Source organism: Scophthalmus maximus, chromosome 21, assembly GCF_022379125.1.
Source record: "Scophthalmus maximus strain ysfricsl-2021 chromosome 21, ASM2237912v1, whole genome shotgun sequence".
Lineage (NCBI taxonomy): Eukaryota > Metazoa > Chordata > Actinopteri > Pleuronectiformes > Scophthalmidae > Scophthalmus > Scophthalmus maximus.
In genome coordinates, this window is record NC_061535.1 from 8,725,649 (window position 1) to 8,797,737 (window position 72,089).

Consider the following 72,089-nt stretch of genomic DNA (forward strand, 5'->3'; position numbering starts at 1 on the left):
ATGCAATGCGGTGATGCAATGGTGGATTCAGTGCACCACGAAGTCCAGACCAGGTCGAAATCATCAGAAACACTGATGGAGGAGTCCGAGGACCGTTTCGCAGCTGTGATCCTGCCGGGAGTTGTTGGAGAAAAATGTCATATGATTTATTTTGGTTTCAACACTTTTCAAAAGAACATTAAAGGACAACAGAGGAAGTGGCGTGGAGAGTTCGCTTGAGATGTCATTGTTTGCACCGGTTACCTGATGACGAACGTGCGTGGCAGCGTTTGGTTCCCCGTGCAACAGTCGCGGCTCCACAGCGAATGAAACGAGTTTCACATGACATCAGTCTCTGCTGAAGTAATCATCTGCACGGCAGTTAAGCTCAGTGAAACGCGGGAGGCTCTGCTCTTGTCAGTTTATCTTCCTCATCTGTACACCCGGCAAATCTTCTCCTCACCAGGAAGCTGGTGATAATCACTGAGAAAGCAGATGTCTCCACTGGTGTGACGGTACAGTAACGTGGTGGTTGGCGCAGGCGACACTAGGGGGAGCCAAGCCACAACAGGAACCCACTGCTAAACCTCTTTTTAAAAAATCCCTAAATGAAAGTTTTGCTCCCATGTGAACTCAGCCCACGCATAAAAGGGCAGTTGTCGTCTTTCTGTCTTGTTAGTGCTGCCACTGATGTGTGACCTGTCCTCGTCCGTCACTACGCGCTCTTAACACAGCCTTGTTGTTAAAGTTTGAGGTAAACTTGGGTAATGGAGGCCCTGTTCATTAAGACGCTGGAGTGAACTGGGGACAGGCTAATGAGAAAGGCGCCTTTGACACACCAAGGCTGGTGGTGTAATAATTGGCCAAAGCTAAAAAGGGTCACTGAGAAACAAGGAGTTGGAATGGACAGAGGCCCTGAGCCTTGAAGCTCCCCCCACTTAGCTGCATTTCACTGTTTTTTTTCCACAGATCTTTTGGTTGAATGGCCACACATAAATTGATACAAATCCATAATCCAGATTCGGGCTTAAACTCGCCTCTCCCTCCTGCTTTTCCTCACCGGAGTGTGTGGAGTATTGATCTGAGACTGAATAATTGAGGAGCTTAAGCTAAGCACGCATGTGAGGGAAATGGTACAGAATAGTACAGCCCAAAATTGGGCATCGAATTTGAAGTGCAAAGAGCCGCAGCGCAAGGCAACGACAAATTGGGCCTTTTGGATTTGCAAAACAATTTTGTCCTTTGGAAGTTTTGTACTTGTACAATGCAGATTTAAACAGTTTGGCAGGAACTGGGCGTGTTTTAGTTTAGACACTGTCACACTGTCACAGTGTGTTTCCTCACATATTGTACCTGACGTTAACAACACAAGGACGTTTGTAACTTTACAGCTCAACAAATCTCAAACCACGCATGCATGTCATTATGAAACATTTAATATGGAACTAATGCAATGCACAGGACACCTCAGTCGGTCCACTTTCCCAGGCTCCCGCCCTCGACCGCTCCTGAAGGGACTCATTAAAATCCACATTTTTTTCTTTTTTCCACCAGACCATGTAAAAGATTTAAGAAACAGGTGCACCTGGTCCTGCTGTTGCTGGGGTTCACATTTGTCTAACTGCAAAAAAAAAAAAAAATGGGGGGGAAAAGGGGGACTTGGTCTTAACTCAATCTCCTCTAAAGCTCTGTCACGACATGTTTCTTTTTTTTTTTAACATACGCAACTGTCATGACTTTTTTCCATGTAGGTTTTGACATGGATCACAGCTGCCAACGGCTACCAAAACCTCCCATGGACTCCGAAACATCTGCCAGCACAGAAATCTGATACGTTATGTAGCAGTTGGTGCATTATACAGCACTGTACATCGTTGAAGAAAGAGTTTGCTGTAAATGTGATGCTGGAATTTACTCTGTAAAATGACACATTATTATGATAAGTGAAGCTACTAAAATTGTTACTAACAGTACAAAAGAGTTTGTGTTCACTTGATCCTCTTTAGATATCATCCAATAAGCAGTCAAGATATTAAATCTTATTTCCATGATAGCACTGTATGGTTCCTTTATGGGATTTGGTGCAACAATAGCCTTAATATGGAGTCATGCGTTTCTGGCCACCTGATCAATTTAAATCCAATATTCCTGCTCTTCTTGCTCTGTTTTTGGTCTTCACCCACTCCTGAGGGAAATGTCTGCTCTTTACGGCCATAATATGTTCATGAGCCGACTTCTAACTGTGTCTGCCAGCTGTTTTGTGACAGGCAGGTAGTTGACAGTGGATTTGCACTGCATTTTCTCTGGGAACATCTGTGTGCTGCAACAGAAAAACATCACTGTGAGAGCGATGGGAGTGAACCAGAACAGTAAAAATTGTGGGCTGGACAGGCACAGTTGAACTTCACTGCTCCATAAAGCGGAGGCGGGCGCTGCGGATAACAAACGACTCTTTCCAAATGGCCTTCAATGTGTTCAGTGATACAGATAAAAATATTGATTGTAGCCATTATAAGAAGAGCAACCAGACTTGTGAAAGTCCCGAGCTGACTGTAAGGTACACGAGGGCTGCAGCACTGCTGGTGCCCCCTGACCCCGCGCCCTCCTTTCACTCAGGGTGACACGTGTTCACGACTTCAATCATACTCCGGTGAATCGAGTGTCATGTTTTTTTTCTCAGTCGAAGCTCACACCACTTATTGTATGTCAGGCGTACAGTCGTGCGCGCTTTCCACCCATCTACACTGTGTCGCCTGCTTCTCTGATATCTCTCACTCTCCTCTCTCCGCTCGCTCGCCACACATCACCGAGCCACAGTGGAGAGGACAGGCGTGGAGCACACCGGCAGCTGATGATGAAATATGACCCAGTGATTTGTGGATTGTCTGCTGTTGAAGATGTTAGACAGGGACAGACAGACTCAGACTTGTAGTGGGAAGCTGCAACAGATGGGTGAGGATTGCTTTTTTTCCACCCCACGTTACATAACTTCATGCGGTATGATACACATGGGCTTATGTTCCTGGGCAGGGGAGGCAGACGTGTTGAAAAGCATTAATGATGATGAGTTATGGCCAAAGGAAAACAGGTGAATACCAGCCTTTTGGCTCACACCAGCACATATTACAGAATGCTTGGTAATAATAAAATAAATAAAAATGATTGCTAAGCCGAAGCCCTTGCCCCTCGGTTACACACGAAAGCTCCCAAAATTAGTTTTTAACAATTAATGCATCCTCTGCCATGTGTGATACAATTCACTGGAAATCCATTGTGAGTGAAGAAGAATGTTTTCACTGGCCACTGACTGATGCATCACGCACGTCAGGTCCAGAGGTGATTCCAGAAACTGTCACCCAGCCAGATAAAATCTTCTCCTTCTTTTCCCCCCTGTTAATTTGTCTTTTGGTCTCTTGATCGGTTGTGACCGAATTCAAACGGCTAAATAAAGGTCAAATTCGGCTTTTGAGCCATCAGCGGATCTCAGAAAGAAGTTTTGTCGTGAGTGACAACTCTGCGCTGTCGGGGTAGTTACCTGGATTTCTTTTTCTTTTTACTGTCATATGGTTTTACTCATGATGTCATACGGTGCTGTCAAGATGTGATTTACTATGCTGCAAGGACATTATGAACGTGACTAAGTGTAACTGGAACATTGTGGGGCTCTTTTGGCTAAACTGCAAATGCGCTGCATGGGTTGGTTTGGCAATAAAAGTACACAGTACAATTATTGTGAAGGGTCATTATGCAACAGGTGCAGCAGCAGTCTCTCAATTCTGTCCAAAGAAAATATAAAAATTATATGGGAATATTCATTATATTTCCATTACTTTCCATTGTCATTTTATTAATTGATTAATGCGCCAGTGAAGACAGATGTCTATCCAAGATGTTTTCCATGGCTACATGGACACATGGTCCATGCTAGAAAGATTTATGATTGTTTTTTTTCTGCTGGTCGGAAAATTACATTTCTATTTTTCTCTACAATGTGTTGACAGGTTACATAACAGAATTGTTGTTTTAAACATTTACATTAACAGTAGTGTTTTGAGAATAAGGTAAACCATAGCTGTAGTTAAGGTGAACAGGGACACATATCGCATGACCATTCACTCGCATGCCGGTGTAAACAGGAGGAAGATTGTCTATTTGCAGTTGGTTGCTTAGTTGCAGAAAATGCTATGACCGAGGAGAAGCAATGGTGAAAAGTAAGATCAGGAATTTCTTATCTTGGAACAAGGACGAGGAGGAACTGTTACTTACACCAAGTGTTTGCAACGTTTTGCATTCACTGATATTGTGTTGTGTGTCTTCTGTGTTTTGGATTACTGCTGCACAACCGCAACCAATTGCCCCATTGGGGACAAATAAAGTTCTACTTGACTTGACTAGGCGAGTTGTGAGTGAATCGTTTCCAAAAGTCTCCATTTCTGTCCGCCCAGACTCTCAAAAATACAAAATGACTTCATACAACCAAAAGGTCAAATGGCAATTAAGCAGTCACTCGTACGCTGCTTTCAGACGTGCACTGAGCTCGGGACATTGCATGTGGGACCGAAAATGTCCGCAAATGTTGCTCCAGACATTTCTGGAATACAATATTTGTCTAGAATTTCTGTTTCACTCTCAAAGAAAAATCACCTAGCTCTGCAGTTCCCCCTTTTAGCAGCTTTCAGCTAATTCTTTTGGTTTTTACAGCCCACAAGTTTACTGTTTGGGTCCCTGCCCTCACAGTGCCATTTCCCAACGCCGGCAGCTGTGCTCAGTAAAGCTGAGGAACCACTTTGAATGCTTCCTGTCATGCACCAAACAGCAGATAGACAAAGGTAACAACTGGCTTTTAAAGAAAGAGGAGCACTTAGCAGCTAAAGAGCCAAATATCTGCCTCAGGAGATGGCAGAGGCCAAGTGAATATTGGACTCCAAACGGATGTTGTTATAACTAAAGTTATCGTGTCTTTGCCAAAACCTGAGCCACAGCAACTTCACGGGGTGGTAAGAAAACTCGCAAAGGGATTTTCAACCCTCGCTGTGACTCATTGTAACAGGCAGTGGCCAAAACATTGTCTTCCAGCTACCCTCAGCAGCCAGAACCTTTATCATCCATGCATATATTCATTATAACAGCAATTAAGAGACAAAGGGGGAATAAAACTACAGTGTAAAGACTGGCCGTTCCTCACCGAGAGCAGTAGTGACCATTACGGATGCCAGCTCGCCTGAATTCCTCACTGATTACCTCTTCTGAGGTTGTGTTTCAATTTGTACAGGGATGTGATATCCACATCAACCTTTGTAGCAGCCTTTTTTCGCTCAGTTGTTATTCATTCGTTTAATGCTGTCATAGAAGTCAGTGAGGTGGAGCGAGTGAAACGAGGACAGGCTTGCGCGTGCGTTTCAATCCGGTCTCGAGACCTGAGTTTGAGACGGCAGAGGGTTGGTGGATAAACTTCTCTGCGTTGCTCCATTTGCCCCGTTCAGCTCTGTTTTCTTACTCTGCGTCATTCCAGGTGAACTGGCGTGTTTCCCCTCTCTGACAAGAACTGGGCAAGCAGCTGGAAATCAGAGGATGGTGACGACATGCCTCTCAGGTGAAATGTAATGATGTCATGATGATTAAAAGTCCTTCTAAACTGTGACCACATTGGAACAAAAGGGTCAGATCGAGTGAGTCAGCGTTGTCAGGTACACATAGAGACTTTGCAACTACAGGACGATAACTAGAGTTACAGTGAGTGTGAAATTTGTTCTGGTATAATGGACAAGTAAAGAAAAAGGCTTTCTATTTTCCTCTGCAATTGAGTGGAAAAATCTGGTTTCTACCTTCAGAGGTAAGATGCCACATCTCCACTGCGCACGACCTCATTTCTGTTTACAAAGTTCAGATAGTATAGTTTTCATTTGACTACCCTACATGATTATTAGACTATAACTAATAGATGAAGTTAGCTCAGGCTGCAGTACACAAATCCGTTACTGTATATGTGTTTTCTTGTTTAAAAACCCTGCTCCTCTTAGTGTGTCCTCGTTTGATCTGCTATCCACGTATGGAGGATTTTGCCTTTAAGATATCGCGTTGCATCAACCGTTCCTCCAGTCCGCGCCACAGCCGTCTGTCTGACAAACATCCTTAATTGTCTCCTCCCTATAATATCCAATGTCGTCTAGACTGCATGGTTAGTTATGGATAATGATAGGGTCTCACCTGAAACTGTCGGCCTCCTCGGCACCCCAGCATCCCGATGGTCTTAAAGAGACGTCTCTAGCGCAATAAATCTAACTAATTGTACTTGAAGTGGAGAGGGGTTTCATGCGGGATCATACTATGGCATATAACTTTGTTTTAATAGAGTGGTTTATGACTGAGACCCATTCTGCTTAACAGTCATTTGGACACATTCAATGAAAATCAGTTTTTTTTGTTTTTTTTAAATGCACTGCATTGTGAGTCGGTAAAGTGTCTGTTCTCTTGCTCAAGAATTGAAATCATTTATTGAATGTTTGGAGAGCAATCTTCCCATGTAGCAATGTAATGAAGCAACCGCTATGTCCTTACACAAAATAAATTTTCTACCCGTATGCTGTCTCGGTCTGGAGTTTTTAAAACATCGGAAATACTGATCACGCACACGCAAGTTTCTCACAAGTAACTGCTCACTAGATAATTGCGTCTGTATTTCCCACTCAATCACCAGTTTTGCAAAGTTTTTGTCTCACTGCAGACGAAGCCGTCGCCAAGTATGAGTCAACAAAATGGAAATTGTGCGATTACGGAACTCTTAATCATGCAAAGCAGTGTCAGTAATTATTCCCGGGGAAAATATGCAGGAAATGGACCGTGGCCCCCGCTCGTGCTCCCCTGCACAACCAAGACGTCAGCTCTGCTGGAGGAAACCGGGGGACTTTAATTGCAGGCAGGTCTGTGTTTGTTCAGCAGTGACACCGGCAGCCACTGAACCGGTGTTTATTTTCGACTTCGGACGACTTTAGAGGAGAATAAATCATCCCTGTGCTGCCACATCATAAAAAAACCACTCAAAAGATATGTCAAGTTGAAAGGGACCTGCATCCTGTGGAAAAGCGAACCGTTTTTGCACCTTTTATTGTGGCGGCTTCTTTGTAGCGCGGAGGCGTTAAGCCCTCTTGCTAATGCATTAGCACACAATTGTTTTCTTCTCCTTTCACACCGTTAAAATATCCACCCTCTTGCATTAATTGTGGTCATTCAGGAATTTGAAATGATAATGCTTGGCGCTTACGCTATTTTCCACTTAGAGCCTCATTATACACTGGAAAACTCTATGATGGCCCATTATGGAGAGTGAGAGAGAGAGAGGGAGCAAGGCAGTGGAGGAGTTCTTTTACCACGAGGATGACTATATTGCAGGTCCTCTGCGTCCTGCAGAGAGGGGGCTCGCGGGACTTGCTCACAGTGTGAAGTGCTCCCTGGGGTACGTGGGATAGCCGAGAGGGGAAATGTAATAACTCAATGACGAGGACAGGCTGCCAATTACAGTCAGCTTGGGATAGAGAGGCGGGATCAGACACATTGAAAACGGCGGCGTTTGAGACTCCCCGGGGAAGCCCCCCCACCCCCCATCATTGAGCTGCCAGTCCGCTGGAAATATGAGCAGCAATGTGGGAATCCAAACAAAATCATAATTGTGAGTGATAATGGCGAGCAAAAGGACACATGCAAGCAAGCGTATCAATGGTAAAGATGTTTTAACACTAAATGTACACCTCTGCGTGGGATCTCTCTCATTCTCTCGGCACTTTTACAGTGTTTGGATTGACCCGTGGAGTATTTCCTCTAACAACACGAATGGAATGACCCAACGGCTCGACATCGCTCACACTGCCGATAAGCAGCTTAACACGAGACAAGCTAAACAGACTCAGAGCTCTAGCTGTAAATAAGTATGACTTTCCATTTTGTGAGTTATTTAACTTTTTGCTTGTGTTACACCTCATTGGGCGAATCAGTAATTGCATTTGTTAAGGCAGGATCCAGAGGTCACGAGTCACTTTCCATCAGCGGGTCACGCAAAAAACGCAAGCGTCGGCAGTAACTTCACCTGACTAACAATATGTAACAGAGAAGTTCGCAGCTATTGCTTCTGCTCCAATGAGCACAGTAAATTCCTGTGCTGTGTATGAGATGCAGCGTGTTGCAGTCAGTCAGTCAAAGGTTATTTAAAGTTGAAAATTAAGACAATCTATCGCCCGAAGGGAACAGGGAGCAAACTATTTCACTGAACAATGGAGACATTGTACAGTGTGAAATGATAGATTACATCATGGATTTGTGTTACAAGTTGAACGAAAACCAAAGAGCACCCGGAAATAAAGTATTTTTTTTATTATATAGCTTAAACAGTACATGTTTTGCATGTGCAGAAGTGCCATATGTCCATAAGTCCATATGAAATATTCAGATACAGTACACTGTATGAATTGAACACGTCACAGCTTTTTCTCTTTTTTGGCTGGAACAAATGTATCTTCATAAGGTTGTTTGCTGTTCTCCGAGATGTAGAAAATGTTACGGTTCTTATCAGGGACACAAAAGCAGAACACTTAGACGGAGACAGGAAGTCAAAGTAAAACAAGGTTGTTATAAAACAGATTATCAAAATGTGCTCTACAAAGTGTCAAAGTGCAAGGTAGTGCTGAGCGATACCAAGGAAAACCAACTGAACTACAGGAGTGTGGGGGGGGAAGCAGGGAAATCCAGAGGTGCAGGGGAACAGGTCTGAGGGTTCATACAGTGCCCCGGGATAGTGTGGATGGGGAGCTGGTTGAGCATGGTGGTAACAGAAATCTGATGGAGAACAAACGTGTTAGAGTGTAGGCAGGCAGGCACAAAAACAAGGTTTACAAAAATCCGCAGGTAGTCAAAGAGCAGAGGTTGGCCGAAGCAAAAGTTCCACAAGGTGAACAGAAGGAGGCTCAGCCAACATCACACGCATGCAAAGTCCAAGAACCAGGAAGTCACCAGAGAGCAGGCAAAGTTCTTACAATTGCAACCGGCTTAGGGTGTCAAGAGTTCTCCAGCTCAGCCTGAAGCGCGGTGATGATGAGCATATTTTTGTCTTATGGCGACAGGCTTGCTGACAAAGTGAGTCAGTGCCAGGATATCCTGATGAATGACCCGCTGTGGCCGCAGATTCTTTGAGAGGCCCGTTCTGAGGATTAGGAGGCGCTGGGCTCTGAACCCGTGACCTCTGCTGTTTGTTTACCTTTTCCTGGTTTGGGTCACTCTGACTTACTAGTGTATTGTTGTGTCAACATCCCATGTTCCATTTGGATCTGCTCACACAAGTGGGTTACATCTGTGTACGTGTGCGTGAGACGGGGTCAGAGAGACGTACGGACCGAAAGACGGGGTGCTTCAGGCTGGGGAACATGGAAATCATGGTGCCAAAATTGTACAACTTGATTTTGTGAAACAAAAAAAGATTTGTGCGACATCCATTAAATATTCAAGATTTTCGTGTTTCCTTATCAAACACAAGCTACATGGAAAAGAAGGTTGCAGGTTTCCTTTGCCTGATATTGATGTGCACTTCCTCACACAGGCAAGAAAAAAAAAAGAAGGCCAAAACGTCAACTGTTCATTACTGCGGCTGTTCATTACTGCCACACCACGGAGGACAAAGCAGCGGCCGATACATCCAGCTCTAACTGTATTTCAGAGATGCTCGCTCATTCACATCTAATTATCTCCTCCGTGCAGAGCAGAGCAGAGCGGTTTCTCACTGTCTCAGTCTGGAGTAAACAAGACCCCGGCGGGGGAAAAGAGGGTCTTGTCTCTGCTGGCCGGCCGGCCCATTTTAATAAATCGATGCGCTAATCATCGGACGTGCCCTGAGTGCCCCGGCCGCGCTTCCAGTCCCGACTTCCCTTTGAGGTTAATTTAATTAGGTTCCAATTCTGAAAGGCCCCTGACATGCACACACAAGTGCAAGGTGCAATTGATTTTTTCCCCCTCTTTTCTCGCTGATATTCTCTGCTTTTAGGTGGAAGCGATGTACAGGGTGCAGGGAGTTCAGAGCCCATTCTGTGGCTAAGGGGAGGTTTAGCTTACGATACAACCCAAGTCTAATGAAGGGAGATTAATCTTTTACAAATAGGTTGAGTATATTTACAAGGCGCTCCTTTTGGTATGGATGTTATTGTGTTTTTCCCCAATTTGGTACGGAATTATTAAACAGTTAAAAACACACATTACTGCAATGTCCATGGGCCAACTCCTGGCCTGTGGGACCCCTTGTTGCATGTCATTCCTCTGTCTCTCTTCCCTCATGCTGCCTCTCTTTGTGGATATAAATGAAAACAATTTCATTTACATTCTCATAATACTTGGACCAGCTTTACATTGCGGTACAGTAAAGTCAATTTACTCATTTGGCAGAATTACAACTGGGGGACAACACTAAAGCTTCAGGGCAGTAGGAGACTTTGTGGGGTAAGGACAACATCCCAAATCTGTTCAATAAGATGAAGTGTGTGAGATCACGAGTGTGGACTGCGATTACATTGTGTGCAGGGATGGCAGAGCCAAACAATGTTCCTTGGAGGAACGCAGTGGCTCAGAGGGAGCATAAACCCCAATGATTGAGTTTAAGTAGATGGGTGCGGACCCTGAATTTGATCTGTGGGGGAAGCGTTAGTGCCAAGTATCAGCGGGGTGACATGTGCCCTTTTCTGCTTATCAAAGACCCGATGCACCGCTGCATTCGGCACCATCTGTGAGGGTTTCACTGTGCATGAAGGGAGGCCTGCCAGAAGGGCATTGCAGTAGCTGCGGCGAGCGATAACCAACCATTAACTTGTCTTCCAAATGGAAGAGACTCTTACTTTTTGCCTCTGAAGTCTTGTTTTGAAACTACTCAGCTGGAAACGTCAAAAAAGATTCAGTTTGAAAATGGCATTTTAAATCCTGAAGCTAAATCAGCGAGCTCGGTAAAGCTAAGCCTACAGCAACAGCTCACAAGATCAACGGTCGGGGGTAAGAAGTGAGAAGCCTGCGCATGTATCTGAATCAAGCATTTCCCAGTGGTAGATCTGTAGCCATTGTAAGCTGCCTATGTGCCGTGTGAGAACACTCAAACTTACTTGGTGAGTCCAACACAGTGTGGAAAGGGGGACTAACTGCTTGTTATGTATGATATGTTACTGTTCACCACACAGGGAATCCATGGAAGGTGTGTTGATGCTCTTGTAGCAAACTAAGCCTCCGCCGATGTCTTTAGAGATTTCTCTAATTTAATACTGACATCACCTTTCACCTTTCATTCCGCATTCTGTCATTCCACAGTCAGAGCTCCATTCGAGAAACAACCAATCCCATCAACTCTCAATGCAGTAAAACATTCCATGTATTTCACTTAACATCCTGTGTCCACATGCCAGCAATGGCTGCATGCTTACGCTTTTTTTTTTCCCTCTTCTCCTCCTCCTCCACCAAACACACACACAGCGGGGTGGAACGTGTCTCTGTGCCGTGCCAAACACACCGCTCTCTAAAATAACTCCACCTCTTCTCCATGCTCGGGTTGTGAGGTACGCGGTGCAGCCGCAGCGCCGAGGGAACAAACACCCAGCCTGTCAGTGTAAATGGTTTTTTGTTGTTGTTCTGCAGACAGAAGTGCACGCCGCAACATTTTCTCCAGGAAAAGAAAAAGAATGAGAGTGAAGAAGGGGTCCGGGCCTCATTATCAGTTTGTCTCCTGCTTCAATCCGTGTGACTGACTCTGACCCCGACAGTGCTGTTTTTTGTTTTTTTTTCATACATAATAATATCCCCCAGTGTTCTTCACTGTGAAAGGACACACGTTGTGCATTAATGTTGGATTTTTCCCCGCTGGTGCTGATGAAGTTGTGTTTAAATCCTTGGGTCGGGGTTGCGCTCATTGTACATTGGTTATTTCTTGTCGGGGAGCCTCTACAAACCTTTAGACTCATCATTTATTTAAAGGCTTCTTGTTTGCCTTGTCAAGCTGCGGCCTTGCTTTTGGTGCTACCATGGGCCCCAGTCTACATTTTTGCATCTCGCAAGGCTGTGAGGCCGTATTAATATTTCAAATCAGAAAAAACAACCAGGCCCCAGTCCATCCTTTCATTAGCAGTTGAGGTGATGCAACATTTAGAGATTACGAGTGCTTTGTTACGGGGTTCGATTTGGGCTGCTGGAAAATAAAATGAAAAATAAAAGCAGCAAACATTTGTCCATCAACTTTGCAGAGTTTAATTGAATAATTTTTATTTGGGTTGTGAAGCTTCAGGCTGATTCCAAGTGGCACAGATGTCCCATGAATAAAACATCTACTGTGAGCAAATATTAGCACTTGCAGTTATGATTATTTAGTGTTTGGCAATGTCAAACATGCGCTTTTGGTGTGGCTGTGCGATTGTGATTATAGTTGAAAACACAAATCTGACAAATGACTTAAATGAGGGCGACAGAAGCAAGCTATTAAGATTTGCATGCTATTTTGGAAAAAGATTATCATCATTTATTCCGCATCTGGATCACATTCACAGCCAGTGTTATTTTGTAATCACATCCAAATCAGTTCGCACTAAATCTGCTTGCAAACCCATCGGTGCTGGCAGGAAACAAAATGAGACGCCAAATGTCAGAATGAGTCTGCCTGAAAACACGTGTGAGTCTGCGAGCATCTGAGATTTTCGGAGAGGGACAACTCCAGTGCCGTTTCCTTCATCTTCCCCATCCACTGGAATCTGTACTTTTTTGTCAGGTGGAGTAATCTCACACGTTATTTGCCTCCCTAACCCTGAAGTCTAAACCTCAGCCCCCTGTCACAGTCTGCAGGTTAGACAAAATACAGTGGGAACGTTATCGCACTTCCCTGTCAAAACAATATTCAGGTCGGGGAGGAGATTTTAATGTTCGCTTTACCTCTGCAGATTAAGCGTTTAAGTACACAATGATTACACGTTTTTATATTTTATATAACAAATAACAGGAGCAAAAGGCAGGGGGTGGTACAGGTTGTACGACACACATTACAGTTGCCAGGTCCACCTCCTTCGTCCTGGCTGAGCTATCTCGTCAACTATTGGATTGATTGAATTATTCATTGATCCCGCACGATGAATCCTGTTGACTTTGGTAATCCTCTGACTTTCTGACAAAATGGTTCTTAACCTGTCTGTGTGTAGGGCTCGAGTTTTGAAAAAGAGCACTCTGTTGTTGTGACGTGAAATAAAAAGCACAGTGTAAAGACAAAGTACCATTCATGTGCAAACATGCCTGTGTCTTATCCAAACTCCCCATTGGTGCAGTTGTCTGTTGCTTACATGGCAATCTTTATCTTGTTGTACGTGTTTATTTTGCTTTTTCTGTGAATGGAGCACTTTGTGAATAGTGACTGCCCCCCCCTCCCCTCGCTAGGTGGTCCTGCCTTATGACAAAGTTTGTATATTGTGTTTTCCAAGAGGCCATGAGAAATGACATCCCTGTGGATGCCCCCGAGACAGCACAAGTCTGGCCTGTGATGAGTGACTCTGTTAACATGTCGGGGTGGAGAAGCGAAAGAGAAAAAAACATACTGTTCGTCAAATTCACATGGCTGCGTTTCACTCTTTCGATCTGGCCCCGTGCCCTTGATGTTTTCTTTCCCTTGCAGACCGGTGATCCATTGCACGTCGTTGTATCGCCGCTTGTCGACTGAAACACGCGCCGTGACACATCGGTGCATTTGTTTCCTTCGACGCGTCTGTCCAAAGCAACTGACAAATAGCACATTTGACCTCTGTGGGGGAAAAGGGCAGATGACGTCAAATGGTGCCAATGTTCAATTGCATGCCAGTTGTCATGGTTGTTTTGTATGAGTAACAAGAGCATGAACTCTGGAAAATGTCCGCAAAAACTGGGTCCGGATATTTTCCGGAGTTTGCCTTGCGCATGTGTCGCACATGGCAGGAGATTGTCCAAGTCAGACACGTTCGCAACGGCAGGAATTTTTTCGGAACATTCTGTGGCGTCTGGCTTGAACATGCGGGAGGCAGGAACATGGCAATAGTTCTGCTGCGGAGAGAAGTGTTTTTGTTTACAGTCATCAACACTTCCTCTTGCCCGCCGGACATTTTCCTGCTGCATTCTCACGTGGGCTCACTCAGATCATTTTTTTATGGAAGATTGACCAGGGGGCTGGCAGGAAAAGTTGCAGAAAATGTCCTTAGCAATACTTGCTGACATTTGCATTCTCACACACGGTCCCTCCGGAAAAGTTCAGGAACATGTCTGGACTTCGGTGCATGCCTACAACCAGCTTTGGTAGTTGCCAGGGAAGTGTACTGCACGACAACAATGCTCAAATAATCTACAATTAATAATTTAATAATGTGTTTGTTGCTCGTCAGCTGGAGCCAGGCGGCTGTCAGAGATGGATGGGTTGATGGTGGCCTTAGGTTAACTGACTGCCTGGAACACAGATGCTGTGTGTGGGCCTGACTAATGAGGGTCAACAGAGGCCACAGGTCACTCGGTGGAGATTCTCTGTCCAACTCTTATACAGGCTGAGGTCACACTCTGAATATGGAAATGTATAACCCTCATGAATTAAGTAAAATAAGCCCAAAGAGTTGTTCTATAGCCAGCTGATACTTTCTACAAAGAGAGGGGAAATAAACAAATACATTTAGGAAATGACTTCATCAATGATAGACAAAATTTGCCAAGTAATATTCATGTGTGGACGCTGAGAGCTAAATAAAGCCGTCTTTATCTTTCTTCCTCGAGTAATTGTGTTTTTGAACCAAGACAAATTCAATCAGCTCCCCACTGACTCAAAAATTAAAGGGGAAAAAAAGTTGCATCACATTTTTTTTCATTAAGTGGATGCAACGCCAAGGTGTCCTTCACCTTCCTTGCAGTGAAAATGTCCTCCTTCATGTTCTCAACAGGAGGTCTTCCCTCCGCGGCCCTCCCTCTCCACTCTGTCTCCTTGACACAGCTCATCCCAAGCCTGTTTTAACGTCTCCCATGATGACGCCGATAAGAGCACTGTGGCAGGCGAGCGTGCGTTTGAAAAATGGATTAAATTACCCTCTCTGCAGAGGCGGCGTTCCCTCGCGCTGTGTTGTCTTTGCCGCAGTGGTGTTTACATTCATTAGCACTTGTCTGAAATGTGTCACAATCTCTTTCCCCCCCTCTCGCTCCAACTCGCCGACCACTCTTGATATCCGCTCCACTCTGTACTGCAAACAGATGCTATCAAGCAAAGAAAAATGTTTTGTCTGCCTTCCATTAGCAAAGCCCAGGGCTCAGTCAAGACTTTACTTGTCAGAGTGCACAAGAGGAATTGTGGCTTCAAGAGGGCAAAGTACTGGCAAGTGCATTAGTCTCCCTTTTTTTTAAAGGGTCACTTCACCCAAATTACAAAGTAACATATTTTTGTACTTTTCGTTTGGTGGTTTCCATTCGTGCAGAAAGTTTTGGCTTTATATATATACATATATATATATATATATATATATATATAGGGAATAGGGTACAGTCAATTCTTATAAAGAGTCCTAAACTCATGACTCAACATGGATTGAGTGTGACTCAAAAGTGAGAATTATAGACTCAATGCAAATATTGTGCATTCAAATATTTAGTTAATATATACTTTTAAAGTACACATGGAAATAAAAAGATGGATGCCACTCTCATGTCTATACACTACATCATGAAAGGAAACTCTGAATGAAATTTCTTCGATAACACTTTTACCAATTCTTCTTAATAGTTTGGTACTTGTATTATTTATACTTGCTTGACTTTTATCACTCCCATTTTTGGTTTTATTTGGAAGAAATAATGGCTTTGCATCTTTTTGAGAAAAAACAAAGTAACCAAAGTAAAATTAAAGTTGCCCCCCCTCTTCCAAAGCCCAGTCCCATTCCAAGCATGCCACTGCTGTCCCCTGTATTTGATCGGATAGATTGAGTCATTAAGCCCATCTGACACGAGCAATGGCCTTCCATGATAAAAGTCAGGGTTTGGCCCACTGCGGGGAGACGTATGGGCCGCCTTGATGAAGGGGCCGCCTGACGGCTCAAGCAGGGTGGTGGAGGCAGGGGGTTGTGCGGAGGGGGGGCGTTGGAGGCTGTCAGCAGGCCTGGACCGGGGTCACTCCATGCCAGGCCTTATTAGGTCCCCATCAGCAAAATGCTTGCTGTCAGGCGGCGCATTGAAATGGAGGAGGGCTCCCGGTGCGCCTTCTGCCGCTCAGCTCCAACTTTCTGGCTCGATGGTCACGATCAAACCTGTCTGGCCCAGCCCACACCGATGCCTTGTGTCACTCCATTAAACAGAATGTATTACTGGTTTCACGCCACATTAAGGAGGTGACAGGGAAAGTCAACTTGACCTTGAATGCTCCAGCGGCTGTAATTCCCTCTCAGATGTGTTAATCAACAAACTAATCAGATGTCTCAACAGTCTGATTTTTAGAGAAATAAAATGACAAAGTTAAAGAGTAAAGAGTCAACTTGAATGATGCTAATGCAGCATAATGACCTAAATTTGACTTGGCTTGAAATCATCTCGAAGCATAACTTCATAGTTTGTGTAACAGTTAATGCAGAGAGGCTTGATAGTATGCAATAATGTCTAAGGTCACGTCCAACAGACCTGGCTCTAGCTGATGCAGCCGATGAAAATATTCTCGTCTTCTGTTTCACTCTTACTGTTTTGGTTTGTGGAGCCAAATAAAAGAGGACGAAGTCCACAGAAAATGAATCAGCCCAAGAAAGCTGCATCTCGGCCAGAATAAACTGGAGAGAGACGAATGCCACATATCCTCTGTCCGATGACAATACCAATTAATCAGGAGGTTGTTTTTTCCTGTAGGGACTCAGAAGATTTATTAAGAACATTTATTTTTAAAATCCCAGTCATCAAATGACTGTGGGAGTATGAGAAGTGTCCCCTGCTGTAATCACACTTACTGGCTCCACTGTTATTTTTCTTATGTGCAGTCCAGGGGCATTCGTACTCTTGGAAGACAGTGTGGGGACAACTCCTTCAAAATAATGAAACATCAGTTGAAAGGAAAATAATTGAGTGCCTGATGGATCTCAAAGAGCAATATTTGGATTGGGCCTTGTGTATTTGGATTACGAAGCTGAGTATCAGCTGCAGAACAGAGTACGTGCCACAGATAGTGCTCTCACTGCCCCTTGACTCCCACCGACAGACACTGCTCTCCTCTGCGTCTGACAACAGTCATGAGTTTAGATTATGACTTTCACATGGTATGTTTCAGTAATTTCACCTATTTACGTTTGTAGAGTTTTGCTCCTTCATATCCTAACCCACCCAATTCATCAAGACGCTTCCATAGTGCTCTACTTCTTGCGATGGGTGTAAGCGACAAGGTCACAATAAATCAAATTTTATTTAGATTTGCTCGTTCTCATTCGTTTCTTCTATAAGTCTCTCCTGAGTGAACTACATTAAATGAATTACCAATCACTTTCAATGTGAACACACTAGACATCACCACATTTACAGTCCAATAGGTTTTTTTTATTTGCCAGGGAAATGCATGGCTCTATAGAAAACATTGTTGGTTGTTCCACCCACCACTTTGGTCCGGACTGAAATATCACAACAAGTATACAGATATTCATGATCTCCTGAGGAATCATAACGACTTCACCCTTTCCTCGATTTCACCATGAGGCCCATATTTGTGGTTTTGACTGAAACGTCTTAACAACTATTTGATAGATTGCCATCAGATTTGGTTACTTTGATTATCCCTTAACTTTTAGCTATTGCCATCATTAAGACAGAATTTTCAATTGTGTAAATACCCACAAAAATAATGACATTCCTGTCGGCCTCTGCTGTACTTTGTTTCAAGTCCCAATTAGCAAGTGTTAGCATTCTGATATGCTATACTAAGATATGGTAGGATTTTACCAGCTAAACATCAGCATATCCTTATGAGCATGTGAGTTTGTTAATGTTGGCATTTGGTCACACAGTGCTGCTTGCACAGTTAGTCACAATTAGTCAGATATACATTGAAAATAAATCAGAAAAATATAAAAATAAAGGTCAGAGCAATAGGCCTTTTTCACAGCAGGTGTTTTGGAAAGACACGTGTTCCTAATAACTGGCATGAAAATACAGTTTAAAGAAGTTCCGCCATCATTCATTTAGTTATTTACACCTGTGCCTCTCCTTAATGCGACATATCAAAATGTCCTCTGTGGAAAATGTCTGGGTTTTTTTAAAGTTGCACAACCTGAAATGAACAGCTGGAATAACAGTGACTAGTAGGGCCCGATATTTCCACGTTTTCCAACCAAATTACAAACAACTGCACTATTCATGAATCTTAAGCTTAAGCCCAAATTGTTTAATGTTTATTATGTTATCTGTAACAATATAACACGGCCATCCAACATGTTTCTCTGCCTGATAATGGTTAGATGACATAATGATATAATCTCCGTCGGAATGCAGTCTTTGGAGAAAACATTTCATGTTCCCGGTGATGCTAAAGCGTGAAGTCAAGCTCCTTCCCCATCTCCACCCACCTCCCTTCCTCACTTAGCAGGTTTAATGTTACTGTATGAACACAGTTTTATACAACTCCTGTCCTCCGAATGACTGGAGCTTTTAATTCTTATAGAAAACTCCAATATCTCACTCCCCACAATTCACAATTGGTATGACAGAATCCATACAGTATATGTCCCGAGGCTTTGGGAAAGTAAGACGTGGATCTATACTTTACCGTATTAAAGACTTCACTGTTGCAAGTCTTATTACTGAACCATTGTTGGTCCCTGACCAATAGTTCATGTCCTCAGCAGTAGGACAACAGAAACTATAGCCAAAACAACGAGCCAAATATCCAGTAATACTCAGTGAATTAAAAAGCAGTTCAATCATGGTCATATTAGAGCCAGCGAAACGGCAAGTCTGGAAAGACAACCTGACTACTTTTCCACCCACACCGAGGATCCAGTAACAAACTCACTCTGCAAATTCCCCCGATGACAGCCGGCTCCTGATAAGTTGATGGCCCCACTGCTTCTGTATGTGGGCCAAGGCAACGAAACCAGAGATCGCGCAATCTGTGCTACCGATGCCAGTTCAGACCACGGCCCTCTCGCTGGTTCCAACTTACTACCAGGATGTCTGGATTTGGTAACACGCAGAATGCTTTTCAAATTGCATCTGCAGCACAGAGCCGGTCACCGGCGAATAATGAATGATTCATGTGTGGTGACTTTGTCGTCGACAATATATCTGTAAGTAGCCTCTGGAAAATGTAGTGTTATCAGTTGTGCACTTGAAGTAGTTTATTACCATGTACTGTGAATGCATTAAAGCATATGTTGTGTATGTTTTTTTTTCCCCGCTGGTGTCTCATTTTACATGCACAGCACATGACACTAGTATTAATTGCAAAATAGTTGTAGTGCCTGCCATGTCTGCGTTACTCTGAACTAGTCAGGTTGGTTAAGACACAACAGTTTAGTTCATTGATTTATGGTACTGTCTAATTTTTGTTTATACTGTATATCGTTTTTTTTAGAGATACTGTTTTTTACTGTTTAATGTAATTTGTATGCTTCTTTTATTTTTGAAAAGAACTGTTTATAAAAATGTGCTATACAAATAAATCTCCTTTGCCTTGTGATGTTTCTTTGAAAATGAATACTTTAACTCCAAATTATTGAGCCATCTATATGATAGACCCAAAAATATTCCCAGGGGCCACTGCGGTTTTCTGGCCCACAGAGAAATATCACATGGCATGTAATCTGTTTTCTGTTTTGTTTTTTTCTTTGATTCTCAGGACCTATATTATTATTATAAGTGTATTAGTTATTATTATATTCTCAGGTATAGCATCAAGAATTATTCAAATCTTTATAAATACATAGAATAATATAATTTATCTATAAGATTTTTTTTGTTTAGAAAATATATTTTTATACAGTCATTACAAATGTATAATTCTGTACAATGATGACTTCATGTTGATCACTGGTAGAACTACAACTTCATCCCAAAGAGTATTTCACGGCTGAGTGAAAAGTGTCGCTATGTTAAAATCGAGTCAGTGATGATTTGTAGAAAAACCACAGAGAAAGGAATATGAGAGATGTATAAATGTGTAAAATGTTACATTTTAAATAAATTTTCAAGTCTCTTTCACTTACTATAAATGTCTTTTGTTGAGTACAGTAAAGGCAAACAAATTTGAAAAAAAAATAGCATTATTACCAATACTCACTGACTGAAGTGAACTTCTTCCACAAAAGTAAAAACCAGTTTGCATTCTGATTATATTGACCTTAAAACCAGGTGAGACAACTTTAACAAGATGAACACATGATTATCTGCAACCTTGTCATTGCAAATGACTTTATGAAGTGGTATTTCTGACTTCTGGCACCTGGCACTAAATATGCACACACAACCGAGTTGACAAACAAACTGTGGCCTGCAAGACCACAATGCGCTGAACACAGAAAATCTCTTTTTAGTGCCATGATGAAAGACATGTGATTAATATGATCTGTAGCTTTCTTGGACGGGCTCCTGTAACTGTACCTTGAACACATGTTTTTGCTGAGGAGTTGAAAGATGGCACTCTCAGGGCCAGAACTTACTGCCTCCAACCTTGAGGAGACATTACTCTGATTTACTTCCTCCTCTCAGTTTTGCCGCAACTGTTTTATGCATAAAGGCACCAGTGAGAGGGTTAAAACGGAGAGTTAGGAGGGGAAACACAGGGAGACGCACACAGAGGCCAGAGCATTGTTTATTTTCACAGGAACATTCCAGGAGTTGACAGCAATTCCCCCGTCTGAGCTGAATCGTAGTGCAATTTTCCAGACTCCAGACACAGTGTGTGAACTCCCACTAACACTAGTCTGGCACCATGAAGAATGAGTCTCTTATTCACACTTCCACTGTGTGAGGGGGCGAATTCCGACTAGGAAGGGGTTACATAGCTTCTTAACTCATTGACGGAAAGAGGTGAGGTACACGGAAAAAATACGAACAACATAATTTTGTTTTAGGGACCATTTCAAATTAATTCCACTGCTGAGGCTTTTCCTTGGCTGCCACAGAGAGTTGAGGTCTATATTTGAATTCTAGGCGAGCATTCCAGCGTCCACTCTCCACGTGGCCGCTGCACCGGGCTCTCTAGAAATGTCAGGGTAACCAGATCGTTACATGCTTGAGTCCGGTTACACCTCCATTAACGACTGCGAACAGGATCCACACGCTGACCCCAGAAAAAGGGTCCCCGAATTAGCATACATATTTTAGGAGCCCGGTCTTTGGTTGCAGGAAGGTGTTACACAAGATTCACACCCAGGATTCACATCCCGACTGCACGTTTCACGCGTGGGATTTAGGCCGTAGTTTTTTAAAAAGCCAGTGTTTATCTAAAATTGAAAATGTAAGAAAAAATAATTTGAAATTTTGGTAATTGTTCCTTGCTTTGTGCAACACGGGACGACTTACGCTACGGTCAAATCATGTCAGGGAAATGTAATAATGTGTAAACAGGAAACGTGAGGTCATTTTTTAAGCATAGAATGTCCATGGTTTATTACCTGGCTATATTTGAGCTAAATACTTACAATACAAATCTATATTTGTTAATATGTTAAGAGTTTTGAGACAGGGACACTGAATTCATGGGAAAGAGGGCATCATATTGCTCCAGCCTCCCAAGGACCTCGTCACTGAGACCTACTGCCTTTGGAGCTAAGCTCTGTCTGAAGATAAGAAAAATCACCTTCCAGAAAATTCTAAAGCGGACTAGTTATACCACCTAGCTTGTTGTTTCCAGTCTTCATTCAAAACTCACCTGACAAGCGGACTTATATGGAGACTTATGGAAGTTTAATGAATACTTGTGTAGCGTAAAATGTATATTGATGCATTCAAAATTAGGAAGACTCTCTGCTGGGTGTGAGCTGTTGGTTGACGTAGTAAATGATTAATCTATATTGATCGGCCACAGCCACACGTTTGACACATGTAGAACTAGATGACCTGGACAGAGTAAAAAAAAAAAGACTTTGTTATTGACACAGCTCATACTACTCAGCATGATGATGCTTAGAAACCGATACAGAGCGCTCTCATAGTGAACATGCCTCTCTGATGTATTATGTTCAGACATACGCCTACATGTATCTAGAATGTCATTGGTTCCAGGAGCACCGCCTGTCGGACAGACGCATTTTATGGAAACTGAAAATGATTGTTAGTTGCTTTGTTATTAAAAAAATCTTTGTAAACCTGTTAATAAAGTCTATTAGATCCTTTATCCAACTGAGTAATAGAATTTTTTTCACTCTGACGTGGCACCTGGAAACCACCACTTACAGATATGTGGTGTAGATCATCTCATCCAACCCTTGGCATGACAGAGAATAGGCACATCCATATATCCATATTCATTTAAACATGTCATAGACGTACGTATGATCTTTGCATATAATAGAATATACTGATGAGCATAGAGCCCTGAGCCTGCACGATGATGCTCAGGACACCGCCGAGCAATATGTCAGAGGGGAAAAAGTGAACGTTATTCTCTGGAAATGTAAATATACATTTTCCAATTTAAAGTTACTTTTCAGGCGCTCTAAGGTGAGACGGGATATGCAGTTGCTGGCTAAGTCATGATGCAAGCATGATGCAACAGAGTAAATTGTACACGCACACGGAAAGTTACTGGTGGGTTCAGTCGCTGAAGTTCAGGGGGGGTCAAACAGTTAATCCACATGTCCCTGAGGGTTCGGTGTTTTTACAGGATGGAGCCGTACCACCGTGCATCATGTGCAAACGTTCCCCACTGTCCTGAACTGCAATGACTTATAATCATGAGGGACATAAACATTCTGACCTCTGCTCTCTCATGTCTGCTGGTCAATCACAGCATGTCTAAATATATGTTATATACTGAATATACGTGTGTATCCATTATGGCTACCATCTGGAAACTCAAGTAGCATATTTGTGATTTATGTTCCCCACCAACGAGCTCCTCCCCTCTTCAGCTCTTAGCCGCATGCAGAAACAGTTGTGGACTTATGATCAGAAAAAGGAGCATTATCAGCGGACTGTTAAACAGAGTTCTGACGACAGGAGGTGGCGAGAGAGAAAAAAACAAAGGGTTGTATTGAGGCGAGCGGGTAGGAAATGTTTTCTTTTTCAAAGTGTGTTATACCCCCCGGTGATAAAAAATAAAGGGACCAGAAAGAAAGAGGGCAAGTTGTTGAAAAGCATGAAAAAAGTTTGCTCAGCCCCAGGTGCAGGCTGTCCCCTGCTGACGCCTTTTCACAAACACTTTGTTCAATTGTCTGCTTGATGGCCTGGCTGGACAGCATGCTGGACTGATGCCTGGTCAATAGGGCCAGTTCCTGACTGGGACATCGTGAACTGCACCCACATCCATTTTCTCTGTCCCTCTATGTCCCCATATAGTGTTTAAAAAAAGATGTTGCATTAAGGGTCAAGGAATTTGAGAGCATTTGTCTCCATCGTCCATCATTGCAGTAGTGGTTGCCACAACTTCTTTGCCTCCCAAATGTCCGCTAACCAGTGAATGGACGCCACCTCTGGGCACCGCCTATGTTTGGCCAAAGCCCCCAGGGCTCAGTCGGCACTCTGCCTAACTGCTGGCACAGACATGCAACCCGGTGTTGGAATCTTTAGTTTCAAAAAGCCTTGCTGGGTGTAAGCCGTCTCCTCTCATTGTCTGGTAACGTTGTGGCCGGGTATGGGGTTGGAGACGGGGTGTGAACAACCCGTCCCCCATCATCATCCCACCCCAGCTGACAACAGGTCCAATAGAGCGGCTGCTGCTGTCTTCATTTACAGTGCTTCCGCGCATGTGAATGTTGCATAGTTACCAGCCCTCTATTGACGGTTCTGTTCAGCGCAGATCAGCAGGGGTCAATTAATGAGCGGCCCCTGACCATTAGATCCCAATTATGGCTTTCAGAGCACTCCACCGTGTGCCCCCCAAACACCCAGCTCCATTTGCCTGATAATTGTGTAATTAGAGTTTGTATCAATAACTGAAGCACCAACTGGGACAGGTTTTATTCTCCTGTTTGCCTCATTTGCTAAATTGCCGCAACAGTTGTGCTAATGACGGACTCATGCATTCATTGCATTATGTATCAGAATTACAAAAGCTGCTCATATCACTAACTCGCTGTTTAGTACATCTTATTGGATAGATATTGTACATCTGACAAGTTTACAATTACAGTGCCACTTCTGCTATTTATTGTAGATTACATGTCTGTAGTGCAACATGTAATAGCATTTTGCTGCCAGCTTGTATTGTCATTATTAAATTACTCTACCATATAAAGGCTTTATGGCCATATGTGTATACTCACAATTATTATTATTATGTATTTATAGTTATATTATTATGTGTAAGAAAATACACATTTGTTCACAAAAATAATAATACTAAATTATTAATAATTTGTATGCAGGCATTTTGCATAACAAGGTGTCCATTCTTCTTTTTTTCAAATAATGGAAATCCGGAATTGAATGGAAACAGTTTCCAAGTAATGGATATGGGTTATAGTTTTCACACAACAACACAAATACACACACAGAACACCATGAAACACAGCCTGTTGCTCTTTTGAAAAGACCCCGGGGCAATTTAGTGATAAGCACTTCCTCCAAACACAATGCCTGATTTTTTCTTTGGTACTCTCCCTAACCCATATCCTATGACAGCCTTCCCCAATCATGATGTCAATAAACGTACACCTCTGCCCTTGTTTTCTCTCTGTCCCATAAATGTTTGACAAGACAGCCTTATTAAGGGAGAGGAATGTTATTTTTCACTTTTCAGACTTGCTCAGGTACAATGTCTGTCACAGTCGCTTCAATAAATAATGGGGTGTACCACCATTTCCCATACAGTGCAGTCTCATGACATAAATATGAATACACCTTTGACTTGACATGGAGTAATGAGACATTTGACAGCTATGACAGGCAAATAGCTGATGGTGCTGCAGTCTGCCAATAGTTTGGTACAACATGCTAAGCAATCAAAATCTTGAATAGACATGCCAAGAGCGCGAGTTCCTCAAATCAGCGCAGCAACTTTTGCCACAACTGTCCATAACAAATTGCATATGGCACGCTAAGCTCATCCTGGGCATGTGTGGGAATCAAACCACAGCCTGGAGAGAGATACTGTAATTAATTCTAATTGGGGTATGTCTGCAGGACTGGGGAATTACTGAGGAAATGCATTTCTGGAGCAATGTTTTTTGATGGAGCTAGAGCCCCATATGCTGCACTCAGGAGCAGATCTGTGCCCACAGAGAAATCCCCTGGCAGAAATCGCTCCAATACTACAAAGAGGGCAGGGAGAGAAAGTAAGACACAGGATGCATTATTTCGCCAGGCGACAACAATTATCCATCCTTATTGCTCCAAAATTATATTAAACTAGCTATTATGTAGCAATTAAATTTGTTCAAGCCTCAGCTCCAGTTACAGGTTTCAGGATGACTAATTAAAAACAAGGGAGCAGGAAAACTCTAGGCAGAAGCTTTCCCTAAGCTGAAGCTCCAGCTCCCCCATCATGACTGTATTTAGAGTGTCAATCAAGACAGAGTCAGAGGCAAGTCGTTCATTCAGCCTTTTCGATTCAACCTATTCAGTCCTATAAGCCCCTTATCTAGACTGTCTCTGCATAGTTCCAATTATCCCAAAGTGCCATGCATGCTCTGTTCAAAAGACTTAGGCCAGTCTTACCAATATCCTGCCCTACTCCTGTACTTCAAAAATACACAGGACTGAGTAATAGTACGAATACATAACAGTATTCATGCATGTCCATGGTACGTTTTCCATTGCACCATAGTAGTAACGCTGTTCTTTAACAAAGGTCCGTTAAGTGTGTTCTGGCCCGGGTCCAGCTACGCTGAGTCTGCTTCTGCCTCCCCCCTCAGGTCATTAGAGGTGACACGCAAAACCGATGAACACAGTATGATAATAAGCCATGAAATGAAAGGGAAATTAATTGGACAACAATGAAAAAATTAACAGCAATGGATTATCCATTTTTAAAAATATTTTTTACCAATCTCAACACGCAGGACCAGGGTATGTGAATTGGTCAGTGTGGACGTACAACCTCAGTCAACTAGGTCAAGGGATCCCACATTGGAACAGGACACAAGGAGAGAAGAACTCACGTACGTCTTCCTCTCCTGACAGCATGGTCTTGAAGAGAGAAGTTTTAATGACGGGAAAAACACAACGAGACCTAAGCTCAACCATAAAGAAAATGAACTAAAGTAAACTTATTGGGCCTGATAAAGCAATTCAGGGTCAAAATTGAAAGTAATCAAAGACTGGCAACATTTAATAACCATCATCAAACCATCATTAAAGTACACAACATATCTCAAATCCACCTTAGACGGTAGGTCTAGTTATCATATAACCCATAATGACTTAAAATCCAACTCATTAAAACGCCACTATTTCAAGCCACTTGGACTGCTCCGTGTGGGGTTAAGTATGTGCACTGTGTATTGTACTTGGTGTGTACTGCAGTTTGCCAGAAGTAATAACTCGAGTGATTATGTGTCATTACGCTAAATGTAGACGCAGCTCTACTTTTTTCCCCATTGTCCTTGAGTGGTTTGGCTCCCACTATACTAAGGTTGTTTTTGGCGGCTATGTGAGAAATGCCCCTTAATCTTGAGAAAACAACAGTTTTTCAGTAGCCTCGTAAGAGGTTGACGGGAGGATGGTGGAAATGGATTTGTTTGGGAGATGTCAATGTTTAAAACATTAATTTAATCACTAAAATGGTAATTCAGCTGCAAAATCTGTTCTAATTCAAAACTGTATTTGATGCCGCATAGTCAATGAGTCTTCTGGAATTAATGCAAGGTGTTGGGCTGAAAGCAGTGAATTCATTTTCATGCAATATGAAGTTAAAGGTTTCTTCGAATCGGATGTCAAACATTGCAAGGGCAGGATGGTATTGTTTCATGTTATTCCTTCAGACTGATACTGGACTGAACTCCTGAAGGAGATTATTGTGCTCTGCTGAAGTTTCGTGTCAAGATGGGAAATTCACACTGGGATTAGAAGTTAATACGTACGACTGCTGCTGATGGACATAGCTGGGAAGTTTAGATTGCTTCTTCTTTTCTCTTCCTCTCTCTCTCTCTCTGTCCCTCCCATGTCGTTACTGTTCTTGGTATTGATTGCCTGCTCCCTCTTAAATTATGCATTCTGCAGCTCAGTTCGGGGGGGCTCCCAGGTGGGTTTGTCAAAAGGAAAAGACACATGTACTCGGGCAGTGTGGCTAGGAGCGTCAGAAATCCATACAGGTCACAATCATGTCACCCCATCAGTTTTAATCAGCCGAGCCTGAATGCAAGCTGGTGACAGGGCTTAGAGGTATAGGGGATGTGCCTCCGCTTCAGCTGCTCCCCCGACACACAGGATCTGGTTCAATACTGCTGGATGCCACTGACAGAGACTCATTATCATCAATGTGTGGTTTGTGGCTGGGCTGGATGATGAGACATTTGCTGGTCTGGGTCTGTTCGACAGTGTGGTCCCATGCCACAGTGCAATTTGGACTTGATGGGTTTATCGCAGTCTGCATCACCTTCTGCAGGTTTTACACTGAGTGTAATGATGCACTGTGCTACTGTACTGTGGACCTTTCAACGGAGAAACCTCAACATGTTCACAAAATCCAGATTTTTTTAAAATCTAACAGTGTGACAATACTTATACTTATGTTAAGCAGAAATAATGTTGTTTTGTTTGGTGTGTTAACAGGTTACCATTTAGTATTAGCACTGAACACAATCAGGTTGATGGGATACAATTGGTTTTGCAGGTTCTTAGTCATAAACCGAAATATTAAACAGATAAAATATAGACCTGACGATGGCGCTACAGGAAAAGTTTAAACATCATTAAAGTTTTTATAATTCCTCCCCAAGGGAGACATTAATGACGGCACAAACCGAGTGAGATGTCTCATCAGTTTTTGACAAACCCACATGAAAACCACTGGTGGCGCTACAGGAAAAATCTGGGTATCACCAAAAAACAATAGGACTCATCCTCTGGGGACGATGAATGTCTGTACAAAATTTCACATTAATCTATCTTTTAGATATTGAGATATTTCACCAACGTGTTTGACCAACAGATAAATCCATGCCGCTTGCGTGGCTTATTAAAATTTCAGTTATTTGGTCCCTTTTTTGTTTTTGCATCAACAAGACAAATGACCCGACATGCAAACTTCATGAACCTTGTGTACGAATGATGGGCCATGACATTGTCACCAGTGGATGTGGAGCAGATCGTGTTGCGACTGTGTCTCACCGTCAATCTTCCCACGGAAGGGCGAGTCTCCAAAGCAGGCCAGTGTTCCTTTGATGAAAACCGTCACTGTGCGCGGAGTGTTGCATTCTTAAGGGTCAAAAGAGCAAATCCGGCCTTCTGTTCGAGGTGCCTTTATTGTGAGGTTTTGCGCAAGGCACGGTGTGATTTTCTATACACTGCCAATGAAAAGAGGCTTGATTTTCACAGGCCAGCTGACCTGCAAAGAGCAGGTGTGTCTCAGATACAGTTTCAGACTTTTTTTTTTTTCTTCTTTCCGGTACACTTCCCAGCTGACGATCCTGCTGCCTGATCCAAGTGCTCATCAGGATTTCAATAAGGGCAAATCAACTGGATGAGTTCAATTGAATTTTCTCCTCTTTTTTTCCCATCTTCTTCAAACACTGACTGTCTTCGAATGTACTGTGTCGACTGTGACTGAGATAGTTATGGGAACTTCACCTGGATCAGCTTTTCTTTTTTTCACTCTTTCACTCTTAACTGTTTCCGATGAGTATGTAACAATATATGAACAACGCGTTCAGCAAAAAGCTTTCTCGTGTTTCGACCTTCGGGTTTTGGAGGGGAAATACCTGATCTCTTCCTGTAAAGTGATATCAGGTGAGGAAATAACCATTTCACGTCTTTTGTAAAGCCAAACGAGGGTCTCTTTTCAGGCCTAAAGGATTACTGTATGTATAGAAAAAGTGTCTAAATATAAGTGAAAAAAATGAAGGCAGTTTTAATCTTTATATCAATATGAACACTTATTACTATTAACTGTGACACACTACAGATTTACAGTCAGTGGGTTTGCACGTCCCATCACGTTGTCATCATATCCTGCCTGTTATGACACTTAATGTAAGCAGAAACAAGCCTGGGAAGGAGCCAGAGACACAACATCCTCTGGATAGAGGCGACTCACTAACCCTAGATAAAAACTGCTCAAAATAAACACTTGAAAAATAGACAATTGAGCAAAGAAAAACTGAAATGTTTGTTCAGACTCTTATCTCAAGATGTACATGTCCTTTGGGGTTGTGCGCCGTGTGCTGTATGGTTTATGTTTGGGCCTGCAGGATGCATTATGGAGCCTTCAGGAAGATGTGCAGAGCTCACTTCCTTCTGCAGACTCCCAAGACGAGGCTTCTGGTACAGTTTAACCAGACTGTTACTTTACTGCTTGTAAAAAAGAAAGGCATGAAAAGCTACACTGCAATTGCTCATGTTGACAAGTTCTTTAGTAATGTAGAATTTAAAACCGTAAAAAAATATTTATTTTCCATACAAATTATTCAATTTCAAGGGTTTAAGTTTGTCACGTCGATTCAAAGTGTATGTTATTCCATTTCCATGATTTAAGGTTTGTTTTATTTTTCATGTTTAAAATTTTGTGGTCTGGAAAATTATTTTTTAAGCAGCAAGTCGTTATGAATCTATGTTAGACATTATAGGTTTTATGGATAGTTGGATGCATACTGACATAATACATTTGTAGGAGTCACACATCTGCCTGCATGCTTAGTAACAACTATTTTCATTTCCTGCATTTTCATGCCTGTTGTGCAGCCATTAATACGTCCATTGCAAAACAGGGAACTGACCCTCATCCAGCAAAACGACAACCCAATCTTTATGAATCATCTTATAACTACTTTAAAGAATGTGTAAAAGACCAAGCTTACAAAGTCCTTGACTGAGTGTGAAGAATAGGGCACCTTTACAACGCTTACTATGTTTGTTCCTAAACATATCGCCTCAGCTACACTATTAATACTGACCAATGACGTTTGGAGACAAGCTCTATTGTGACAAAAGATGAGTACTATAAACCATTATCAAAGGTAAAAAAATAATGTTGATAACCTTTATTCTTAGGTTTGTGAATAGGAGTAAAAGTGAAAATTTCACGCGGACGTTTGATACATACAGCCCACGGTCCTTAATATCTATTGCAGACTCGCTGACTAGTGTGCACGCACACATGCATATCCGAGAACAGGAGCAGCCATGGGACAATAACCTATGGAGCCGCTCTCCCTCTCCGTCCCCACCTACCCCCATCTCACATGACTGCTATGACCTCATTCCACCTGAGACGAGCTCCCAGCTCCCTCCTGCAAAAGCCTCCGGGCCTGAAATGAGTGGCGCTAGCCATAATCTTCCACGCCTTCAACCCTTTCTTCTGAGCTCACTGTCATAACGTCCTGCTCCTCCACAACCAAACACGCTAAGCTTAGGCAGTGAACATGTAAGTTAGTTACTCTTACTTAAAAACCTGCAGTCACACAGCAATGCAACTGTTAATATGGAAACAAGAAAGGGAATGGAAATCCATTCCGGAAAATGTTCATGACCAGGTGCTGGATGCACCAGTTGTTTGTAAGCTAACCCAGCCAATGTGCTAAAGTCTTTACTGGATGGGGGTTTACACGTTACACAAAAGGGGTTTTTATATAGCTATTAGTGATATACAGATTAGTGATTAGATGTGTGTAACTGCATAGCTAAGGCCAGAAACTACCATTAGTTTGGCAATTGAGATCGAGTTGGCTACCATGGAATATGGCTGACACAAAAGTGGGATGATTTTAAAATTACATTTCACAAAATTAGGACAGTATATGTCAAATTTGAATACAACTACTTAATAATAACTAAATAGTAATATTTACATTTACCAAGGATTAAAACTTTTTTGGCAGATATGTTGTGATTGGACACAAATGCTAGAAGTTACAAAAAACACATTATGGTTTTTTTACATGCACTTGTGCAACCCAGTCAAGTAATGTAATATGCCGTAATAGTAGAAAATAAGTTAGATTATTCAAATATCCGGATAAATCGTTGTAAATAGATTTACACAGCAGTTATTGTTCTGTAGCAAGCAAATCTAGTCCCTCAAATATTAACTGTGTTAGCAAAGCCCAGAAATTACATCAGTGTCAGAAATGCATCTCTTGAAGGGCTGCAACAGCTTGAAGTCATTAGTAATAAGTGGGACTGTTTACTTTGGCAGGGCTGAAAAAATACATACAAAGGTGTTTTTAATATTAGTCATGTCACTTTGACTGGTGAGCAACACTAGCTTCGCCTCACCCCAATTATTCTTTATTGAACAGTAAAAACTTTTAACGTCTGTAACGGACAAGAAAGCTCTGTTAGATCAGCCCAATTAATGTTTTCAAAGGTAAACATTTCCAGTTCGTGACTGCAGTAACGTCATTGTTAGTCTTGAGCTGAAATCAACTGTGAATTGCCCAAAGAATTGTCAAATCACTAGATTCATAAACATTTACAACCGGGGCAAAGAGCATAGTTGAAAGGATTTGGAACGTGGCCATACTCCTGTCCCCATCATGTTTCAGGTAGTGAGTAATCCTCTTGTCTTTCCACTTCTTGGTCTGGTGTTGCCGCTTCACTGAAATCACCCTTTCTTGGCAAGTCTACCTACTATAGAACAAGCCTCTCTCCTATTACAAAAGGCTGGGCTTAATAAGCGTCCAGACTATATCAGCGCTGTATTCAATTTCCTCAGATCTTGAAAACGCCGCTGTAAAAGTAGCTGAAATTTACTGCTTTGCCCCCTTAGGTTTTCTTAAAGGGAGATTCCCCTGTGTTGGTTATTTTACTCCTGCCAGAAAAATTGCTTTGCAAATTTTACAGTGAGGAGTTTAGAAGCAGTGTAATTGGAGTTGGGCCAGGGTGAGACGCCCCCACCTCCCCCGTGTCCTGCAGCGTTAGAGGCCTCTGAGCCACAATCAAATCTGCATGCTTCACACACACGGTTTCCTAATTGGACCATGCTTTAGCTACAGTACAACTTAAAAATAGAAAATAAGACACAAGCTGCACCTACAAGTATATGCTGTTCTTTCAATTCTCAATGTAAATCATTAAGTCTGCTGTTGTTAACATTTCAGCGATGGTAAATTGAATGACCCCTGACAAAATGTTCTCACATAAGGTCCATTTAGGAGCTGTTTTGCAGCTTTCAATCGTATTACAATGTAACAAAAATCAAAGCTTTTTGAATTTATTTTGTTCACTTTTTTTCTTGAGATTTAGAGGAGAAAATCAGAACCACTCTACTATCTTTCCATGCAATATAACATCACGACCAGGGTTAGGGTCATACTTACAGTATGTTATGCTACTGAAATACAACTACGACAACTATCAGTGGAATTTTCAACATGGAGGTCGAAAACAATTTTTTGGAGGTAAGAAACTTGTTTCCATCTGTGGAAATATAGCACAACCCAATATGAATGTGTTTTGAGTCTGTGGCAGCCACTTGTGGACCTCTGGTGTCATTTCATCACATTCATTTGGGCAACAGCCTTATTGTGGTCAAAAAAAATGACACAAAGCTGAGAATGCAGGAGCCAAGTGCCCCCTCGGGCTGGCTGTTATGATCCATGCTAACACTGATCATGATGCAATACCTTGCAAAATGAATTACTGCAGCAGATCGTTACAGTGGTAGAGTAAAGTACAAAGTAATAGTTATAACTCGTGGCCTGCAGGATTGTGTCCATGTGAGTTCAGACTGACAGGACATAAGTGCTGACTAGTTCTCCACTTTGATATTGAAAGCACTGAACACTACAGGTATAATCTGCAGCTTTCAGCCAGGAAAAAAAGAAAATAAATGGAAGAATGAGCCTGTCTTTGAGTAAAGGTGGAATGAATGATGATGGTTGTCAGAAGGTTGAGTCATGCAGGTTAGATAAGCCTAAGAATTACTCTACGGTGCGCCAACTGACAGTGGAACTGTGAGCGGTTTTAGCCAAGTGAATGGGAATATTAGGTGAATGTGGTCACAACATATCAATCAGTTATAAACAGGGGTGAACAGGGTGAAACAGGAAATATTTCCCAGGTGACTGTTGGAACGGATGCCAAGTTATCACTGGTATCTCCGGCTGCTGCTGTGACGGACAGATATCACTTGTTTCCCATCAAATTGGAGCAGACTAGTGAGGACTGTAAGTACAGCGAGAGAGCACAATGACATCCTTTGACAACATTAAATACATTTCGAGACGGGCTGCCGTTAACTGCATTGCTCGTCCTCACTTTTCCCAAAAATGTAAAAAAAATTACAATAATGAATGTTTCCTCGTAGAAGAGCATAATTCGGGCTGAATTGTGTATCCATGACTCATGGAATACATGCATGAAGTTTACATTATATACAATTAATAATTATAATAATAATAATGTTAAATAAATACTGCTTGTATGTATAGGCAAGTGAATAAATTCTAAAATTATAGTATCGATGTACAGCTCAATCTTTGTACTTTGAACTGTGTACACAGTTATGGTCTGGTTGGTATTGTGCAAAGGGTGTTGTAAATATTGTGTGAATAATCAGTGCACATTGGAGACTACAGTATGTTGGCTATATGGAGTCTATAAGTCTACAACATCTTAGATAAAGTGCATACATGCAGTTCCTGGGTGAGAGTAGCATCACGCCCTATGTACAAACTGACATTAAATCCTGTCTCTATACAGTGGACGAACGCTGTCCAGCCTGTGCATACAACCCATAAAAATGAGTAAAAGTAAATAAAAAGTATGTATTCGTCGATTTTTATGTAGCAATAGTAAGCTACATAAATGAAATGGCCTGTGAACTCTTTGAACAGAATAAAGCACCACGACAGAATCAGTACAAGGTAATGGAGAGGAATGATCTCAAAAAGGTGGAGAAAAACAACTTTGTTACATTAACAAGAGTCAATGTAACTCGTTAACTTTTTGCATTGGCCACTCCCCCTCTCGGGTTGTTTTTTATTTTATTATATTTTTTTGCAAATTGGATTATACTGTAGCACGAGGAGAAGCTTGTTATTTCATAGAATATTCTAACTCGTGGATACTGTTCAGGACATAATGAAAATTTTGTTCAAGTACAACCAAGAACTGTGAGTGCCTAAACATACAGTTCGTGCTACATAAAACCAAACAAAGTTTGATCCTGCCTTAGGCACTACAAGTGCATAATGTTGTTTATAAATAAAGTCATTTTGGATGAATTCATACAGACGAGATGATTTCGGTGTAAAAGCTGAATCTAGCCCTGTGGCAGATTGAACCTCCTCCAGAGATTAGTATGGAGGGAACGATTCACATTTATTTGGCTACCACTCCCATTTTTTAACAAGAGTCTGGCAGTAACAGTTTCTTAAAGTAAACACTACGGATGTAACTGAGGAAATAACTGTCACAGCTGAGTTTTGAGGATATGAGTCAGGTAGTGAGGTCACTTATTCTGATAGTGTGTCTGTTACTTTAAATCTTCAAATTAGTGCAGACAATTCAAACAGAGGTCACATCTGTAACTGCGCACATTTCTCACTCTATGATAATAATAAAAAGTGAATCATTTGGAATTTCTACCAAATGGGACTAATAGCAAAAAGCAACACTTGTCTTTTTAACTGCCTCTGTAAAGCATTCAAACCACAGGACTGAATCTGGATGGATTTGAACAGATTTCAGAGCTTCTTTTTTTTTTACCCGGCTGAGCCTTTGCTTGTGGAGGGAAATGCAAGCCAAGCGAGGGACACCCTCCATCACGGATCCATCGTTAAAAGAAACCCCTCGCTGCCAATCGCGCACACGCACACACATGCAGAGAGCACTCGAGCAGGATGTTGGTGCTCTTTCTTCCTCGCAGCATGAGCGAACAACCGACCTGTGTCTATTTCACAGTCTGCACGACAGCCTCTCTGTCCGGGGAGCCGTTACTCCAGCAAGTGACTTTTCTTTCCGGTCGTTTGAGGGGAATAATGGCACACGGGGGCCAATGCTCCACAGTGACCGGGGGTGTTATTCCTAGCAACCGTCCAGGCTGCTCAGGACATTAGTCAGAGTTTTGGATGCCTGTGAAGCATTGAGTTATTCTGTGTGTGTGTGTGTGTGTGTGTGTGTGTGTGTGTGTGTGTGTGTCAGTTTTAGGAATTAGATGCATATTAAAGTGATTTAGTCGCTCGATTTCTCGATGTCTCAAGGCCGTGATTAAAACAAACTACTGCCAATTGGTTGGCTGTTGAAATGTCTGTTCTTGGCTATTGTGAAAGATTGAATGTTTATTGATTACGTTGTATAAAAAATGTATGGAGCAATTGCATATTTACAGTCCTAGCATTTTTTTCATTACATTCATTAAAGACAGCTACTTCTACTTTGGCTCGCTATCGACTTTACAGAAATGCAGTAAGTTGCAGGCTGCTAATAAAACATGCATAACCACCGTTAGCCTTTCAACAGCACAAACAAGAAGCCTGCCAAGTGTCTTAACACTATCATTTACCAACACATGTTGTCTCAGAGCGAAAGTGCTACTGACAATGAGGATATGCATCTTTAAACTTTAACTGAGGTATTTACCAACCTTATCCATGCACCTTTAGGTGTACAACATCTGTCGGAAAACAACTGGGGCAAAGTAAAGATAACACCTGTCAGGATTTTTGCCATTGAAATATGAGAAGCGCAGATAAAAAGTACATCTACCTACATTTTCACAGAATCTAAAAAATAGATTCTTTAAATTTCAAGTTGAGGAAAAGTTAATGGGACACCAAAAAATTGCGGATACATATTTGACAAACAATCAACTTTAATTTAATTTCAATAATTCCGCGATCCTTTCTGTTATGTTGTTTTATTGCTGTGGTGTTGCTCAGAGGAAAGCCAGCATGTAGTACCTTATTAATTCAACACAGGTTGGTTTTAAGTGTAATTGTGTGAGTGTGAGTTATAAAGTGATGTCATCGCCATAAATAACATGAAGTAACCTGATGAATGAGTAAATGTAAAATAATGTCTGTTTCGATTTGTGTAGTATTTACCCGTAATTTATAATGAAAAAACATAATGACAGCCTCCCTTACATTGGTGCTCTTGGGAGGAAAATGTCAGCGTTATTCAGATTCAGCTCAACTTTGAAAATTGCGACGATCATGTCCCCTACGAATACCTGTCTCATGATAAAGAATTAATTAGCTTACACGCTGGGAGCTTATTTCAGGAAAGATTACATTTTGGACCTGAAGGGGCAGAGCTGAGCGTGTGTATGTCACGAACCAGCCATGAACTCAATCCATCCTACTTGTCTTCAGCACTGATAAGCAGTCAAGAGCACCCGGGGCATCATTTATCATCATTGCGTTTGAAAATTTGTAATTCAAAAAATGATTGCGCCGTGAGCTCTTCCACAGAGAAACCTGATGCAGGCGTTGTATACTGTAGTTGCACGTGTGGCAGAGTCAGTCCTCTAGAGAAAGCTCAGGACAGAAGGGTTTACAATTTATTTACAGTCTGTTTGACCCCATCAGGCCCATGAGCACCTTTGTATCCACAGCTCCGGGGAGTGTTTGTGTGTATTGCAGGGAGATAGAAAGGGAAAAGAAAGAGAGGGGTGGTGGGCTGGTGGTACAGGAGGCTTCCAAGGCCACAGTCGAGCAGGCTTCTGAGCACTGCATCAGGCCCATGTTTATTTCATAAATATTCTCCCCAGCTGTCAGTCTGGGAGAGATAGTGTACGCTCTCCATCTCCCCCCACAGCTACCCACCGGGGTAAATAAGCAGCAACACACCGGCAAAACTGTTGTCCTCACATGAAATGGGAAAGTGCCTAATAATACTTGGAGCTAAAGCTGAGATTCTTTCTTTGTTTAGCTTATTAAATCAAACATTTCTATATGTGAGATGAAGCCAAAGATTCAGTTTTGTATAACAAAGAGAGGTCAGCGCCCACGTCCAAATTAACGGTCAAAGAGGCACATTAGTCCTAATATAACAGCTAAACATCAATCAACAGTGCTCTACTTCACTCTGCTCTCCTTGGTATCTGGTGATGAGAGACATATGACTGGAGCGGATATAGGGGTCTAAAGGCCCCCCCGTCCCCTGGGTCCCACCACCCTCTGCACTCATGTGGAAAAACTCCCAAAAAACAAATGCTTGGATCTCCGCCCCGAGGCCATAAAACCTATTGACTGCGCATCTCCTGTATTTATTTGGAGCGAGGCGTTCATTCATACCCCCACCAAGTGTTATTATGACACATCTTCCGTCGTTTGCACCGTGTATGTGTGTGCCGGTAACGTAGACTGGGCTGGTTCTCCCCGCTGCCTGCTGGTCTTATGTAAATAGAGCTGTCAGCCACTTGTTATGGCCAGGCTGGGAGTCATCAGGAGGCCCTGGCAGCCTCTGGGTCCCTGGCCTCCATGTGATTCATAGCTGGCTGGGGGACAGAGGGGGGAAGTTCAAGTCTGCCTGAATCCAAACAGTGAAGGAAGAGGGGGGGGGGGGGGGGACACGACAGAGGGGAGGCAGGAAGAAAAGAAAATATGGTGGCGGTGAGGGTGTGAGGGAGGATGGGATATAGTGTTGACGGATGATGGAGCGAGGAGACACTTAGGGTGGATTGGCAGTTTGTAAGGAGACAAGTGCTGCCGAGGAGTTTGGTACAGTTAAAGATGAACTCAATGAGTCGGGGTTTGCCCAGCAGCCCCCCACTCCCCCCGCCACCCCCCTTCCTCTCAGTCACTGTCACTCCAATCATCATGGCGGTTCATCCTTCCTGCACTCTTGGCCTCATTATTTTCTCCTGCCGCATCGCTCTCTTATTTTGCCTCTCCCTCCCCTTACTCACTTCATTGATTGGCATGAACCAATTTCTAAAACTTTAATTTCCACTAAACCCCAAGGAACACACTGCCTCCAACTATTCTCATGTTTGACTCATAGCTGCCGTGCAGTGAGGACTCGTAATGATACAGAGGAGTGGAATCCATGGCGGTATTTGAATATTATAAACATTAGCTGGAGGTGAATTTTGGGCTCCATTGCTGAACATCCCCTTAATTGCTACATAGCTGAATTTTTACTTTTGTGGGACCTAAATTATGAACTACCAGACCCAGCAAATTAATAAAAAATGAACTACTGCATTTAAATAATTGCGCATCACGAATTCTATACAGGCCGTATCCCCGGGCAGCCGTGGTATTGTTGTCAACTTCCATCACTTTGCTGATTAAATCATGGAACTTAATGAAAGTGCTTCTGCATATGATACACAGAGTTGTGCACTGTGAGTTATTTACTCACTGATTCCACCAGTTCATGGAGAACTTTCTTTGAAAGAGAGTAATTTCTACTCAGATTGTGTGTGCACATCAGTGCTAAAAAGAACACTGGCAGGAAAAGTTGAGTATGTTCTGCCTCCTATGTGTTTGGTTTATGGTAGGCTACTGAAACCGCTCAGCTTTTAACAATTAGTCACAAGAAAAAAAAAAGCCAACAGTATGTTGGTGAACATAATAATGCATTTAGCAGCTAGAGAATGTTTTTTTTGTTTTTTTTACCCTGTCCAGTAATCACACTACTTTTAGCTCTGTTTTTGGTCTCCACCAACTCCTAACATTCACCAGGTGGCCGGAAACGTGTGCTGCTACACGTCTACTGGGTGTGTAACCAACTGCTAACTGATTTGTGTTACCATCATTGTGGGTTGTTTTTTTTAAAAAGCTCTGACGGATATCACTGTTTCATGATATCTCTGTGAATATTTGATTTGACATGATGGTCCAAACAACCCACTTTATCTTTATTTCCTTTCAGACAGAATTAAATTTCAAAACCAGCTCTCAGAAACTCTCATTATTACCCCTGATGATAAAATGAAACTTCATGCCACAGTGTGTGTGTGTGTGTGTGTGTGGAGATACCAGATAGCGCTCAAATTGATTCTTCTGCCAATTGATGCTGAAATGAAGACAGTGATAAGCTCTCAGTCCCACCAATTGAGCTTTTTTCATGGCGCGTGTGACTGAGCGCTGGAATACAAGACTGCCGCTCATTGATTGGATTACAGAGTGCACATTAGGTTGAACTTCTGCTTCAGACTTAATATGCAAAGAAGTGATGAATCTGCAAAAGCAGGGGTTTATCTGGAGTGTGCTGAAGTGTTTTGGGGCTGATAACGGCATCTGATACCCTGTTGTCATCCCACCTCTGTAGAGTTCTGCAGCTGAAAATCAGCATGGGGATGTCAGATGTGGCCTTGAGGAGGTTTGCTATTGCGATAAAAACAAGGCCTTGGGGGGAAAATTTGGATCATTAACAATCACATTAGAATATGAGTGGTACATGTCAGCAAAGTATCTGGAGATCGCAGCTGTTTTTTAACGTCTATTTATTTGTTTTCCTCTTTCTCTTTAGAAGACTCACCACCTTGACTGTTTCCACTGTCTCCTTCAGATCAGCCTAGTACAGTAGTGGAATAAATTTGGATTAATTGCGGCCCCGGTGCCAGCTAGTTCCACTCCGCTCGGCGACTGCTGGGATGCGAGCGGAGAAATCATCTGCCACCTCTCCCTTGCACTGCGTATCCCTTGTCATTGCACCGCAGAAGTCTTGCCCACTAAAACAGAGGTAATTAAATCTCCCCGTTCTCATTAAAAATACAGCTGTCTACCACCGAGCGCCACGGCTCCACTAAGCGGATGTAAATTATCATTTCATGGTGCTGAGAGAGAGGGAGGCTACTCTCAGGCTGCCACCGTGCCCCTGCCAGCGCTGTGCAGAATAACCGCTCCCCTGAAATAACTGTGCTTTTGTTTCTTGCGGAATTACATAGGGAAATGGCCTGTGTTTTATATAATTTGCAGATTAGGTGCAGTCATGGGTCTTTCAGTTACTGCTGCGAACAGGGAAGGTATTCAGGTCTCTTCTTTCTTTCTTTTTTTCTTTTAAAAAGGGAAAAAAGGTATATGGCAGGATCCTAAGATGTTAACTGATTTTTAATTGGCTTTTCCTATTAAAAAGCTCCGATGCTCTTCCAAGATTAACACTGGGAAACCTCTGTGAGGTTAACCACTAGTTGACACGCTATGCACATTTCCTCTCCATTAAGAAGAATAATGGTTTTGCTGATTTATAAAGATTGGACTAAATTAAATACTGTATGCCCTGCGGAAGTGTGATGCGCTGAGTGAGGGAGGAAGTCAGGCACTCGGATTGACTGAACTTTAAGGATGAATACTCTTTTTTTTACAAGATTCCACACAGCTGTTGCAGGCAGAAACCAAAGTATGAGAAATTCAAGAGCATAAGAGCGAGACAGAGTAATGCTTAAATCAAAAAATATGTTATCCTATTTAAAAGAATAATCCAAATGTTAGTATGTTATGCATACTTTTGATGTCAAAATCAAACAACAGTCACCTTTGTTGAAGAAACCCATATTAAGATACTTACTTACTCGGCGTGGGCGTGAGTGATCGATTCCTTCTTTTTTCTCTCTATTAATGTACAGTATCATACTGTAGTTGTAATGACTCAATGTAAATGTGAAAAGCAACATTTTCTTGCCGCTGCCGCTTCACTTTGATAGCACTTAATTGGCAAAACAGAGGATGGTTGATGTTGTGAAGAAGTCATGTCAATTGCAATGTATTTGTCACAAGGAGTTCGCGCCAAGTTGGTTTGGCTGCACTGTAAACAGAAACCGGCAGCTGCTGCTCTGTTGTATTTCTGACTTAGTAGCTGCTCAAGGAGAGTTCTGCTGTGGAATCTAACCACCTTCAACCAGATCAGCAGGGACTGAAATGATGGGGATTTCAACTCTAACTTGATGTTGTTTTGTTGCTATAGATACATTTTCCTCATCAAAATTTCCCATCAACTGTAATGCTGGCTTTAGAAAATTAAAAGTCTGCATCGAGAAGTAAATGATTACCCACTGTAATGGCTAATGAACAATGACATCACCAGAGTTTAGATTGATTCGCTGTAAGCCACGCTTCCACTATGCAATTCTGCCTGCCAAGCGTGCACGACATTTTGTGGAAAAATGAAGTGGAAGTGCATCTGCTACTGCGAAACACCCCCGCCCCCCCCCCAAAAAAATGAGTTTATTCCTTGCGTTTTCCGCAGTGACTTGCCTGCTAACTTTCTCCAGATAGAACAACTGGAGTAACTGTGTAAACTCTACCCGGCAAAAGAAAAAGTAAAAGCAAGGGTGAACCTTCCTTTACTCCCCTCACAATTACTAAGGCCATGTGAGGATGATCTCACTTGAACAAAGGATGTCGATTTTGGGGAACCTGCTGAAACAACTGATCCTGTCATTGTTCTTGGGAGAACGGCCACTGACAACATGATGAGCATTGTGAAAACAGAGCGTAATCCAGGATTTTACCAGAGGATTGAACAACTAATTCGTCCGAACAAGGTCCTGGTGTTGCACAAACCACTTTGGATTTTTGGGGGAAGATTGTGTCCTTTAGGTGTGAGTGAGGACTAGTTATAATCTTGTTGACATGATGTCGCAAAAGAGGCTGACAAGTAAACATGCTTTAACTATGTAAGGGGAAAAAAACAACTAGTATGAAATGCATCATGAGCAGTGAATTTATTCAGTCTGTCCCAGGAAGATTTAGGCGTGAATGTAAAATGGTGCGGCACAGGAAAACATGCACAAATGCAGTGAATGACAGCTATGCATAGGCAAGGAGTACAGTCGGGACCTTTTCCCACAAGCGCGACAGTTCATAAGGGAATAGGATTATTACTGCATGAAGCCACTATGGTCAAATAAGGAGATTTCATTGCCTATCGCTGGCATTGAGTCAGACACAGAGATGCTGAGAGTTGCAGAGCTCTTGCGGTACATTGAGATTTCATTTCACTTTCATGGCAGGGGCATGGGGTCTGAAGATATGCCTACCCCTTCTGTCAATCATCCAGGCAAACACACCGAAGCAGATCTATAATTCAACTACAGGGGAGCTCATACAATTCATAGGGGCTAGTGTTTTCTTCTTTTTTTTCACCCTTTTTTTTCTTGGCTTCTGTACTCATTGTTGAATCCCGTTGCATTGGCTCTTTAATTTCACAGCCAAGGCTTTCACCTGACATCTTGACCACCCAACTCTACCCTTTTTTTTATCAGACAGCTGAGATTGCAGGACTTTGCACACCACAACTCAATTATCCCACTGACTTACAGAGAGAGACTAAAATAAAGGACAGATGGGGGGAAAATCGAGCGTTCGTCCATCTGTCTCCAATTTGTCCAGCCCTCCCTTTGCTTCCACTAATTGTCAAAAAAAAAAAACATCATGTCCTTCAACAGTTTTCTGTATTTAAACCTGTCGGAAGACTTCCACGATAAATCATCAAGTGTTGATGGTGCTGCCCACGGTGTGGAACATGCTGCGAGACAGTTCAGCATACGAACGATTGCACATTGTGAAAGCAAAAGATTGTTAAGATCAGCATGAGACAATGTGTATCTCAAATGTGATGACTTGCACAAGTGCGTGAGCAGCCACTTTCTCAGGTGATTCATTCTGCAGAACGTCAGCATTATTTTTTTTTCGGGAAGCGATGCGAAAACAGGGAATGAAGTAGAACATTATTTCAGCGAGTTGTAGCAGTCAGCATTTGGATAAACATGAACTGAAATTGGGAAGTATTAACTGGAGGCCCACTTTTCTCTAATTGTTTTCTCCTAAAACAGCTTGTTTAAAAAAAAAAAAGTAGATACTATGAAGAGTTTTTCCTGCTCCATGTTGGTCTTAGCGCTTGGGTTTCATCAGGGCACTGCTAGTGAGGTGAGACTACACCGCGGCCACACACTTCGCTTTCTAAATAGTGGGAATCTCTCTCTTTCTCCCCCTGCAGCGCAGAGCATATAACGTGGAGAGCTCCGAGCTAAATTACAGGGAAACGTCTCCAAGTACCTACCGCAGGCAAGTTATTTTTAAAGGTCCAAAACCAATGTTCTAATGTCATTGTACTCAACCATAACACCAAAACAGCCACCAGCGAGCTCGCGCTCTGAAACTCTCTGCCTTCAGGGAAATGTCTGTTTAAAGACGATGACCGAGACTCAACAGACTCGGCACCAACTCTCCGCTCAACTTAGCGTTGTGGTATCTCTTTTGTCTCTATGCCAATATCTGTTTGAATGAATACTGTTTGTTATTCAAATACAGGTTGATATTTAAAGGGACTGCAATATGCTCATCACCACTTTGTAAAGTCATCTTGGACACTGATTAAATGCAATATCACCTCTACAGTAAATAGGGCTGGACCAATATGTCAAAACTATATAACTGATTACCCTGCGTGTCGGCATAGCCAGGAGCCGGATATTGTTTCACCATTGTCTGTGTGTGTGTGTGTGTGTGTGTGTGTGTGCGTGTGTGTATGTACATAATAACTCAACGACACATGGACAGATTTAACCGAACTTGGTGAGGATATTACTTGGGTGGGTATCTACAGATGATTAACTTTTGGAGCTAATCTGTACGAGGGGAGCGGGGTCGGTGTTAAGCTGAAGAAAAAATATATATGTATATATATACACACGTGTATACTGTATATAGTACTGTATATATGTGTGCATGCAGGGTATGCATCGCCCCTCTGATTCTTTTCGTAAAATTTTAATAAGTTATGCAGCTATTCACATTGAAAAAAAATAGCTTTCTCAGTTGAGACTACCATTAACGTGAATGTTAATTTCAAAGACTTCGGCCACATTTAGTTAACATTAATCCATCCATTATCTGCTCATCCTGTGTGGGGTTGTGGGGGGTTGGACCACATGCCTTCTTACACTGGCCATTAGTAGGGGTACACACTGGGCAGGTCGCCACTCCATTACACATATAGGGTAGCAGGAGAGAACATAATGTACCTAAAACAAATTCTACTATATATAATATATACACTTCAGGAAAGGGATAACGTCAACTGGGGCACTTGCAGCTGCATGTGTGTGAACCTTGCTGGGCTGCTCCAGCAGCTTCCTTATCCAATATTCTTATTAATCATAGTAGTCCTGTACTGAACAAGCAGGGGGGGTCCCATGCAGGTACATACAAGCATATTCATTATGCATTTAATCTCATCTGAGAGCAGCTTTGTCAGATATGGGTCTAGGAGGCTTTGAACTCTCTTTGTGGCGGGCTGCCGTACATTTAGATCTGGAACATAGGCACCAAGTTCCACACTGGTTGCGGTAGATCCCCTATCTTCACATGGCATGCGCAATTGGCTCCCAGTCACCATTGCGAGGGCACGATGACACCTAGACATTACATGCTCCACTGGGGCGCCGGCGATTCGCGTGAGCCTCAATGTTTAATGATGGAGCATTTCGATTAATCAGCGGCGACTTGGAGTGAGACTCCACAGCAGTGAAGAGTAACAAGGGAGGCATCTTGAAAGGCAAGTGGCATCACTTCAATGCCTCCAACTTCTGCCGAAAAAAGACGGAAGGAAAGGGACAATCAGCACTTTATCTCCCCTTCAGAAGTGGCTTCCGCTCAGAGAAGAGGAAAGCAGGTGCCAGGTGTTCGGAAAGCCGGAGTGATATGGACGTGGCGCTGTGGGGTTGACCCCGCTGAACTCTGTCTTTATGAAAAGCCCAAGAGAACTTCCTTTATGATCCCTATGTTTAGAGAAAGGCAATGGGGGTGAGTTCTTTGAAGGGCCCCGTCTGTCTGCTGCTGTCGGAAGCTTGCAGGTACATTTTAATATTTCCTCATTCATAAAGTAAACCACGTTGAGAGTCCGTTGCCAAAAATAGTTTAGCTGAGGTGTGCAGTAAACTTGACTGTCACAACAATGATCTAGGCACAAGCTGAACACCAGACGGCATCAGAAAGGGTTATATCATTTTTGGTTGCTTTCAAATTTTGGCCACATTTACTGTTTTGTTCTCAACTCTCCTTTCTCACACATACAAAATGCCACGACTCCAGGCGATACATCACTCCCCAAGGTGGACTTTTTCAACATGTGGAATCTGAGTTTGGTTGGTTCTCCCTTTTTTTTTCGACCCTGCGCTGTTTCAAAGAAAAACAGCCCCCGTGTTTGAACATGCGAAAACGAGTGGCTGTACATTGGCAAACCACGTAATCTTGAGACGTATTTATCCAAACAAAGCCCGGTCCAACACCATCCCACTGTGGCTTCCCAATGGTTTAGGCATCATCCACCTCGATCCCTACAATAACACTGGAAGCCTCTGGGCTATTTTCAGATTTCCCAGATTTCCTTGCAGAATACAACACTTAGTGGTTGAGAGCAGACTCTCTCACTCAGCTGTGTTTGTTTGTGCAGGTAACATCTGCACTGACTTTGGTGTCAGATAGCTAAGATTAGATATGGAACATTTGTTAATTTGTAGTTTTTACCCACTGCAGGATTCTGTTTACTGAATATGGTAAATATATATATATATAAATCTTGTGCAAGGAGAAGCCATCAACGGACATTTGACATTTCATAATGTTCTTTTTTATGTTAATCTTTAAAAAAAATCATATCTAATCTCTGGCCGCAACTGTAGGTTTAGATCATTTACATGTGTTAATGAAAATGAAATGTCATAATTTCACCATAAATTAAAGTTACACAAACTCAACTTGGGCACACATACACACATAAAGCACCAAAAAACTCTGATGCGACGCTTGGATGCAGAGGGCCCAAAGTTTTTTCGGCAGGTTTTCCCTCAACATAAAAAAGTGTGGTACCTTCACTCAGTTCTGAGTCCAATCTGCAGCTTCTACCAGTCTCTCGGCCGCGGCTGAAGATCGAGGTGGCTGACCGCTGTCCCGCGTAGTCCTCGAGGTTTCCATGTCGTGAAACCGATGGGCTGAAGCCTTCAGGGCAAGCTGGGTTGGCTATTAGGTGTCTAGGAGTCCATTCACTTTGCTAATGAATGCCAATAAAATAAACACCGTAGGCTACTTGTATACAACTGTATGATAAACTTCGGACAGAGGTCCCTCTAGTTGAGCACTGGTTAAGACTGTCGAGTAGATGATATTAACACACCTATTCATTTGTTTGCACAAACTTTACACTGACTTTTATTGCTGTGACCTCGTCAAATGTTCACACTGCACTCACACTCCACTTCCTGTCCCTCCCTGCACCCCTCAGATTTGACCCACCCATGAATGACCAGTTTTACTCCTCATCTGGTACACTACTTCCTACTACTGCAGTGGACCTTTCACAATGAAACGGGAGATTTATAACCAAACATTTGTATCGTTTGAAACGTATAATTTGTCACACACTGCCCTTCTCACTGTTCATGAAATAACCTTTTAAACCATATATAATGTACTTGACAGTTACATGGCTTTATCTTCACATTTATCTTAACCAGGTTAGTATTGATAGTTGTGTACCTGCTCTCAGGAGCAGATCTCCATTAAAGCACTGCAGCCCCGACTGCAGTAATGTGGGCTCAAGTTGTACTGCTGCCCTGGACCAGGTCAGAGAGAAAAACAAAACAAAACTGTCGGTAAATGTTACTTTCTGAAAAATCTGTCAAGTGCAACTCAGTTTAATGAAATACTTTGTTCACCGGGCTTTAATTTCATCTGATTTGTTTCTCAGTATGAGTTTTATGTTTTGTCTTAAAACACTGTACTACTCACGACAAGTCTGATAAAAATCACCTGCCGAAGCCAAGACATTGCTATTCTTTCCCCACTCTATGCCCTCTATTGTGAGAGGAGGGAGGTCCTGCCTCCGTCACAGCCCGGGACAAAAAGCTGAAACGGGAGCTTGTAGCTCTGTCAAGGCCTCATCACCCAGGTGTGCCAACAAAAGCTCCAACACATCCAACCAGTGACCCCTGGGAAAGGTCATGTAAGACTCCAATCTAAATTCCTGTCTGACAAAACCTTTAAAAGGCTGTCTGAATAGGCCTGTCCGTCCACAGCGCAGCAACGCGAAACAGACTATTCAGCGAGCGATGTTCCAATTGAGACATTTGGAATGTGTCGCTCCTCTGGGAAAGGTGGAGCTCTGGGTCAAAGTTTCAAAAAATGAACTGCACTCACAGATATACTGTAGGTGGCTAACTGGCTTTGCTAACTGGCTTTCCATGGCGCTGCCGTCAAGGCCCCAGCGCAGGGCTGGCAGTGAACGCCCTGAGGAGGTGTATTATTCTGGCCTACATTCTGGCTCAGAGGTGCCCACAGCCGGTCCCTCGCAATTATTCAAGTGTGACGGTGTGGTAGGGTTTGGTATCAGTGAAATGCAGAGTCCCTCCTCGTTGCCCCTGTCCCCCGCACATCCTCCCAGCCACTCTCCCTCTTTCTCTCGCTCCCTCTCTCCCACTCTCCTCTGCCTTCAGCAGTTTCACCACATGCAGAATGGAGCAGCTAGCCAGAAGGTGTTTCAAGGGCTTGAGCCCTTTCAGCCTTTGACAACCATGGCTCTGCAAATGCAGAGCTGTGACCTTGGCAACCGCTCTTATCCAGCTCCATTTCAAGCCACGGGAGGAGGGGATGTTGTTCCCGGTCTATGCTCTCAGTGTGTGTGTGTGTGTGTGTGTGTGTGTGTGTGTGTGTGTGTGTGTGCGCGTGCGCCTCACTCGCACTCCAATATCTTAAATGAAAGCTTACAAATCTAAGGGGCATAAAGATAACCACATCCCTTAAGACAGCACTGTTCTTTGAGTCCAATAAAAGAAAATGAGGGATGAGAATAATCCCGAGCTTGAGCGTGAGCCCTGACAGGACTGTTGCCCAAATTGTGAACTCGGTCATACAATTGTGAGGAGTTTTAATCGAGGTTGTGCTGTGTTGGATTTAAAAATGCACTCGCACAAGTCGACCGACAGAAGCCTGCGTGAGCCACCGTGCTCACCCGGGCTTGGTTTTGTGAATGTTAAGTTATATTTCTTACTGGCTTGGTCTTAAAAAAAAAAGAGAGAGAGAAATAAAAATAAAAAGCAGCTGACAGTGTCTCTGTGTTACTCCAGCAGAATTGAGTTGCACAGGCGAAAGCAGACAAGACTCTGCCTCTCTCCCTCACTCTATTGACTCTGTGGATAATCTTGACTCCCCAGAAAAATCCTTAAGCAGCTGGCCACAAACCTTGTGCTTGAGTGCACATGCATACAATATCTCCCTCCAGCCCTGGGGCTGTTTTGCGCCCCCCTCGCTGTTTTTTCCCCTTCCTCGCCCCCCCCACCCACCCCCTCTCAGTTCTCCAGTGAGTTCCTGAGCCAACATGTCTGGAAAAAAAGGCTGGATTTGTTGGTAGGGACTGGAAGTGAGTGCCAAAATCAACACCACTCCTCTCCTCGGGGAGACCAGCAGCAAATTGGACTTGAGCTGGGTTTTAGTTTTCTCGGACCTGCGTGAGGTGCCGGCTTCCACTGCTGGGCCCTGCAGTGAAACCAGAGACGCCGTCCAATTTTGTTTGGGGGGAAAAAAAATAACAGCAACCCGCAAGTAAAGTGGTGTAGCAAATTGAACACAGTTCAAATGGATTGATTTCCTGTGTAAACAGGTAGGCCATTAGAGAGTTGGTTTTGATTTGTGACCATGCTAGAGCTGTATTAGTGGTTTCCTTCACTCTGGCCCACAGGTATGGCAGTCAAATAGCCCATGTGTCTACATCTGTGAATACTAAAATAACATTCTAAACTATTGACTCTCTAACTATACCACTGGCAGGCAACAGATTGTAGGTTGTGGCTGCAATGGACAGATGAGTTTGCCATGAATGAAAAGACAGAACGGGGTGGTGTAGACTGTCTGTTTTCATTTGGTTTGCTGTGAGATATTGTGCCGGGATATCAGAGAGGGTGGCGGGCAAGCAGGTTCAATCTTGTATGGCCTCCGCACATCCTTTTTCATCATTACATCCTCACATCAAAACCAACTGGACAACTGCAGATGACACCTTGTTTGAAGAGCATGACGTTTGATCGAGGAACGTGTTTGATGCAGCAGGAATAAAAAAGTAACACCTTAGCTTTTCATACCTGCTGTTTCATACCTGCTGTTTGAAGTGTGAGGGCAGCACGGGGAAGCCCAGGTAAATTCTGATCAGCTGATATCGACCTTTCAGTGGGAGGAGCGGTATTCAAAAGCTTGGTGATGCCAAACTGGAATTCATGCCTTGACCTGGAGATGATGAAATACAGTTGTTTATAGATAAATATTTTAAAGGCATAAAAGTAACGCATTCAACCTAATTAGCTGGTAAAAATGAAACGGATTGTTGTCGACAATAGCACTGTCCAAATGATCCCTCAGTATTGGGCCCACAGCTTTTGCAGGCTTAGAAGTTGTTTTTAAGGGCAGTCACGGAAGTTTGCAGGTAAGCGAAATTCCTCAGTATGATTGAAAAGACACACGAGTTGAAGAATTTACAGTAGCATGCTGTATCCATCATTAATGTGGGAGCTCCTTTCTTCCTGTTTGCTGGCTGGTGTGTACTCTGCAACATTCCTCCACTTGAAACACTGCACATCTGCAGGTATAGTGCAACAGACACAGACACAATCTTCTTGTTCTTGTGAGGCGGCAGGAAGAGAGCAACATTGAAGCATGCTGTATGTGTGCATCATGCCTAAACAAACGTGCATGTACGGTATGTGTGCATCATGCCTAAACAAAGGTGCATGTACGGTATGTGTGCATCATGCCTAAACAAACGTGCATGTACGGTATGTGTGCATCATGCCTAAACAAACGTGCATGTACGGTATGTGTGCATCATGCCTAAACAAACGTGCATGTACGGTATGTGTGCATCATGCCTAAACAAACGTGCATGTACAGTATGTGTGCACGGAGGCACTTGTGGTAGTTTGCGTCTTTAATTTACACCAGAAAGCTAAGGGAGAATCGTACAGGTGATCCAACATGTTTCACGGTCTCAGTATTTAGAAGGATTAATACCTATATTAAATATTATGTTATAGATATTTGTATTTGTATATTTTAGTAAAGTGTAACTGGAAAAAATAAGCAGAAAAAGTAAAGTGAAATAGTCAACCCTTGCTAAATAATGAACTGCAAATTTGATTTGTTTTATCAATTTTTTTTACATTAATCACGATATTTGTATTTTTAAAGCAATTGTGCTTTTAGCTCAACACAACTGAACAGCTCTTTTATTGTTATTGTTGTTTATGCTTCTCAGGGCATGTCTGTTTTCATTTTTTACCTACCTAAACCAAATTGCCTTCGGGATCAATACAATTTTATTGTAGTGGACTGTGTTGTATTTATGTGATTATTAACTCTCTGGTGTGTTTATTTGATACAGGACAATCTTGGGCTCCCATACATTACCAGGTCTATGCTACGGGGAAATGTGTCCGGTTCCCGCTGGTGAAATGTGATCTGGATGGAGCGGCACTGCTGGCCCTGTTGGACTGTGGCGGCTGCTTATCTCCTGTCCTGGGGCTTCCTGATCCCACCAAGAGGAAGGCAGGCTCCAGCACTCAGGAATATCATCTCGGAGCACATGTCTCCTCCTCCTCCTCCTCTATATGAAAGACATTCCATTGTTTCCGTCGCAGAAATCTTGTTCACATGTAGGATTACCTGATAACTACACAAGGTGATGTAAATACTGCCTTTCCAGACGTGGCGTACTTCTGTTCGCCCACGGTGCATTTAGTGGAATATTTCCTTCTTTACATAATACAACATTTCTCACACTTATGGTCTCCTGTTTTCTGTGGAAAACACTGTATTTGACAGCAGATTTCTCCCACATCCTGACCCTCGCCTCCCTCCCTCCCCCTTTCTATGTGAGTGCTTCAAAGAGCAGGTATCCACAACCCCCTGAGGCCCAGTGATTGAAAGCTCAGAAGGAAGGACAGAGTGCCAAAGTCTTATAAAGAATGCAATAGAGAATACATTTATTATTCAGATTACATTCTAATGCCGCTGGACTGTCGTCACATATATGGTCCAGAAACAAGTTGTTATTAAAGGATTTCACAGGTAATGTTGAGTTAGTCAGAAGGAGAGAGAGAGAAAAAGGAGGCCATGTGTATCAAATCCATTCAATTTAAGGGAGATGGAAATCAGAGAAACTGATGTGGCGAAGGCCCAGCGTCTTCTGTTTGACCAAAGATGGCACAACACCCTTGTGACCGGCCCACCGTGTTATAATGGCAGCAGAGAATTTTTTAAAAATCCACCCTCCTCCGTTTCAATTTTTTTTCATCTCTATAGATTAGGTGTGACCACTTCAAATATTCTGGGAATCTGGCCGTAGAAAACTTGTGCGATTGGCCCTCCACTGGGAGGCTTCCAGATGTCAGAGCACCAAGCGATTAGCATGGCACCAACATTAAGAGGAGGGGAAAACCGGGATGGTATTATTCATAACCCTCTCTCCCTGCAGGCCTCCGGCCAGCCCGCTGCTGCTATTGCAATCCGCTCTTCGCACGGCCGTAAAAATCGGTTTCCTCTGCCTCTGTGCCATCTCAGCGACTGTCTCCCCACATAATCAACTCATATCAAAATGCCTCTCCAGCTAGATGGACTCCCACCGTGCCACGGGCCACACACTCAAGCGAAGACTTGGTGACATGGCAGAGAGGGGTGGGGGAAGCTACCACTCCTCCTGGCAAAACAGTCAGAAGAGGATGAATATATTTACTGTTTATTTAATAAGGGAGAAGTACACAGATCGTTTCTCCACTTCTGACTCAAATGTTCAAGTACATAACCTATCTCCGATACTCCGCTCCTTGAAATGTATGTATAATTATTCCCTACATTTTTTTTTGCCAGGGTATCATTTAACCCCATTTCTGTGGTCGAGTGGGGTAGCAGATGCACAAAATGAATTTGTCATCAAGTTTTTTGGCAGGCTATCCCAAAGCCAGCCAAGGTCCTTGAAGTAGGAAAGGCTTTCCCGCTGCTCTGCATCCCAGCAGGTTCAAGGATTAGGTTCACGCCTGTGACAGGCCTTAAAGGGAGAATAGCGCTTCTCCGGCTCCCCTAGATATCATTCCCAGAGGACTGGGAGATGAGGCCCCCTTTTTTTTTTTGGAAGCTGCGGAGCAAGTGGTGGCATAATGTGACTGGGCTTAGGACGCTACGCATGCCACTTCTCACTATGTCTCTCTCCATCTCGCCTTTTCTGTCTCCCCCGAGCTACGTCGTTCACACATACCACCACCCTCGCTTATTTTTGTCTCCATATATTTGTCTCTTCCCGTCAGTCTGTCTCCCTATTTGAGTACTTTACTGCAGCCTTTCTCCTTCTGCACTTTCATTGTACCTCACACATCTCAACACATTAAAAAAAAAAACGGTTTCCTCATTCAAATTCAGGATTCAAGTTTAATCTCTACTATAAAGTCAACTTTATGGTCATATGACAATGTGCTGCAACAACAGTATTTACTAGTAAAAGATTTCTTTAAAAAATTAAATAATAAATTGTCCTCACTTTGTATCTTTGTAATATAAGATACTGTGCTTATTTTTCTAAAAGTGGATTAAATATGTTTTGGATATATTTGTGCACCTATTGAGACACTGGTTGCACCTGCACAATCAGCATTTTGTTTGTCCTCCTTACTGGCCGTCAACCGATGGGACATTTGTCACGTCACAACTGGACCCAGCTGTCAAAACTCACAGCAACGGGTCGTTGAATTGAAAACATTAATAAAGGGAATGCTATCATTCCAAATAAACACACATCAACATATTTATTTCCTTCCTTGGTAAATACATGTGAATTTTCTACGTTTAAAAATAAAATCGATCTTAATGTTAGCTTTCCCCAAACAAATGCTTCTTTTTCACATGACGCCTACCTAATGCAAAGCTGACGCCGCAAAAGTCCGCGCGACAACTGAGAGGTCAGCCTCTCACCTCAGGGTTCACGACAGTTTTCCTAGCTCTTGTTTAGTCAAGGTGAGCCCTCCAGCACCTCTCAGCTGTAATTCTTAAGGCTATTGATTTTCCCTGCGCTCCCTCTCCGCCCCTGCTCCAATTACGTCCGACCGCAAGGATTTCCATGAACGGCTCGGAGAGCGCGTCTCCAGTGCGCCTTCAGATGCCGCGCCTGGCCCTGGCAACAAACCTTGGGAAAGTGTTTGAGGGAGGGTTAATGAATTTAGATCAGTGTTTGCCACAAACACAGCCCCCGCCATCCATTGCAGCGTCCTTGGAGTCGGCGGGTCCGGGGTTAGGCTTGGGTCGACTCCGAGACAATGCGGCTGATTAGGATGGCAAATACCAGGGACGGCAGACCAGCGTCTCGCAGCCGGGGACTGGCTAAATGCTAAGCCACGGTCCACACTATGCACAACCAAGAGCAATTGGTAAAAACCAGAAAAAAAGCATATGACCGCTTGAAGGCAAATATGTTTTTCTCTGCACCCAAATTAGAAGTAGACTAGCACTGCACTAGGAGAGTAGGTGATAATTCAAAACATTCAATACTCAAAGCGGCCTCCAAACAGAAATGTGCTCAGTCCAGAAATGTTGGAATTTACTGACAGAGTTCTTACCACCTCACTTCCTTCACCACAAGCAGCCATTACAAAGGAATATGTGTATTCTTGACTCTACACAACACATGGCTGTAATATCTGAATTTTAACGATAACAAAACATCACAGGGCTTTCATTGTCTTGGGTGTAAAATAACCCTTATTTAAAGTGAAATTTTAAAAAAAGCAATGTGTTGCCTGAATCCATATTGTGGGTTCAAAATCCATAAATAACACCAGTAAAGGAAAAGTGGACAACTCATTGACATATTTATGGTTTTATGCCTTCACCTTTTGTTCGTTGTTTGTCGTCAAAACAGGAATCAGGTTGGTTAAACACTGTTCACTGTGTGAGGGTGCATGTAGTTATATAAAGAGTCAGCTATTTTAAATATTTGTCAAAATATTACTTTATTATTTTAATCCCTGGACGATGATCCTGGCTTAGAGTCTAGACCCATATTTAAGAAAAATGTGATCGTAAAAGTCATTTGTATTAAGATCTATATGCATAATAATATTGCTATATTAACAGGTGAATTCTGAAAATCCATCTTAAAGCTGAAAAAGGAAACTGTGTGTCCAATACTGTTCTGTTTGAGGACTAGATTCAAAGACAAATGAAGCCAGAACAATATATCTACAATAATATAGGCATCTAAACATATCTGTGAATTCATTACATAGCAAAGCACAGTTCATGTGATGGGAGAGGTTTTCTTCAGGAGAGGTTAAGTGAAAAAAAGGTTTCTCCCAGGGCTGTAGCACTGGCTGACTAAATTGCGGGTTCATTTTCACGCACACTCACAGATGTTCTGGGGTATTGATGCAAGATATGAGCAAGATAGCCAGCGACAACGAGATATAGTGAACTCAGCCAGCTACTTGAAACACATTGAAAGCTTGCAAGTCATCTGAGGGGTAAAACCCATCACTGACAGCTCGCATTTCACAGCTGGGAGCCCAGGCGGGGATATTAAGACATTGTCCAGGCCGAGGGGAGAGCTTGTAAAATGTCTCCGTTTATGAAGACAACCAAAGGTGATGAATCATAACCGCATGCGCGTCTGTTTTGGGACCAAAACTCCCAACGTTTTCCTCCTTTCTCAGATTCCTCCCCGTGCCTCTGAGACTCACTTGTCATGCACAGGTTGAGTGCACATTTGCACTGGAATAAATATCATTTTTTCCTCGGGAATACGCCGGCTCTCATTGGAGATCCAAGTTTGTGCAGTGATGGCAATTTGTGCCCATCATGCAACAGTAATATATAATGACACCCCTGGAAATGCGGCTTCTCGTTTCATTTGCAATGCTAACACCGCCTCCGGACCACACTAACGTGGCACAACAGCGGCGTGCGGAGGGGCCTAATTGCACCGCGGTGACCAGAAGCAACATGAGAGCCCATAATTGGAGGACACGCTCAGTGTGTGTGAAGACCCATTTGCATATCACTTCCACTTTTCTCTGCGAGGTGATGGAACACTATTAGCTGAAAAAACTTGCAGTGGCCATGGTCGGCACGTCCCGGTGTTTGTTTGTTCGAGCCTTTCATTCGCTGCGTCTCTTTGATGAGTGATGTACGGTAGTTAGGCAAACTCTTCGTCATGTGACTTTCTCCCTTAACTTGAATTGATCAAGGAAACACTCACACACCTGCCACATAGTTTGTCCGCCTGTTTTGGTTGTTTCGCATTATGATGCCATTTGCCACAATGTCCTATGGTGTAAACTTTCTATTCCCATTCATTTTCTGCCAAAAAAAGGAATGCTAGGAATATCATTTTATCAGTCATCATCACAGTGATCATGTGGTTTTGTGGCCACTGTACAGTTGGGCATGGAGCGCGATGTGGAGCCGGTAGAGAGTGCTGACATGAGGACCCACTGTCCTGCTGGACAGGGAGTCCACTGGTCCACTGGTGCTTCAGCATGTGTCGCTGTGTGGCAACCTGTGTTGAAGCTGAGCTGGCATTATATATATTCCAACAAGATATGTGTGATTAAATATCCAGCGCAAAATAAAAATTGGAGTGGATCTACTCTGACAGCAAGTTGCACTATGGGCGCCAACGGGAGCAGCCTCATTACTCAGCTTTATAAAAGCAGAGCACTAACTTTCCCTCCTCTGTTTGAGCCGTTCCCCTTTTAGACCTTATGGGGCTTGTTAGTGGAGGCCATACACCTAAGAACAGCGGAGTTGTCCAAGCCTCCTCCCTGCTGAACAATGAGCCTGTTGTGCTTCCCTCAGTAGTGAGAAGAAGTCCTGGGAGACTGCAGAGGCAGCTGTGGTGGGATCCTGGGACAAGGGCTAGGACTCTGGGAGGAGGATTGCAGCAGAGGGGTTCCCCCCCCCCCCCCCCCCTTTTTTTTTGGGAGGGTTGTAAGGTTATGGAGTGTAGAGGGCTTGTGTGTTGTGGGAACCCCCCGATCTCCCCACTCACCCCCACCCTGCCGCCCCCCAATCTTTTCTGACTTCAGAAAAGGCCAATGCGACAGAACTGCCATTTGCAATGCAGATCATGTCCAGGAGGAAGGGGAAAAAGAAGCTGGGAATCAATGGTCCTGTATCAATCTGCTGACTGCTAATGTCCTCCGCAATCTGATTCTTGACCCCTTCCCTGCCGTCCCTCAGACAAACCACTATTGTCCCACAGGGCCCCACCTTTCTCCCACCCCAACTCTATTGCGTGGCCAGAGATGCCACATTAGGCGAGGAAAATCCACAAGTTGACGTTTCTTTGAAGAGGGATGCAGTAACTGTCATTTAGAAATGTGTTCAGCAGGTTTGGGGCCACAACATAATGGGCTGAAAAGCCGGGGGAAGAGTGAGAGGGGGGAGGGTGGAAAAGCGGGGAGGGGGGACCAGTCAGTGTTCGGTGAACACAACATTTAACCCTTGTGGTCATTGTCATAATATCGCAATTTGTGTCACAAATCTGGTTAGAGTGATACGGTAAATCAGCGAAAGAAAAGAAGAGTGTCAGGTGACAGCGCTGGGAGACAAAGAGGAGGACGTGCGAAATCTCATCCTACCTGAGCAATGCTGGACCGAGAGTCCGCCTCATTATTTTTCACGTGGAGCCAAACTAATAGCTTCATCACATCAAATCTGTTAAATAAACGCACCAATTAGCAAATCAGAACACCCCCTCCGTCTTTCATCTCCAACCGGTGATAGCATCAAAGATGATTCACTTTTGATGGCGCACCTCACAAAAATTGGTCTGAGTGCAGCTCTCATTATACCCTTGGTGGGATATGTTTCAATTTGCAGAGTTGATAACATACCATTTAAGTATGATAAGCAAGTATAGTAAGAGTTATTTTCTTATTTGATTGCTTCACAGCTTGATGCATTTCCTTTCATCGTATCATTCTAAAGGAAAAATATATATAGCAGTGATAATCTGCCCATCTTATTCCTATAATGCATCCGATTTCTAACCAGCCCACATGAGATGCAGTGCACAGTGTCACTCTCTGATGTTCTGGCCAAACAGAGGAAAAATGCATACGATTAGTAAACCTGCAGCTCTCATGGAAAGCATTCGAGCCATTTCTGGCCATTAGTGATTTGGTTTGAAGCAACAAACCTTGACCCCCGGCGGGGGTGGGGGATTCTAAAGCCAAAAGTTCAGCATGTGCGGGGCAGTTGGCCTCAGACAATTCATTATGCTGCGGGAGTGAGACGTAGGGTCGTCCTATAGCACCTTGGCTCTCATTTAGAGGAGAACAGCTGAGCATCCACATATGGATGCACTGGCCCCTCAGCCCGCTCAGGGACTGACTCTAGACATAAGATCATAATACCACCACAAGATGATGGGAACTAGTAGCATTTAGTTTTTGGGGGTTCTGGTGTACCGTCAGCTGCATAATGTAAAAATGTAAATAATGCAAAATGTAGCATGGCACCCTTCTAAGCACAGACTCATTTGTACTCCCTCGATGTTCACAGTTTGGACAAAAACAAGAGCAGGAAGTTGATCGAGTGCATCACAAAGGGCATGCTCCACTCTCATCTACTTGAACGCCCCCCCACACAATGCAAATGTATGATTTCTGACCAGGCGGCTCCTGCATTAAAATGCTATACAGTGGATTAGCTACCACTGAATGGTAAGATTTGGAAGCCAATCTGTCAGTTCAACCTGTTCACCAGGAGCCTGTTCAGTCCTGTTGCCTGCTGTTTATTTATGAGCGGGTCTAGGCCCTGCGTTTTTAATCATTCATGAAACTTCGACGGGCCGCAGAAGAAATCTGCACCACACTGTATCCTGATTCCAACCCGTATTAGGCGTAGGAAAAAATAGGCAATTTTCTCTGAGATTGTGAAATGAAAAAAAGATGGGAGGAATAGGGAGAGAATCCATAAGTGACACCCGTGAATTGTTATTGTCTCATTTTGTCTGGATTTATTACTTTGCCATCAAAAACAAATGAGGATTGCTCATGATTGGCATGCCCATGTAATCTCCCATGTCTGCTAATTCAACCTCCAATTATTTATCTGTTCAGCTTGACCTGGTGTTTTCCCTTTGAGATAACCAATCAAATAACACAAATCGTCCAGTGCCGGGACTACGCAATCTCCAGCCGTGTTCTCCAGTAGCAATACAGTTCCCAAACTCCATCCTCATAAGTGAAAATAAATTAAGAGCGTACGTGGGAGGGGGGGGGGTAAATAAATTGAAATGTTCCTTAAAGGTCAGCGGCAGAAATCGCTGTTGTATATCAGGGAGTTGAAAAGTTCAAATTAAAATTGCTGACATATTTACCACCGGGCCATAAAGCAGTCAGATATGAAATATGGACAAGAGGAAATAATAACGTGATTAACAGGAAATAATGTGGTCTTTTTTTATATAAACTAATGTGCTTGACCTCAGTGCAAGGGACTGGAACCACGTTTGGAAATTTTCTTATGAAAGAAGGGAGGACAGAACAGGTCACTGCTGGAAACCTTTTTTTTGGCAAATGGTGGTTTTTAGGGGGGGGGGGGGGCGGTGCTAATGACTGTGTGTTTATGAGTGAGAGAGAAAGTGTGTGTGTGTGTGCGCTGGGGTCAACTCGGCTCTCTTGGATCAGTTTGAACAGTGTGAAGATCATAAACTCATAAACCCACACAATTAGGTTCCATTAAGACACTGGCAAAACACTCCATAAATCAACTTCTTTACCGACAGCTTGTGTTGGAGTGGAATCAAACCTGCATCATTCCTGGGTCTAAATCATAGCGGAGAAGCTTCTTTTATTGCTTTCTTTTTAAACGGAGTAATGCTTTAGGCTTTCAGTGCCTAAATACAACTCGACAAAAGTGACATGTCCCACAACCTGTTTAATGTTTGAACTATAACTTCGGTATCTTTCCTTCGGTTGGAGTTTGGAGGAAGCAAAATATAGGATTCATCTGACAGGGAAAATGAATGTACCATCATATGTTATTGACAATCCATCCAATATTTGCTGAGATATCTCAGTCTGGATTTATGAACTGGCAGACAGAATAACTGACATTGCCTTTCTGCAGGCATCGCTTAAAAAATACTGAATAAGCAGCTACTCACGTGAGATTGTTTATTGTAGCTGAAGAAACTGCACCTTTATGTCCTTCAGTCTAGGAGCGACTGAAATCCAGGCATCTTGGCTGTAACTATTTGCTCTGAGATTAATGAGAAAATCATTAAAGCCCTTTTAGTAATAGTCAGGTATGTAGAGAAAGCCATATCAGCAGTGTTATCTTGTTTTACTTGGCAGAATCTGCACTTAATGGTATTGTGGGCTACTCACCTGTCCAAACAAAGCCACAGAAGGAATGCGATTGATAAATTAAAAACATCTGCCCCAAATGTGTTCCGTATGAACTTGTCCTCAGATTTGTCAGACAACCATCGATGGCAGTTTAAGATCTCATTATTCTAATACATTTTCATACGTGGGTTGCTGCCTGTGCGCAACGTAATCACGAGCAAATTCTTCAGCCTTGTTTCCGCCACTCGATGACAAGATTTGACAAATGTTGAGGCACAGCTGCACACAGAAGTGCTGCGGCTCTGTTTGGAAATATTTGTGCCGCAACTGTGCCAGCATCCCAGGATTAGGGCCTAAGGAAGGCGGCATTGCTCTGGAGATGGAACATCTGTGTTTCCGAAGGGCAATCCACGAGTTACCCACTGGTCTTGGGAGGAGGGATGTGGTCCAGCACTAGCCGTTTCTGAAAGGTTAGCCAATTTGCCTTGAACCAAATGGAGCAGATTGGCCCCGTGCTGCACTGCTGCACTTGTGTATTCACCGAACACTGTGGTGATTGGTTGTGCAAACAAATTCCGCCGTGCTGAAAAAAGGTACACGATGACCAAATACATGTAAATTAGCCCGACACTTTACCCAACAGTGTTGTGAAGCAGGGGGACTGACCAAGATTGAGGAGCAGCGATAAATCACTGTACATTCAAGCTGGGAAACCCTGATGGTGAAAGTCCCGAAAATCTGCACAAGTATGAAGTCAAAACAAAAAGTCGGGAGCAATATAACATTCAGAAAAAGTTTCCATTTACATTTGAAGAGTTGCCCGAAATGAGCGTGCACAACAGCATGAAAACATCAGTTCAGAGAAAAACGCCTTGATCTTACGGGGACAACAAGCGCCCAACAGGAGAGAAGATGGATTGGGGACTCAGAGGGTCACCACTGTTTGTGTGTTTGCTTTTGGTGTTTGCAGAGAAGGCCTCTTTTTTCTCCCTTTTTTTTTTTTACGATGCCATCTGCGCCTCCACAAGAAAGGCCTGCATTGTCTGTACATGCAAGCCCCTTGTGAATGATCACTGTGTTGAGGCGTTAATGACAATACCATTTGAACTTCCCACACTGCTTTTCTTTCATGGTTTAAAGTTCTACTCTGCGCGCCAAGGAAAACAAGAGCGTAATGGACATTTTCTGGCTGAGCAATTATGTGAAACGTGTTTTGTTTGCGATGGGTTTGCGCCGGAGCGAGTGCTGGGCAGCCTGAGGAGAGTGCAAAAGTTCAGTGAATTGGACGGTGGATGGAACTGGACCTCCGTACATCGATGTTTACAGTACATGTGGTATTGTGAGAAAGTTAGTTTTGACAATTAAATTGCTCGTGTTACACAACAGGAACTATATCGTCGTTTGAGGCTGGTGAAAGCAGAGGTCATTGGACAAAATCAAGTTTTAACTTTTACACCTGGAAATACAGAACATGCTTATTTATTCTTGTGTCATCAATAGGAAGTAGGATTTCACACCTTTCACTGTCTTTCCCACTTTGTATAATCTGTTTTGCATCTTCTGGCTGATAATCGGCAGAGACTGTTTGAGCCTGCAATGCATCATTATACATCACAAAAACTACGAAACAAATGAACTCACCGAAGGATTATCATGCTCTTTTAAGTTTCAATGTTTTTGAGAGCTTAGCTTCTGCGGCAGCTTGATATTAATGGCAATCCTAGTTTCAACTCGTATTACTCAGAACCAGTAATAAATCTCAATCTATCTCAGTAAGATAACCGAGGGCAAAATGCTTGAAACAAATTAAATGCTCCAACATAAAAACAAGCATGACGGCTATTACCTTGATTTAATAAATTTCATCTAACTAAGAGTTCACTTTTTGCAGTGTACAGTACAGCATGGCAGCTTCAGTTTACATTGCACTGGTAGAATACACATAAATAAGCAGGGGAGGCAGAAAAAAGGAGAAAAATCTTCATGGTTAAGAGGAGAAGTACATCTCATCACAGCTGACGACTGACCGTGCAAACTTTTCCATATTGCGAGACATCTGCACACTATGTGCACTCCAAACCTGCTTGCTCTGCATCCAGCCCCTCGCACAATAACTGTCATTCCCACTGCTTAATTACGTCCATTTGTTTTGCTGGGGCTGTAAAGTTGTTGTTGTTGTTGTTGTTGTGCATTTTCTGAGCATGCCCAGAGGAGGTGTTCTCTAGAGCTGCTATGAACAGGGGTCCTCTTTCTGCAAGGTTGATGCAGGCAGCTCATTAGCCGCCCCTCTCCTCATCCCTAAACAGCTTGGTTTGCATAAGCAAATAAAAAAAAGTGAAGTGTGTTCTAGGCAGGAAAGGGATTATGGGATTCCTACTTACAGTACTTCCTGATTGGCATTTTTCTGCCAGGGCCTCTGCGTTGTAGATAAAACTTCTGTCTACCATGTTGAAGCCCAGGATTCAACTAAAAACACATTATGCTTCTGTCCCGGCTGTGGTTGCACTCGCTGTCTCTGAAGTTCATGTATACAAGGCGTCTGCTTTTGCAGAATAAAATGCCTCATCATAACTTACTAACCTGATTGATAAAGCAGTGTAGTTAGCAAAGTATTATACAAATCCAGCAAGGCTATGGGAGACGATGAAGCAAGTCTGAGGAAATAACGAGGTGCGTAAGTTCTGGCCTTCACTTGATTAATACAAAGAAAACAACCACTGCAGATGATGCAGCTTGATGTGAGGTACAGTATGAATTAACATGCACGTCATTTGGAAAATTCCATTATGTAAGAAAGAAACGGCCACAGTTAGGTAGAGCGTGGGTGGCTAATGAAGAGGGATGTAGCCCAATTCTAAGGCCATGAGTCTCCATGCATCAGGAAGATTTTGACCAGATACTGAAATCAGCATCCTTTTTTTGTGCAAATTTTATTTCTAAATGCCATTTTCAAAAACTGCCCTCACATTGACAAATTAGATGAAAAAAAATTGACAAAGATCTAAACAAACATATTTCTGATTAATATGTTGTTAACAACAACCAAAACAATATAAAAGGTTCAACATAAGGCAATAAAGTTGCAGTTGTTGTAGTAAAGTTGCAATTCACCCACCTCACTTTCAGGTCTGCCTCTGGACATGAGACATACGTCCTCCAAAAATATACCTCTTGCTCAATGACGATTTCATTTCCAGTACGGAGTTGGGGGGGGGGGCAGAGGTGTGAGCACCAGTAATTTAGCACGAGGCTCCATCAGAGGCAGCGAGGGTGAGCGTGGCATGGCTTTCTGACAGAGAGGAAATGAGCTGAGGGGATCTGCTGGGACGCAGCCGGCCTTTGGTTTGTAAAGGAGTGAGGGATGATGGAATGCCAGACCTGGAAAAAATCCTAGCTCCAGAACGAGCGCGAATGTATGGATCCTTTACAGCCCTGGCAGACCTTTCCAAAGTAAACCAGGTCACTGTGGCGGCTTTGTCCAAATTTTGGGGGGTTTTCAAAGACCAGCGTCCTGTGTAAATTATGCTCCGTCCTCGCCACAGTTAATATGAGAAGTGTTGATTTTACATGAAAGTCCTCTCTACCTGTGTGACTGGCATGACTCCATTTCACAGAGTTTTGATTGAAGTCAATATTTGGATTATAAAAAAAAGTTCGGGATGGCGTGCTGACCATTTTGTCACAAGTTCACCCTCACCCACATTATATCACTGCGGTTAATAGATTTCATTTAGTAACACGCCGCTATGAAATCAGCCCTCTGTTTTACCATTAATTGGAGGCGCTGCGAGACGTAAAGGAATCAGAAACGGAGAAAGTGAAAACAAAGACACTTTTGAAGTTAATCATGCAAGAAGGTTGTCAAAGATGTGTTGCAGCAAGACCCCAGGCGAGACCAGAAACATCTTTTAATCTGCACTGGGGACATGTAAACAGTCATTAAGGCGGTGGGAACGCTATTCAGGCTTTTCAGCTGCCTGATAGATGCAGGACGCCGTGCCAATGTCTACACCAGCAGAGCACCAATGCAAAACCGTCGACACTTTCGAGAAAGGAAGAAAAAAAATTGGGAGCTCGTGTGAGGAATTCTATGTGCACCTTTGCGATTGACACGCACACACACACACACACACACACACATAACACAACACGCACACATCTATTCAGGCTGTGTGCAAAGTAAAGGGATTCACTCAGGCTGATGATAATGTAGTTTTTCTTCTCTGGAGTTTCTATGGCAGATGTGCTAGTGCTGTAAAAGCGGAAGGGATGCATTGGGGGCTTGTTAATTAGCAGAGAGTTTGAAAGGCCCTGTGTCCCGCCTTGGCTGGCAGGTTGGCAGCACCTGATTAGAAGGGAATTGTGAAGCGCTGAGACGCGATCTAGTTCCCCAAAATAAAGAGGAAAAACTCACTCACTCTCAGATGCACACGCACGCACGCACATACTCGGGGCCCATATGCTGGCTTCATTTTTTCCTCGTCTTCACCTGACAAATTGCATTCGCGTTGTTTAAGGCGCAGACACTGAAGAGGGAATACATGTGTCTAATGCTCCTCTTTGAACTGGAAATGCAAAGGAGATCATTAGACATACAACATTGTTGTCTGACGCGAAACGTGTGCCGTGGAAAAAGGTTGCAAATTATGTCACATGATGACGGTAAGCAGATGTAAGGTTTGCCAAGTTTCTCAGTCTGGTTGGATTGAAATTCAGGTTTGCTGTTCAGGTTCTGGTTGACCTGTTCCTGAATGTCTGTCTTTGCATAAGCCTATGTGATGTACAGTACATATCAGTAGACAGCCAAGCTGGCAGGTTATGTTCACGGTGTTTACAGCAGTGGGTGAACCCTTCAATCTCAGAATGACAGCATTTCAACGAAGGCTGCAATTATAGCCGCGCGAGGATGCACATTAGCGTCTCCGTGGATCCACACAGTGAGGAATGTTATGGGTAACTGCAGGTTGCAGAGGCTCGCAGGGAAGTCAGTGTACACACCTCCCAGATCTCAGGAGTGTCTCATCCAGCACTATGTTCCAAACAAGCTAATTTGACTGATCCCATTGCCTGTCGGGGGGGGGGAAACCTCATCCTTTAGGTCCCCTGTAAAGTATAGAAAAAGAAGGATCCATAAATTCACAGAGACTGTTTTGCTCCGAGATCAAATGAGAAAGAGCAGTAGTGCAGGAAAGCGAAGGGATATGGGCTTATTTGATGGTTCTTGTGTTTGGCAGATGGTAACTATGGTGGGATCGGCGTGCAGACATTATGAGGTCCCTCGGGGGTCTATGATTTCAGGGTATTTGTGTTTGTAGGCCATGTTGTTATCCGCCTGGTGCTCTCTGTGTCAGGACCACCATGGGAAGTCCTTCCCCCCGGGAATACCGTTGATCAGGGCCTCACTGAACTTAAGCATTTGTGGTTTCGTTTTTTTTTCTTGTTCATGTCACTTATAGGTCTGTGCTTTTCTTTGTTTCATGTGCGAGAATATTTGGATAGGGAAGTCTAGGGTCAGTCTTGTAGTGTCGATTATTTGAAAAGAAAAAAATCACTTCATTGGTTTTTATTTTGAAGTACTGCAAACTCCTGACTTAGTGTGCTGACAACTGGCTGACCTCTGTTCAGCAGGTACCAGGAATGAAAAAGGGATAGAAACACCAGGGTTAATGTGGGCAGAGACATCATGGAAACATGGAGGCAGCTGTAACAGAAAGAGTTAGTGTTTCTCAGTCAGCTCTGACATCCTGGACACGAAGCAGAATATAGAAGAAAAGCCACCCAGTCGCCATGCACTCAGCCAGATGGGGACACCAAATCTGGGGTGGTACAGGTTACCAGGACCTCCCTTACGCTGGTCCCAGGTCCAACTAATGGACATCTGTCACAGTCCCACGACGACAGATCCAGCCACTGTCAGAGCCTTAATGAAATATGCATGAAACAAGGATGTTTAGCACTGGGCCCTCCGCTGCTAATCAATGACTCGATCCATGGCGCCCGATGCGGAATACATTTATTATACATTATCTTTTCATGCAGTCAATTTTATGCATTCTGATTCCTCCTCCAGACGTACTGCATTGAAATGAGGCAAAGCTGAGATTGTGTTTAAAATTTAAAGTGGTCCCATTGCCCCGAGCTTTATGCCCTCCTCGCTGTCATGCACGCAAGATAGTTGGAAAGTGAGACATTTCTTCTGCTGCACGGCTCTCCCTCCGAGCATCTGCTGTAACAATTGCACAGCCAGTCCTTCCTCAAACAACGGCAAACATTTGTGGCACAAAGTAATGTCATCTTAGCTTCTTTCTAATTATGCAAAAAAAAAAAAGAGAAAAAAAAAAAGAGAAGAAAGTCCTGCGTGGTGAGCCCAAGCTAAGTGACCTGAACAGGAGTTAGTAGGAGCAGCCAAGGGCAAAGCTGGCTAATGTAAACCAAATCCTGTACCTGGGGAGCACAGCCTATTCAGGGTAATCCACTAGCCTGGAGGCTGCTGCTTTAATAGGGGCACTGTGGACCCAGTCATTGTCCTCTCTACTCAAGGAGCCCAATGCAACATGTTTGCCCCACTGAGCTCCAAAAGTGCCTCCTATCTGAATATTTATCTGAGGCGCATTTGGAAGGGGGGGGGGGGGGGAAGCTAAAGGGAGAGGGCGGAGAGGAAGTGGAGATTTGTCTGAGTTTTATTTCAATGTGACAAAAATGGATGATATCCCATTTTTAAAAAGACAAAAAGAAACCAAGTGCATTTCTCATGCGAGGCTTGTAAAACAGCATAAGATGCTTTGACTCGAGAATAGTGCTGACAACAATGCAAAAAAAAATTTTTTTAAAAAAGGAAACAAAAAGAAAGAGAATACAAATAGACTGACGGGAACGAGGATCTAGTGGTTGTATTATCATACACACCTTTCTCCGCAGGCCTGTCATTTGGCACCAGCTACCGAGGGAGCAATAGCAGCTGTCAGCAGCAGCCCTTTACATATCTATTCTCCCAATACATCTCATTGGATTCAATTCATTTTACCTCAGGCATTTTTGTGAGGTCCTCTTCTCAGATTCTGTCATTATGAAGTGTGTGTGTGTGTGTCTGTGTGTGCGTGTTTGAGTGTGTATGTGTGCGTGTGCGTGCGTGCGTGCGCATACTTGCAGCATGCAAGTTTTGAACTGTTCTTAATGTGTTTGTGCACAGTTGCCTTCATGCATGTGCGTGTGAGCACAAAGAGTATTTACACACACGCTTACCCCCGGTGCCATGGGAGCCTGGAGTACGCCAGGGGCGGCTGGGGTTACACAGCAGGGGTGGAAGCCTGTGAAGGACTGCCTCAGTAAACCCACTGATTATCTGCACCATTAATTCACACCTCCTTGACCTTGCCTCTCAATCTATACTCCAGCATCGTCTTGAGTGGCACGGCTGAGGCCGCCGGGCTCCTACTGTACATCCTAATCCAGATCTGACACAGGCCACAAAACCAGCGCTCCTGTGTTTTTGTCTTTTTTGTTTTCTGTCCTCATCTCATTTTTTAAGCTGCTGGCCTTGTTGACTCGAGACACCAGAATCGCCCCTTTTCAGTTCTTATTCATTGACAACGATTGCCTCAACGTGACCATAGTATCGCTTCCTCCTTCGATTTTCATTTCATGCCACTTCCTTTCGAAGCAGCATTTCTTGCAGAGGCAAGTGGAGGAGACTTCTTCAAACTTCTTTTGGGTGGGTGGGAGTAATCACTCTATATGTAAATTAAGATTAGCTAAATGTAATCGATGTTCCCCTCTACGTCTCTTGTGATGTAAAAACTCCTCAGGATCTGTGTGTGTCTGCAGTTATTACTGGAATATATAATTAACCCCTGAAACTTTATGAGAAGGGATGGGTAGAGGTGGAATATCACTAATGTACTTTATTGCAGTCGAGTTATTTCTTATTACGTTAATTTCTTACTTGAGGAGAAATTACTGAAACTGCATCTTAAAAAATTCCACATCCCCACAACTACTTTTGACATATTACCGTGCAGAAATGATAAATTCCAAGTTGAGGAAGAGACGGAAGGGAAATTCAAATATAGAGTGTATCCACTGACTATTAGTGAGCACTGACTCGTCTCCGAAAGGTTTCTGTTGCTCCCGCTCATCAGCATCAGAGACGTGTCACCCTTTGATGGCGCAGTTTTGCTGGAGCGGGGGGTAGTCGGAGCTGGGTACAGGCAGCGTCAAGCTGGGTTCAGAGGTTAATTGTCAGTATTTTGGTTTGTTGCACCATGTGTAGCTTCCATCCACTTTGATTCCCCCCCTTCAGCTTCTGACTGGCGTGGAAAAGGCTCTGTGCCGATCGCGTTTGGTGCTCATTAACAGAGTCGTAATGTGAGGTGGGCTGCCGTTGTACCGGTATGCGCATCGCTTACCGCTGCCTCTCACTCACTCCCTTCCATCCTGCAGCTCCTTGTCTCACCTTGGTGGACGGCGGGCGGGCAGGCGGGCTGGTGCGCGGGCGAGGCTGGGAGCTCTCGGCGGGTGATGAAAATGCATTCTCCGGGCTTAATTGAAGGTACAGCCGTCATGTTCCACACAGACAGATACATGTAATTATTCCAGTCTAACAGGCTTCAGGTTGCCTGTCAGCTACCTGCCTGGGTTGCGTGCTGCTAGAGGGTGTATCGAAATAGAGAGCAAGGTAGGGGTAGATGGGGAGGTTGGGGTAGAGGAGGTGAGAAAGGGAAAAGTGTGTTTCTGTGTGTGTTTGGCCTGGCTGGGGTGTTTCACTGGAGGGGTGAATAAAAAGCAGTGATCTTCCAATTTGTATCTGCAGCTCGTCTTCTCTCTCTCTCTCTCTCTCTCTCTCTTTAACTGTCTACCTACTTTTCTCTTCTGCCTACACACCCTCCAGTCAATCTTCTCCCCGTTTCTGTCACCATATTTCCTCTTTCAGGAAGAAACAGAACGGGGGGGGGGGGGGGGGGGGATGGAGAAGCAGAGAGAAGAAGAGTGAGTGACAGTAAATGTAGGCCCTCCACAGATAGCCCAGGCCGCTAAACATAGCCGGCTTGGTTCAACACCGACTTCAATTTGGGGAACCTCAGAGTATTTTGTTCCTCCATGTGGCAATTAGGATGTCAAACCAAACTTCGGAAGGCAAACAGCACAGCAAGCCTCCTCGCTGCTATTTCCAGACACCACGTCTATGTCTCAAGCACACACACACACACACACACACACGCGCGCGCACATCTTTCTCTCTCTCACACAGATCTCCTAAGGATTACACAAACTCTGCTCAGAAAGAATTCTCTCTCCCTCACATGGACACAATGTTATGGAAATGATCACATCTCCGAACAATGCCGGAGTTCCCGACCCAACAGTCCGAGGAGCCATAAATCGGGGTGTTTCAGTGAGGGCCTGACCCTTGACCCCTCCAACACCAGCCCCGTCCTCACTGTCAATCAGGTCTTTATCTCCCTTGGACCTTTAAACATTACCCAGACAACAATGGGGCAACGCCAGAGTCCTCGTCCCCAATCACACGCCTCTTTTTCCAACATTTCATACCATGACATCAGTGTGTGCCCAGGACAAATTGCGGCAGACTGTGGTGTCAGAAATAAACACACGGCACACATCAGTGTTGTCACTGTGTTTCTGATATCAAAATCAATTATTTTCACTGGTCTTAGCTCAGATATCGACATGAATGAACACAGAATCTTGTTCAACAGGATAAGGGAGAGCTGGCCCTTCTGCTTCTGCTCATAGATTGTTGTTATCAGACACTTTTCTGTATTGTTTTGTGAATAACTGATGTTGCAGGGTTTTTTGTTTTTTTTTACTATGGAGTACCTCAAGTGTCTGTCCTTGGCCCACTTTATTCTGTATTTCTATGCTACAGTTTTGGGGTTCATTTCAGTGTGGGGTCAGCAGTTAAGCAAGTGTTGTGAAACTGGAGCTGTCCATCTACATTCCGACCCCCCATCTATGGTTTTTGAGTTTTGTGTAGTGAAGGAAAGAATGAGATCTCGTATACAAGCAGTTTGAATTAGTTTCCTCTAGAAGCTCTCTAAAGACACTATGTTGAGGCGCTCCGACATCTGGAAGGAGTTGAAGAAGAGCCACTGCTTCTACCTGTTGAAAAGAAACAGTTGACGTAATTTGGGCATCTGACTAGGATGCCTCCTCCGATTGGAAGTCTTCTGGGCACATCCGACTGGTAAGAAACCCCAGGGTAGACGCAGAAAAAGCTGGAGAGATTTGATGTGATCCTCCAATACATAATACAATGGTTGTTGCAATTCTATGGTGTCTCCACATACAAGATAAATATTTAGGCCCCGGAGGTACAGTCACTTCGACTTAGCACAGAACAGGACACACACTCCTCTGGTTCACAGAGGGTTGTTTTCTTTAAACACAACCAACACTGCTTTATTCCACTGTTTTCCTTTTCATTTTCTCTTCTCTATTACGTGCTGTAAATCATAATTGCTCTGATCTCATTCAAATGCATTTAATGACAGGCCAATAGGGTAAATGGCAGCTTTTTGAAAACACTTTGTGAATTGAGTACCCTAAACCTCAATGTGGGTGTTTGCATCCATGCACATATCCCTGCGTGTGCAGGTGATTGCATGAATGTGTTGGTCGTGTGCCAACGTGGGGCAGTGTGCGCTAAACAAGATAAAAGAGTTTTCCAAGAAGCTCGCTAAATGGAATGTGGACCCTTGCTGTTTGTCTGCAGACAAGGCCGTCCTGAGGCTGGAGACACTCAGGAATTTGGGGCTGAGCAGGGCAGGGCCACTGGGGGACATGGGACTCACTCTGGGTCAGTGATTCCGAGGTCACCCCCCCAATTTCTCCCGCTTTGTGTCCCCAATCAACCTAAAATATGCCACGAGCAACAATATTCCCTTACACTGCAAACAAATCCACCCGTCCAGCTCGGGTCTTAAAAGTTTGACGGAGAAATTGGCATTTTTGCAGTGGACACGCATTAAGTAGAGACTTGAGCATTTCCCACGTGTTGTGTCTATTTGCCTTTCTGAATTAGAGAATTAGGGTTAGGGTTAGGGCTAAGGTTACATATAAACAACTGTAGGAAGCTCAAAGGGCCCTCTCTCCTACTCATTTCCCATTGCATTGTAGCGTAGTCTACTGATTATGGGGCGATTGCTGTTGTAGGATATTAGCCGCTGCTGAGCAGCAAGCTGCAGAGAGACCCTTCACACAGCTGGAAGCTCGGGGGGGGGCCCAGACTTCAGAGGCGTGCGCCCGGCCCCTTGACACAAACCACGCCGCTGTACAGTTTTGTGTCTTTGCTCCTCTCCCTCCCATTCCCTCCCTCTTCTCCTCCTTATCTGCCTTTTCCCCCTCCCACCTCACTCAGTCTGTGTTTTTTTCCCCTTCCCCACTTTGACACGCCCTCTTCCTCAAAGTCCTCAGTAGTTAATTTGATGTGTTTTTCAAGAGCAGTTCATTTGATTTGTGAAATTAAAAACAGAGCAGAAGTTTGATTTGTGCAATGCAATGTTCAATTCGTCAACATTAATTGATATATCAGATCCACAAATAAAGAAATTCGATCTAACCATGTATTATTAGACATCTGAAACATGGTTGATGGATGTAGCTGGCCTGATTGCTTGACCACTCTTTTTGTTTGAGCTTTAATGTTTGACGTGTTTCTGATGTATTTAAATGAAAGTACACTTAGATGTTGACATTTGTGCCGTATGTGGTGCAGTGGCTTGGAGCCTGAGACAATAAAGTATACCTTAAATGGAAGGGTAGAATAAGGTACCCTACCATTTAATAGTCTTCATCACGTTGGTTCTAGGGATGGCAGTATCGGCCTGGTGGTTTGTGGGTCCACCACTCCGGTCAAGACTGAAATATCTCCAAAAGGTTTGGGTGGATTGTCATGAATCATCCCAGAGGGTGAAGCCTTTCTGGCTTTGGAGACAAATGTTTCACATTTGTGGTTTTGAGTGAAATATCTCCATGACTATAGGATCTGGAGGTTAATCCTCCAGGAGATTTAGGCAACATCCACACTAATTTGTTTTAGATTGAAAGCAATTTTGCTACATTCATGATTAGCTTCCACAATACTATAAAATGGAGATCTTTGGAAACACTGCTAGCCCTGTTATAGTTTGAAATCTCCAGGGTTGTGTTTCAGTCTGCCAGGCAGAAACCGGGACTTTTGGAAACAGTGACGCAAAGACCATCGTTTGCTTCTTGATTGGGTTGCTTATACCTTATTGCTTATACTTAATGTCAGTAACGGTTCCACCTCATTGTCATTGTCTAAATGTCACTGCTTCACAAATGTAATGTTTTGTATTTGTGGGCTGTTGAATTGTCTTGCATTAGATAAGGTGTGCTTGTTATTCAGTCCATGCAGTAATTGATGTTGACAAGTGTTGATTGGGGTAACTGTTCACTGACAGAACTAATGAAGCTCTCGAGAGGCGGTGCAAAACAATTAAATATCTCAAATTCAACTTTAACAAAAACACTGGAACGTTGTTAAGGTTTTAACATGCAGAACGTTGAGAGTTTCACATAT

At 43.3% G+C, this 72,089-nt stretch overlaps 1 long non-coding RNA gene across 1 annotated transcript; it reads left to right on the plus strand.

The window, feature by feature from the left end:
* The first annotated feature begins 23,074 nt into the window (after positions 1-23,074).
* Positions 23,075-50,965, plus strand: LOC118291285. The gene is made up of 2 exons (XR_004786596.1): positions 23,075-23,195; positions 50,569-50,965. It is a non-coding gene; the product is annotated as an uncharacterized LOC118291285 (long non-coding RNA).
* The last annotated feature ends 21,124 nt before the right edge of the window (positions 50,966-72,089 follow it).